A 72089-nucleotide genomic window follows, 5' to 3' on the forward strand; every position below is an offset into this window, starting at 1 on the left:
AATACTAATATGTAATCTATGGCCATGCTTCTTGTAATCACTTTTTTTTAGATAAAATCATCAATTATCTTAAAGAAGAAAGTTTTAACATGCTATGTGGTATTGTACCCAGAATTAAAAGGAATGTAGCATGATGTATAGCATTGGATAACTACATAGAATATATTCTTTCCGCTTGCTATAGCAAGTTTAGAGAAAATAAATTGCCGAATAACATGGATGATAAAATTTTAAACGATTGTTTAGTCACTTTTATTTAGAAGGATGTGTTTCTATAAGTTAGGAAGCTAAATTGAATAATATGACAAAGTAAGGGCCTAAAAGGAACTTTTTACTAATGTTAATGCTGTTTTAGGATAGTTTAAGAGTTGTACCTATACTTTGGTATTTTTCTTTTTTTCACCAAACTTCAAAAGTATAATATCAACATTAGCCATCAAAGTGTCCAACTACCTAAAAGGCCTGTCTGATTTGTGATGCTAATGGAAAAGTAACTCGGATATCATAATTCATGAAAATAGTAGATTTTTGGTTGGATTTTCGTTTAGGTGTTATTTTGTTAGCTCCCTAATGTTAAGGTTATGTGTTTTGACTGAAATACTATAGAGTATATATGAGCCATATGAAGGTACATGGATCATATGTCAAAAAATAATTGTTATCAACTTTTATGTAATGTTTTTTTATTGATTATTTTAATTAATATATACTTCAAATTTGAATTGTCTAAGTTAAGAAAAAAATGCATCTATTATTCTGGCAGCATCAAACATTAGTTTGTCTTTTGTGCCAATAAATAGTTTCCGATAGTTTATATTTTGGAGTTTGAAGCTCGCTAAAATCACATATCCCTAGTTATTTTTGCTTGGGGTTTCATTAGAATTTTAAAAAACCAGAGGGTGTAAAATGAATATTTTTGTACTTCCAAAATCTATGACAATGTAACAGAAGCTCTCCATTAAAGACAAATGGCTAAAACCCAATGACAACAAGTATTCCACCTTGATGGTTTTGCATTCAATGTAATGATGTATTATATATAATTTGCATACAGTTTTATATATTTCAGTTATAATCACTTCAATTATATTTATATTAATTACATACTATGAACAATATGTTTTCTACGACATGTCTTAATTTAAATCACCCAAAAGGAATCTTAATAAATCAAAAGAATCAAATAACAAGATTGATTCTCTTTCACAAGATTGTTTTGTTTTACTGTCATTCCAATAAGAAACAAAATTGTTTTGATAAATAAGTGTTGATTTTATTACTAAACATAGAATATAATATTTCTTTCTACTTGAGCAAAATGCACGCTTTCACCACATCTCTCTTTTTCCCGTTAGCCCAACGTTATATCATTTCCTTCTTATTGTCTCCTTATTTAGGAAATGGTCACTCCTTCAGTGTTCTATTTCTTTAAAATAAAATGTATAAAAGTATAAAGAAATATTATATTTTATTTTCATTAATTCAAAATAAAATAATCATAAATACATAATAGTAATTAAAAAGCACGTCGCTCTGAATTCCCATCCAAATTTGGGTTTGAGTTCTTGTCCAAATCCGTGTCTGATTTCTTATCCAAATCATCGTCGACAGTATTTAGCTAAGTTACGTAAATATGTTCCACCAAATCAATATGTACCTTGTGGTGCGTATCTCGTTTTATTACTTCCATTTTGTTTTCTATCTATTACGGCAAACCAATTTCTACCACTTGAAACGATGGTAAAATTTTGTTTTTATTGTAATGGTATATCTCCTTTATTTGGTGTTATGTAATATGATGTAATATGATGCATACATATATTAAGTATTGTATTTTTTAGGGTGCCATTATCGTTCGGGTTTTTGATTATTTAATGCTCGTTCCACATCCTTTTTGTATCTGTCTTTATTCGTCTTAAATGTTTTCGTCATTTGTGTCACACCCCAAAACCGGAACGGCAGAAACGTTTGGGGGTGAAGGACGTCATGTACAGTATCACAACACATAATAATAGTAAACAAGCAAACAACATCATCAATTGCATTAATAATATAATTTAATACAAGTGTGTTCTGTATAGTTTATAAGACACAAAAAATGTAAATCAAAATACAAGATGAGTCTCGAATGCGCTCCATCTTCTCAAAAACTGGCATCGGTACCTGTCTACTGATGATATGAGAATATAAGTTATTTTGAAAGAGTTTATCAGCTTTAAAGCTGGTGAGTTCATAAGCATTTTAGTGTCATTATTTGTATCAAAATGTTGGTAACAGTGTTTGAAGAAAGGGTTTGTAGAAGTTTGTAGATGTTTGCAAATGTTTGCTAATGTTTGTAAATGTTTGTATCTACTAAAAGTAGCCTTCTACAAAGGCCCGAATGTTTTGTATGTTTGTTTATTGTAAAAGTGTGTAATTTTCCCAAGTGTAACTATCATTAACAAAATATAGTATATACATTACTGTATATGTGAGAATATCACAAAGTGAATGCAAAGGGGAAAATAATATAGTACTGTAGTGTTGTATTATAGTAACTATTGCTATACTAACAGTGGTGGAGCCAGGTTCAAAGTAAAAGGGTATCCCAAAAAAATTTCGGATGGCCTAATTTTTTTTTCGAGGTACTTCGGTTTCAGTTTTAAACCTAAACCTTAATCGAATCCTTAAATAACCTAAAGTCATATTATATAAACATGAAGTCGAAGTATCTTTTGATACTTGAAGCGATGTGGGAATAAAAGTAGATATCAAATGAAGAATCAAGATAACAAGTTAATATAATAGACGAAATTGGCTAAATTTACATGTGTTTGGCGATGTGGGATAGATTAGTTGGGAAAATAAAAATAAAAGGTAAACAAAGAAAATGTAAGGAGGGAGATTTGATCCTTAGACCTCTACTTCAATATGCTAGCGCCTTATCCAGCAGACCACATGTTTGTTTGGGTTTATAAGTGAAGGGAAACATATATATACACTATGTAAAACGAAATTTTGCTAAAAAGAATTACACTACCGAAATTTTTTTTGAGGGGTATCCCGGGCTACCCCGGGATCTACATTGGATCCGCCCATGTATACTAACTACCTTAAACCATATTTTTATCAAGGTATAATGTGATTTGATTGTACCATACTATCGACTAAAAACACGACGATGAAAAACGTCAGAAGTAATGACATTTGGCACCTGAAGACCTGCAGGTCCCACTGTAGCTAGCAACAAGGTGTAGGATAGTCAATCTGGTATAGATCTATACGCAAACTCACACTCTCCCTCCAGGAGACTCTGGATACAAAACGAGCCATGGCAGTGATGACATGCCCCAAAACAGTGGTTCACATTTATGTTATAGTATACTTGTATATGTATTGTATGTACTAGTGTAGTGAATGTATTGTTTCTCATTATAGTATTCTCTATCTGTTTCTCTTCATAGTATCGTTGTATAGTTTCATATAATAGTAAGTTCTCTTAGTTTCTCATCATAGTATAGTTGTATAGTTTCTCATAATAGTAAGTATTGACTCATGAATGAACTGACTCTTTGTATGCTTCATTAAACTAGAAGTAATGAGTAGTATATCCCTAAACTATACCTATTATAGTTTACTAGTAGAATTGTTTGTATGAATGAATGTATTGAACTGAGATAAAAGCCTTTATATCTATACATATATACATAATATATAACTAAGGATCCAACGACACTCAGAAAAACAACAGGGTACTCTAAGTCCACAACCAAATAAGGAACAGGAAATAAAGTGAGTTGTCAGTCCTAAGTCCTTCAATCCTTACTTATATAACTATATATGTATTAGACATGGTTTTGACAATATATAAGTTTGAAAGTTGTAAAAGAAAAGGTTTGGAATATAAAAGTGAGTTTGATAAGGAGTTTAACACGTAAAAGAGTTTGATAAACAGTTTGAAGTAATTTGATTGATAAAACAGTTAAAAGTATAGTAAATCCATTTGTTTGATAGTTATTAATCACATGTTATTGATATAATAACTATAATGATCCAACTTGTATCCCCCCCCCCCCTAAAAGCATTTAAAAGGTTGATCAAGGGGTATGAACTCACCTGTAGTGAGTGGATTGGATGAACAAGTGGTGTAAGATGCTAGGTGTCAAGTGAAGATTTGAGCACACACAAGGATCTTGGTTAGCACATAATGACACATATATGCATCTAATTAGTGATTAAACAACTAATTTAACAAGTATAGGTACCCTAGAGCATGGAAAACACTTTGATTCAAGTGTTATAAGTACTAAAGGGTTGCATCTAAGGGTTGTAGGGGTGTACCATTGAGTTTACGACCCAAGAGCAAACTCTCTGTGAGTTTATGGCCTAAGGTTTGCGGCCCTAATGGGTTTACCATCGTAAACCCATGGTGGCTTCTACGATTTTGATGTTTAAGGTCCTTAGTTCACGTTGGAAGTGTTCTAGACCAATATCTAAGCCTTAGGAAGGAGTGGTGGCACAGATGCACCACTTATTAGTGTTTACGGCCCAAGGAGATTGCCTTGGCCCTAAACACCATATGTTCTTGAGTTTCTTGATGTTTTCTAAGGGTTTAACAAGTTATTTAAGCATATAACTAGTTAAGAGTAGTGTACTTACTTATAGGAAGCTTGTAAGAGTGTTTAAAGCCCAAGAACAGTAGTGTGTGTTCTTGGTGAAATGAAGAACACTTGAAGATCTATGAAAAAGAAAGGATTTCATGGATGAAATCATGTATAACCATTAGATAAGTAGTTGTAAAAACAAATCAAGAGAAGAAATGCTTACATTTTTGGAAGATCGGATTGAAGATCTTATGATCTTGAGAGGGAATTGGATGTTCTTGAGCTTGAAAGGAAGAAATGGTGAAGAAAAGGTGTAAACTCATGCATATAGCATGAGTTCATGACCAATGTTGAGTTTACGGCCCAAACTCCTAAAGTTTGGCCGTAAACACCTGATTATGGTGTTTAATGCTTGATTGATGCTCAAAAACCCTAGAAGGTACTTCCTTTCATTTGTTCTTTTGATGTATTAAGATTAAAACACTCAAATGGACTCTAAATAAAGCTAAAAGTTAGCAGAAATAAGATTAACTTTGATTGACTGAAGGGTTTGTACAAATAGAAATTTTGGGTTGTCACAATTTGAACATGTCAACGATTTGACAAATATAGAATAATCAGGACAGAGGCAGTGCCAACCCTCAAATTTTTTGGCACGGTATAAAACTTTTGAGAAAATTTTCAACGTAATATAAATTTATTTTCCGACATGCAACACATGCTACCCTTAAAATCATATGTGTTACCCTAGGATTTTATCTTAGGTTCGTTGTTGAATCATGATATATCTCATTGGCTAGATAGTAATACTGCATTTACTACAAACGACAATTCAAATGCTTTCCTAAGATATATTCTGTTAAATATTTTCAGTTTGCTCAAGAACAGTGATGTCATTACTGGCAACACAAAAAATGAATGTCAACTCCATAAATCATACAATGCCACTGCTTTTAGAATTTGTCAACGTATCTCGATGATCACCTCGCATGAACACATCCGCACCATGCATCAGTGTGCATTGCCCACAATCAATGCATATAATCAATGTTGCCTAGATTCCAAAAAAACTCATGATTATTTTCATGTTTCGCATACAATTATTGCAAGTCAATAGTGTTATTAAACGTACGTATAAGCAAATATTGTGTGTGGTAAATCTTAATGACACATTTAGCATACTTTTAAACATTATTTAATGTGGTTCATTTAGACACCCTCAATACTCATCCCATGTACTGTCTCTGTGTACCATTCAGATTTCCAGGTGTATTAATTTAATTATTTATTTTGAAGGTTTATTGATCTACTCGACGAGTTAATGCTACAGCTCCCCGGGAAAAGGCGGGTGTGTCCACGTGGGTTTAATGATCTACTCAATGAGTCCGAGAGTCGACTCGCCGAGTAGGAGTTGTGAGTGGAAACCCTAAATCCCCAGGTTTGGGGCTTATATTAGGACACTATTAGCCTTATTTGCGGCTCCCCGTCTACTGAGAGAAACCCTAATCGCCCCCTTGAGCTTTTGAGAGTGTTTTGAGCCATTATTTGAGATCCTTGGTTCATTTTTAGTAGAAGAGAGGAGGATTTCAAGCAAGGAGCATGAAGGGATTGTTAGATCTGCTGCTAAACATCAAGGGGCTTCTGTTTAAGGTATAAAGTCTGTATCTTTTCCATTAGTATGAGTTGATCTCATGATTTTAGAGTTAAGGCTTCAATCTCGCTCTTATTTTGGGACTTTGAAGGCTTTGAACATCTCTTTAGAATTGGACATTAGATTTGGACCTTGTGAGGTCCCTTGAGTCAAAAGTCCCCAGATTTATTTAGCCATGTTAGCTCCTTGAATGAGAAACTCCTTCTCAAGCATATCCTTGGCATTTCTAGCCCTTAAATGCCATGCATGAATGTAAAGCTCGTGGCTTTACATGAAATTTAATCCTTGAGAGCTTAGATCTAGAGTGCGAGGGAGTTTTTTTTTGCCTTGAAATCGTCTGAATACATTTTAGCCCGAATGGACTCGCTGAGTTGATGAGCCAACTCGACAATTCGGTTAGGGTTTGTCCTGATGAGCTGGACCATTCGATAGCGCAGCGAGTTAGGGGTTAACTCGATGAGTTGGACTTTCAAAAAGACTACTGAGGAACGATGGGACTCGACGAGTCGCGTGACTGCACTCGGCGAGTCGGGTCAACTGGGGCTGCTGACTCGAGTTTGACTTATGTGGAATTTAAGGTTTGGTCAAATGGAGCAATGGAGATCCGGGAGGGGTAAAATGGTTTTTTACCCATTTCTAGGGCTAGAGTGAATAAGAGAACAACTTTTAGTGTAATTGAGTCCGAGTAGAGTATTAATTAGAGATAATAGGTGGGGGCTAGGTTGAGGAGTCCGAGTACGAGATTTTTACTTGCTAGCTTCGAGATTAGTCTTCCTACTATACTTTACCTAGAGTGGTATTTATGAGTGACCAGAGGGTCTTATGTTCTTACTTGAGTTATGCATTTTTTCTATGTGATATATATACTATGTTATGTGTTACTGAGACCGGACCGGAGGGTCCACCGAGTTGTGAGACCGGAGGGTCCTTACTGAGACTGGACCAGAGGGTCCAACGAGCCATGAGACTGGAGGGTCCCAAAGAGACACTTCGACTGGAGGGTCTTACAGAGTTATAGCCTCGAGTGGCTAATGTGTTGTATGTGGTATTGTGGGGAACTCACTAAGCTTTGTGCATACCGTGTTATGTGTTATGTGTTTCAGGTACTTCTGAGGATCACAAAAAGGCATCGACTGTATTGTACACATGCAACTGAGCTGGAGTTATATTTATTTTGGATCCTAGATTCGTGTTAAAATATTTTTGAAAAATTTACTGATATTTGATACTTGAGGTTTTCGGAGAAATGTGATATGTGTCTTATTGTGTTTGGAAAATGGAAAATTTTGGTTTAAAAATTTACATCGTTACAAGTTTGTATCAGAGCCTTGGTTTGAGGGATTCGGATGCACCTTCAGGTATGTCTAGACTTAAACTAAGGATTTGAGAAAAAATTTCAAGAGAAACGATTTTTCTAAAATGAGTAAGAGTTTATAAGAGAAAAACGAGAAAGATCAGTGTGTACAATTAGCCAGCATCCGAACGGTGATTTTCGCAAAATACACTTACTTTTTGTGTTATGAGATATTATGAGATATGTTATGCATGCTAGAGAGTAGGTTTGGTACTTCATATTTTAGGACTAAAGTGACCTGATTTGTGATGCCTTAACCTAGGAGTTACTGCTACCTCTGATTTGCTTTGAGTACGAGTATGTAGCAGAAATGAGCTTATGAGAGTAGTCTGTGTTCGGTGAGATATAGATTACTTGCAATCTGGAATCCTACGAGGAGGACTTGGGGTGATTACAGATGCAGTGTGGAAGGTAGTATTGGGCCCGTACTACTGGAAGCACCGGGTCTGTGAGCAGTCCAAGCAAGAATCTTTAGGATGCTAAGGAACAAGTAGGAAGAGTGATCGAGTGTGAGTATACTCGATCAAGTCTATGATTATTTTGTTTTGTGTTTCAGAGACATAATGGTGGGTACGCGCCACAACCCTGAGAGCAGTGGAGTTAGGATGATGAGATTCACATGATAATTCACGAGGAGGTAGTCGCAGCTATCCGAGAGGCCATCCCGGAGATGTTTGGGTCTATTAAGACCACCTTGATTAAGATGTTTGATGACCTTTATGTTGCGGTTACTAAGGCGGCTGCTGATGCAGCCATCGAAGTTGTCGTTGCTGCCAGGCCACAAGGGGGTGACTCGTTGCTGTATCGGGAGTTCAGCAACACGAAGCCACCATAATTTGATGGGAATCAGGATCTAATTAACGCGATGAGATGGATCTCTGACATTGAGGGGTGTTTCTACACTTGTTCCTATCCGGAACATTTGAGGGTATGGTTCGCGCTGAACCAGCTTCGCTTGGGGGCGAAGGACTAGTGTAAGGTTGTGACCGTTAGTTACACTTCTGCAGAGCTCAATGCAATGTCATGGGAGAGGTTTACTTCGATGTTTTGAGATGATTATGTTCCCCCGGTGGAGAGGGAACAGTTGACCTAGGAGTTTCTATCCCTCAAGCAGAGGACAAAGTCAATGACAGTGATTACGAGGATGTTCCATGAGAGGGTGATGTTCTGCCCTGAGCATGTGTCTACCGAGCAGACACGTATGAGTAGGTATTTGAGATTCTGAGGAGGGATATTCAAGAGTTCATGTCGAACTCGACTTATTGGATATTTTCTGAGCTTCAAGAACAAGCCCGAAAGAGGGAGATTGAGCTGAAGAGTCAGGCCAAAGAGGAGGCGGAGTCTCTGGGAGGGATCGTTGACCGGCACAGTCTCAGTCGGCAGCCAAGCGAGCAACGCCCGTTGATTCGAGATCTGGAGGCCAGAAGAGCCGCACTTATGGAAAGTGCGGAAAGAGTCATGAGGGGGTGTGTCGAGCTGGTGTTTGCTACAAGTATGGCAAGGAGGGGCATATCGCGAGGGATTACCCCAATGGATTTTCAGTTGTTTCCACTACAACCAGACCGACCATCGGAAAGCCGAGTGCCCACAGTCGCTATAGGGATCAACACAGGGATCTGCCCCTGGTGCTATATGAGCTACAGAGAGCCTGACAGTGAAGGCCGAGGTACCGAGGGTTCGCAGGAGAGCCTTTTTGCTGACAGCGAAGGAGGTCCGCACAACACCTGATGTCGTGGCCGGTACGTATTCTTTTATTTATTTTGTTTCGAGTTATATTATGCTTAATTTGTGATATGCTTAGGTATTTTTCTTGTGAGTTATGTACCTGCGTTGGTGTTATTTGACTCGGGTGAGAGTTAGTCCTTCGTATTGTTAGCGTTTAGTCATCACATCAGTATCTGACGAGAGGCGTTGCGTCGACTTCTGAGAGTTTCCATAGTCGATAAGCATGCGGTGTTTGACTGATATGATCCGAGGATGTGTGCTCGAGATTTTTGGTGTTGAGTTCCCGATAGATCTAGTTCCGATCACGATGGTACCATTCGAGACCCTAGTGGGGGAGTGCTTATAGTGTATGACGAGGGTACCTGATCTGGGTCAGCATTCTGCTTGGCTGTCAGAGCGAGGTAGAGTCTACAACAGGGTTGTAGGGGTTTTGTAGCGTATGTAATGGATGCACGAGATGCTATTGTGAGACCGAGTTCTATTGCTGAGATTCTGATAGTGAGTGAATTTCTGGATGTTTTTCCCGAGGAGTTACCAGGTGTACCTCCAGGAGCGGCGCCTATCGTCAAGGCACCTTATCGCCTAGTGCCGCATGAGATGCAGGAGTTAGCCTCACAACTCCAGGTGCTATTGGGTAAGGGCTTTATCCGACCGAGTAGCTCGCCGTGGGGAGCACCGATCCTTTTTGTCAAGAAAAATGATGGTTCACACCGGATGTGCATTGATTATCGGGAGTTGAACAAGCTGACGGTCAAGAACCGTTATCCACTTTTGAGGATCGATGATATGTTCGATCAGTTGCGGGGTGTGTCTTGGTTTTCCAAGATTGATTTGAGGTGTGGATATCATCAAATGAGAGTCTGTGAGGAGGATATGCAGAAGACAACCTTTAGGACTTTTTATGGACATTACGAGTTTGTGGTGATGCCTTTTGGACTCACCAACGCACCGACAGCGTTAATGGATCTCTTGAACTGGGTGTGCAGGCCTATGCTGGATCGATCGGTGATCGTGTTCATTCACGATATTTTGGTGTATTCGAGATCCAGAGAGCACCATGAGGAGCATTTGAGAGAGATTCTTGGAGTATTGAGATCAGAAAGGCTTTATGCCAAATTCTCCAAGTGTGATTTCTGGTTATGAGAGGTTCATTTCCTGGGACACCTCGTTAATCAGAATAGGATTTTGGTCGATCCGGCCAAGATTGAGACAATTATGAGATGGAAGGTGTCGAGATGACGAGATCCCCCACCGAGATCAGGAGTTTTCTGGGATTGGCCGGCTATTATCAAAGATTTATCATAGATTTTTCCAAGATTACTGTCCCCCTCATCAAATTGACTAGGAAGGGTGTTACTTTTCCTTGGGTTCCCGAGCAGCAGACCTCATTTGAGATTCTTCTCCAGAGATTGTGCGAAGCCCCGGTGTTAGCCCTTCCCGAGGGAGTGAAGGACTTTGTGGTGTTCTGTGATGCATCCATATCCGGGTTAGGTGCGGTGCTGATGTAGACAGAGCACGTGATAGCGTACGCATCGAGGTAGTTGAAGCCTCATGAGACGAGATATCCCACCCATGATCTAGAGTTGGGGACAATGGTGTTTGCTCTCAAGATCTGGTGCCATTATCTATACGAGGTTCGGTGTACAATATACACAGACCACAAGAGCCTGAAGTATCTCTAGGACCAGCCCAACCTAAATATGCATCAGAGGAGATGGTTTGATGTGGTGAAGGACTATGACTGTGAGATCTTGTACTATCCGGGGAAGGCTAACGTGGTAGTCGACGCCCTAAGCCGCAGACCAGAGAGTTCCTTGATCCGAGATGTGTGTATGAGGATGACGATAATGACTTTAGTCTTATATACTATTTGAGAGGCCCAGGCGGATGCCTTGAGACTGGAGAACCGCAAGAGGGAGCGGGTGATTGGGCAAGTGTCCGAGTTCGTGACGGACAATCATGGGCTCATGACTTTCCGAGGGTGGATTTGGGTGCCCTAAACGAGCGGAGCACGACGTATACTGATGGAGGAGTTTCATAGATCGATATTCTCGATCCATCACGGGGATACTAAGATGTATTTGGACCTGAAGATAGATTACTGGTGGCCCTGTATGAAGAGGGATGTTGCTTGGGTAGGTGAGAGGTGCTTGACCTACCGCCGGGTCAAGGCAGACCACCAGCGCCCACATGGTCCACTGCAACCTCTGGAGATTCCCCAGTGGAAGTGGGAACAAATCTCGATGGACTTCGTCACCAAATTACCGAGGACTGCGCGTGGAGTTGACGCGGTTTGGGTGATTTTGGATCGACTGATGAAGAGTGCTCACTTCCTTGCTATTAGTGAAAGCTCTTCTGCAGAGAGATTTTCTGAGATCTATGTGAGAGAGGTGGTAGCTCGGCATGGAGTTTCAATCTCGATAGTGTCGGATCGAGACGTGCGTTTCACTTCCAGGTTTTGGAAGAATTTTCATGAGGAGTTGGGCATGCACCTGCATTTCAGCATTGCGTAACAGACGGATGGACAGAGCGAGCGGACAATTCAGATGCTTGAGGACATGCTGTGTACATGTGTCATGGACTTCGGAGGAAGTTGGGACACCTACATACCACTAGTTGAGTTCTCTTACAACAACAACTATCATTCGAGTATTGGTATGCCTCCCTTTGAGCTTCTGTATGGGAGGAGGTGTCGGACCCCCATTTATTGGGGAGAAGTGGGACAGAGAGTGATGGGTGGCACATAGATAGTGATGAAAACGACCGAGCAGATTCAGCAGATCAGACAGAGGTTACTGATGGCACATAGTCACCAGAAGAGTTATGCAGACAGGCGACGATCCGAGCTAGAATTTCAGGTCAATGATTTTGTGCTCCTGAAGGTAACCCCATGGAAAGGGGTGATTCGATTCAGGAAGCGGGGTAAGTTGGGACCTCGATACATCATTCCTTTCAGAGTGACCGACAAAGTGGGTAGAGTAGCATACCAGTTGGATCTACCTGTGGAGTTGAGTCATATCCATAACACTTTCCACATTTCCCAGTTGAGGAAGTGTGTAGCCGATGAGACGACAGTGCTACCACTGGAGGACATTCAGGTAGATGCGAGCCTGAATTATACTGAGAGGCCGATCGCGATCTTAGATCAAAAGTTGAAGGTTCTGAGGAACAAGGAAGTGCCCTTGGTTCAGGTTCAGTGGCAGCATCGGAGAGGGTCTGATTTGACTTGGGAGCCAGAGTTAGAGATGCGGATGCAGCATCCAGAGTTATTTGTGGGGCATGACTTTGAGGGCGAAGTCTGATTCTAGTAGGAGAGAATTATAACATCCGAATTTTCAGGTATATTAATTTAATTATTTATTTTTGAGGTTTATTGATCTACTCGACGAGTTGGTGCCCCGAGTAGAGGTGGATGTGTCCACGTGGATTTAATGATCTACTCAACGAGTCCGAGAGTCGACTCGCCGAGTAGGCACTGTGAGTGGAAACCCTAAATTCACGGGTTTGGGGACTATATAAGGACAATTATAGCCTCATTTGTGGCTCCCCATCTGCTGAGAGAAACCCTAATCGCCCCTTGAGCTTTTTGAGAGTGTTTTGAGCAATTATTTGAGATCCTTGGTGTATTTTTGGTAGAATATAGGAGGATTTCAAGAAAGGAGCGTGAAGGGATTGTTAGATCTGTTGCTAAACATCAAAGGGCTTCTGTTTAAGTTATAAAGTTCGTTTCTTTTCCATTAGTATGAGTTGATCTCATGATTTTAGAGTTAAGGCTTCAATCTCGCTCTTATTTTGGGACTTTGAAGGCTTTGAACATCTCTTTAGAGTTGGACATTAGATCTGGACCTTGTGAGGTCCCTTGAGTCAAAAGTCCCCTGATTTATTCAGCCATGTTAGCTCCTTGAATGATAAACTCCTTCTCAAGCATGTCCTTGGCATTTCTAGCCCTTAAATGTCATGCATGAATGTAAAGCTCATGGCTTTACATGATATTCAAGCCTTGAGAGCTTAGATCTAGAGTGCAAGGGAGTTTTTTTTGCCTTGAAATCGTCTGAATACATTTTAGCCCGAATGGACTCGCTGAGTTGATGAGCCAACTCGACAATTCAGTTAGGGTTTGTCCTGATGAGCTGGACCATTCGATAGCTCGGCGAGTTAGGGGTTAACTCAACGAGCTGGACTTTCAAAAAGACTACTGAGGAACGATGGGACTCGACGAGTCGCGCGAGTGCACTCGGCGAGTCGGGTCAAATGGGGTTGCTGACTTGAGTTTGACTTCTGTGGACTTTAAGGTTTGGTCAAATGGAGCAATGGAGACCAAGGAAGGGTAAAATGGTCTTTTACCCACTCCTAGGGCTAGAGTGAATAAGAGAACAACTTTTAGTGTAATTGAGTCCGAGTAGAGTATTAATTAGAGATAATTATCCTATGTGGTAGGCGGGGGCTAGGTCGAGGATTCCGAGTATGAGATTTTTACTTGCTAGATTCGAGGTGGGTCTTTGCACTATACTTTACATAGAGTGGTATTTATAAGTGACCAGAGGGTCTTATGTGCTTACTTGAGTTGTGCATTTTATCTGTGTGATATATATGCTATGTTATGTGTTACTGAGACCGGACTGGAGGGTCCAACAAGCTGTGAGACAGGAGGGTCCTCACTGAGACCGGACCACAGGGTCCAACGAGCCACGAGACTAGAGGGTCCCAATGATACACTTAGACCGGAGGGTCTTACAGAGTTATAGCCTCGAGTGACTAATTTGTTGTATGTGGTATTTTGGGGAACTCACTAAGTTTCGTGCTTACCGTGTTACCTGTTATGTGTTTCAGGTACTTCCGCTGATCGCGGTAAGGCACCGGCTTGATTGTACACACACAACTGAGCTGGAGTTATATTTATTTTGGATCATGGATTCGTGTTAAACTATTTTTGAAAAATGTATTGATATTTGATACTTAAGGTTTTCGGAGAAATATATATGTGTCTTATTGTGCTTGGAAAATGGAAAATTTTGGTTTGAAAATTTACATCGTTACACTCCGGTGTCGAAGGCTAATTGGTGAATTGCAGTTACACATTTTTGTAGCGAAATAAAACCTCTCCTACCTTTTAAAGCCAATTTCGATTAAAAAATGAAAACCTATTAAGTATTGAGAGAATGAAGATGAGATGACTTGATTTGATTTCACTTAATTGATCAATGTTTTGAAAATTGAAATTAATTTTTATTCATTCGATTGGATCGGATTGAAACGATCCATCCAAACGAGTACCTCTAGAGATGGTGTGAGTGTAGTGGGCTGCATCTTGTGTAAAGCTTTTTGGATTGGGGTGATGTTGACACACCCACCACGCCACATGGTGATCCGTACCCCGTGGGGAAATACTTTCATCGGAAAAGAAAAAAAAAATTCGAGATAAACATAAATGATATTTGACAAATTGAATGAGAATGTGACAATTAACAAAAAAAAAAAAAAAAAATGAAACTATCACTAAAACTAATTATTCAAATTATAGGATAAATCTTTTTTTTTTTAATAAAAGTTACATATGGCTCGCAAGAAGAATATATAACAGTAAAATACATGATTGGTCAATGGTGTTAGTTAGAAAGCGAGGGTATATTGGTAATTTGAGTAGATTAGGAAAGTAAAATGCGGGAGTGGAAAAAGACACTTATGATGTAGACGAGGAACATCGGGAGGAAAGATCGGCGACGAATCTGAAACAGCATGACAACCCCTAGCCGGCTTATATTCTTTTATCTTTTTATAATATTGCAAAAAACAAATAGAAAAAAAAAACTACCGTCACAAGATAATAACACTTGTTATAATCCTACTCGTCCGATTATTTGACTCTTTGATATAGTTGGAAAATGTAAAAGCATCTATCGGCTGTCTAGAGTTGGGTGTACGGGTTGGTGTGTTGATGAGAGGTAGCTGATTACAGCTATGAGGTGATTGCCAGCATGGATTTATTCCCTCCGGCATACAAGCGGACTGGAATATTCGTGCGGTCACGTGCCACGTCCTCACCCCCCCTTATATTAACCGATAATATGTAAATCAAAAATTCGGTGCCCAATTTATAAGTTTAAAAAGATTCCTAAGTCGTCAAATAATACTTTAATGTAATATTATTCCCTATTTATATATGTTACATAAAACGATTATATTTTGACTTCCTTTTTTCTTTCACAAATTATAATCTTAAAGGTACTTTTGCATGTCATAATTAAAATGCAAAAGAAAACTTATTTGCCGAACACTCAATGTCAATGAGACCAAGAAGACCATTCATTTTCCACACTGAAATTTAAATACTTGGTAAACAATTTTTTTAATGGACTAATAATAGCCCACAATTTTTATTAGATAATTTAATATATTTGGAAATTAAATTTAAAGTAGCAACAACTGTTAACCATTAAAGAAGCTAACAAAAACCGACTACCATCGGCTATTTATATAAATTTTAGGTACGAAGTGTTAAAAAGTTAACTTAATAAATCGTTGATTTAGTTTTTAGAATATTTTTTGTGCATATAAATAGATTTCTATTTTGAGCTTATTGCAATATAATATTTATATTTAACTTGTTAATAAGTTATTTTAGTTTTTTTTCCCATAAGTTTTCTAAAAAAACATTATTTTTCATTTCCCGACATTGTCCTATTATGTTATAATACTAGGTGCGACATCCATGTATTACATTTATTTATTTAAAATAAATAAATATGAAATTTTAAAATTTTGAAAAGTTTGAATTTATAAGAAAAAAAAATTATTAAAATTAATGAGGTTTTAATGTATTGAATACATTACATATATAAATCATTTTTAATAAATACCTTACATATATATTAACTTACATATTAAATATGAAATTTTAATTTAATAAAATGAAAAATACAATAAAATAACAAGTGGAAAATAAAAAAATTAAAAATTTTAGAAAATATCATGTGTCCAAATAAAAGAGAAGATGATATGTGGCAAAAAATTCTTTATTTATTAAAAAGAATTTTCTAACAAGCTAATTAATTATAGGCTACCAACTAATTTATTATGCAAAATTTAAAGTTTCAACTAAGTTTTATTAATGACAAATTGTTTACCAAAAAAAAACATTTTTTTATGAAAAATCATTTTTTTCACAGCAAAGAAAAAAAATCTGTCAAAAGCAATCATGTCATGTGTATTGCTCTAGAGTGGAGATTTAGTCATGGATTCTTAAGTAATCATTTTTCCTTGCAGATTGATTTTCCTTTTTAATAAAATCCGAAAAATCAATATTTGTATGGTGTGACAATACTGAAGTTGTCACAAAATAACTACTGTGTTTAATAGTTATTTTGATGAATTATTTATATATTTGTATATTGATTATTGGAAAAAAACTATACATGGTCCAAAAGGATTGAGAGGATGGACGGACACGTCGCGATGAAGCCGGGAAAAACGGGCAGCAGCAGAATATTCGACCATCTAGCAGTAACGGGCCCACCCCAACGACAAAATGGGTTGAGACTTGAGAGTTGAGAAGATAGTCAAGGGGAAATTGTCATTATTCAGATAAATCATTGAGGCCCTTTCTTTTCAATATTCACGTAGTTAAAAGTCCAAATATCAGTTTTGATAAATCGGTTTGTGATTCACATATGAAAGATTTTTTTGTTTATTGCATGTTAAATGTCAATCTTATTAATTGGTTTCACATGTGATAGAAAGATTGCGATATATCTAAAACAAAATAGATACGATAGATATTTAAACTCAAAGCCGACATCGGCTGAATAAGAGTAATTTTTGGAAACTTTTGACGAACTTATTTATTGATAACAAGATTTCAAGTTGAAAAAAAAAGTTAATCATGAAAATAACCAAAATGGTATTTACTATTTAAAACAGTTTTTTTTTTTTTTTTTTTTTTTTTTTTTTTTAATAACAAAATGATCATTAGTTTAGAAATATGGATTTTGTGAATTGCAGAATTGTTTTTTGAACGACCTACACCACATAAAATCATAAAATAAGATAAAAACTTAGGAATAGGGAAAATTCGAAAAGAAATCATATTGCATTGTTCATATTTGGTGAAATAATGATGTTGTGCTACAAAGGTTTTTTTTAATAAATAAAGCAATTTTATAATTTATTAAAATTTCACATTTAACCTAATGGGAAATGGGAAATAGGTGAACCGTCAATGGAGAAGCAATAAGTTTTTTAAATGGACCATTCACGTTAATGTTTTTGTGATTATCCCAAAAAATCAGTTGTAGAAAAATAGTAAAATGAATCGTATGTCTTTGTTAGTCCATGAGGTATGGATTAGGTCAACCTGCACGTAGTGCCTACGTGGCATAGTAGGCTACGCGTGAACATCGCCCCAAAGATGAGTGAGTGTCTTGTGGCGTGGTACCCACTACGGAAGAAAACGATGACTGATTGACGGAGAATTATTTTGTGTCTATCACTTTCTTCTTCATCATCACTTCACTAGTGAACACCATTTCCACAACCTAGTAGGTTGGTTGTGGAATGATGAAAATAATGATGTGGCCTTTTTTTCTTCCCTTTTCACGCGTAAGGATATCTCTTAGCCTTAACAAACTAGATGTAGCATTTCATACACCTAGGGATGTAAACGAGTCAAATCGAACCAAGTAACGCAAAGCTCGAAGTTCGACTCAACAAAAATACTCGAGCTCGAAACTCGACTCGAACTTGCCTCGATCCTAAATTTAAAGCTCAGACTAAACTCGTGAAATACGGATACTATCGAGCTCAGCTCGCAACCTCGACTAAAATGAAAAAATATTTAAAAAATGTTAAAATCATCGAAAATTAAAAACATTCCACATGCTTTTTACATTGTTCAAAATAACAAAAAATTCACAGTAAACCATCTAATGTTAACATTGCATCAACCATCTATATCTTTGCATTTTATATATATCCAAAAGACAAAAAAGAAACATTCTCAAAAGTTTTGAAATGCAACTTAAATCCTTACTCTTTGATCGGTTTCTAAAAGCTAAAAAATGTTGAAATATTTTTGTAATTTAAAATATATAAAAGGTAAATATGCAATTTTATGAATACTCTATTAAGCTCGTAAGTTTTATGAGCCGGGTATTGTACAACTCGAGCTTAGCTTGACAAGGTACTCAAGTAGTTTGAGATCGATAAAAATCTAATCGATTTTGAGTACTTCCAAAGTCGGGTTCGAGTTTTTCGTGAGCTTACACACTGTCTCTCCCAGAAGAACGATATAAGATGTAAATATATAACAAACATCAAGATGACTGATACAAAAGGTCAATGCCCAAAAGGAACCCGATAAACATTATAATTAAACTCTAATATTGCAGGTTAGACCAAAACTTTTTTCCTTTGTGCACATATACCATCCAGGAACCAAATGTGCTAGGGCATGAGAATTACCAGGGGTGACAATCGTGTTCTGTTGGTGGGTCAGAATAAATCCAACCCAAACACAACTCATAATTATACAAGTCACGGATTGGTGGGTTGAGTGCATCAACCCGAACACAACCCACCAACTTGTTTACTTATACAGGTTTGTGTGTCGTGGGTCAGATTCGGGTCCGGGTTCATTGATTGCACACATTTTAAGTAGTTAACCAGTAAACAATTTACACAATTTACAGGAAGAAAGAAAAAATTCACATTTTATATAGTTGCGAATTCAAGATTACCCATGTAAATAATTGAATCTGTGAATGGACAAAATGGTACAAGACTACACTGAATCTGTGAATAGCTTAGAATCTGTGAACGACTGAACTCAACACTAGTCATAGTTCGACTTTCTTTTTCCCCATTACCCCTAAAAAAATCACCATGGAGATTCATTGACCTAGAGTCATTCACGATTGCTAACCAAAAAGAGAAGCTTTCATAACCATATTTTAAATCCTTGATCAGCACTGAATTCATCTTCCTCTTGGATTTTCCGAGTATTTTGTGATTAACTGATTAGGCATATTTGGATTCTAGGGCAAAGAAGGAACGATTAACATATAGGAAAGCTGACAAATGCACAGCACGTGCAACTTTTAGTAGTTTATTTAATTATTTAATAGCTATACATATATAATATTTTTTTTTAAGTTAATAACATAAACGGGTCACGGGTCAACCGTGAATTTTTTTGCAAACCCGAACACAACCCGCTTAATAAACGGTTGGCGGGTAGCAAATCTCAACCCAAACCCATTTATCTTCTGTGTCTTAGTTAACATTGGTAAATTCAACATTTTTATTTACACCAGTTTACTTCATTATAAAACCAAAACTTAACCAAGATTCAAGATTTAATTCACACCAAACAACCTTTGAAGCCTTTTCTCAAAGCAGTTTCATCCAAATTCCTTCCTATAAACACAAGCTTGTTTATTCTCTTCTCATCTTCCCCCCATGCTTTCCCTGGACACCCATCTAAAGTCGAATGCACCCCCTAAAATTAATCCAACAAACACCACAATCAAAAAAAAAAAAAAAATCAATTTATTATTAACGAACCTTGATAAGAAAATAAACACAATTAACAAATGAACATAAATAGAACCTGAAAAACATAACGTGTCTCAGAATCATTCACTGATAAAACCCCTTTCATCCTATATAAATCGTCCCCTTTTTCTTCCACTAGCCTTTCAAGCCAATCATCAAGCTGTATATCATCATGTACATTCATAGTTACTGATATCAATGGAAAAAAATTGCATTTATATAGGAGTGGAAGAAAAATAAAATGATTACCTCATCAAGGTCGAGGGTTCCTTCAGATACAATGCTGACACTTGATACAGCAGAATCATGTTTGTGATCATGATGATGATGATGTCCTTTATGGCATTCTATCAAGAAACCAGATGATATTCATATATGATTATTGATTACATCACAACCATTGATCATCATATCAAGTCACTTTAAAATTAAAAATAAAAAACAAAATAAATACAGGAAAGTAAAAGTGATAAATACCATGGTCATGCTCGTGATTGTGGTTCTCGCAATGAGAAACCTCTGATGGAACTTCAGAATCAATTCTGCATTACAAAGGGTATATTAGGAAAAAAATCATATGTTACCAATTATCATAATGTTATCAAACATTATATAACCATCACCTGTCAAGATCATAACCTCCCACTCCCAACACAAAATCCATATCCACATTGCCAAATTTAGCTTGCTTTATCTGTGCCATTCCATTTATATGCTGGAAATAAACATCCAACATCCAATTAATATTCATCAATATTTTAAGTACTTTTGCATGCATAAACAGAAAAATGAAGTAAAGAAAAACTCTACCTGTATTTTCTTTGTTAAAGCCGCCACATCAGCATCGCTCACCAAATCTATCTGCCATATTGTTAAGCAGAAATGTAAAGCAATTGGTTAATATATTATATATGATATATCCTTAGAGAAAAGTCATAAAATAAAATAAAGGCTTGCCTTGTTGAGAATAATACGATCTGCATATGCAACTTGTTCAACTGCTTCATTTACCACAAATCTTGGTTTGACCTCATTCAAATGCTGCATAGCATGTTTAGAGTCAACCAGAGTAACAACTCCATCAAGTTTCACATGGCGAGAAATCTGCTCATCTGTGCAAAATGTTTCAATCACTGGGCCAGGCTTTGCAAGGCCTGCAACATGGATGACACAAATCTGTTAATTCAATGGAGCAAATGACTGTTTTACCCTTCTGCCTAAGGATAAATCAGTTGAAAGTAGAAGTAGTGTTTAGCAACATAACATAGTAACATACCTGTGGTTTCTATGACAATATGATCAAATTTGTCTCGCTTCTTTTTTACCAACTCCAAAAGCATTGTAACTAGCTCACCACGCACAGTGCAACATAAACAACCATTACTGACCATCACAATATCCTCATTAGCAGAGGAATGACTTGCCACCAAGGATCCATCAATATCGACCTCCCCAAACTGCAAAACCATATAAACAGAAACGAATGAAAACTAAAACCATAGAACACAAAATTGCTCTGAATCTCATATACCTCATTTTCGATCACAGCAATCCTCTTGCCATGCTGAGCGGTCAGAATATGATTCAATAAAGTTGTCTGCATCCAAAAGTAAGCGAGAATGATCAGATTCAAGTTTCTATAAATCCATTCCAAATTTATACATGATCAGGACTCAGGAGTTAAATAAATCAGAGTTAATTGCGTATCCAAAGCGGATGTACTAGAAAATTTTACCCAAGCCTTTCATCCATGAGACAATTCTGGATGAAAACTTCATCATGATGTGGTTTAGTGGCATGACTTAATTCTCTTATCTATTTTCGAAGAAGAAAAAACAAATTGCACACGCCTGGCATAGAATATGTTTTTACCGACCTTTCCAGAACCGAGGAAACCAGTGATGACGGTGGCCAGAACACGATCGTCCAAGTTCAATGCCGCGGCAACTGAAGCATCGTACTGTGGCTCGTAATTAGCAGCGGAACACATGTTTCGGGAACAGGAATTCCGGGAAACAAAAGTATGGAGGCTTCTGATGAGAAATTGACACGGAAAAGGGCTGCTAGAAGGAGAACTGAATCGATTGTGTTGAAGAGATCGGTGGATGTTTCCCATCCCCTTCGGGGAAAGGAGACGCCTAAACACGGTTGCCATTTCTCCTCCGGCGAATCTCGGCTATGGTACTCCGGATATGTTAAACCCTATAGAGGCTAGAGGCGAGAAGAGGTTTTAGGTTAGTGATGCTAATTATAAAAAGACCCCACATTTCTTATTTTCTAATTTAAACTTAAACTAGATTATGACAGTAAAACGCCTAGAACGTATAAACAAAAAAAAATGATAAACAATAGAAATAGACTTCTTGATTATATTTAAAAGTTTAAAAAATAAAATAACATGTTTGAATATTTATAATTGTTGAAGATTTTTTTTATAGACAATATTTTTTGTTTTATTGGTTAGACGACATTCCTCCTGAGTACATTTAAGTTTTTTTTTTACTTGCTACACGAGAACAGTTACATATAACTAACCATGAGTGAAGACGGGTCTACACAAATACAATTTAACAATTGATAATGATTGTTCTTGATTCTTGTTGATGGTCATAGCAAAATAAATATCTACGGGGAATTTCCTCCGCTGAAAATGGAAGATAATTCTTTTATCAGACAGAGTTAACTTCATACGAGGTATATAAGTAGTCTTATTGAAGAATCTACGAGCGATAATCCGTGCCTCAGTGACAACTTTCCAAGCCTAACAATTTGTAATCTAATACCATTGCATAAACCTTTGGGTTGGTCGATATTACCAAGCAACATAACTGAAAGTCCGGAACACCTATTTTTAGTGTAAGTTTATGGCTGAGAATTCCATATGCTTTAAAAACATTTAATACATCCAGAGACTAAATTGATTCCTCAAAACATTCTGTTAACTCTATCTCACATAAAGAATCTGAACTCAAATAAGTGTTCCATTCATCTTTCATCAATCCTAACATGTAGTCATTAATACCATCGACCTCTTCATATTTAGGGACCAAAATAGTTTTATCTTGAAAATATGATGGATCATCAATATTGTTTTCAAAAGACGGATAAATGGTCAAATACAATTGAACGAATATGGTCACGTGAAGAGCGAACGATAACGTCTTCTAGTAATTCAACTTTAGTTTCACCATCATTAGGACCACCCAATATTACATTCATTAATTTTAAGAATCCAATTAGCAAATGTTTTTGTCTCACCCAAATCATTAGTAGGACAACCAACCTGAAGCCTCATTAAATAGGATATTAAAGGGAAAAATGACTTATACAAATTAAACATTACATATATGTATTAAAAAATTAATGATACAGTTAACATATTGGGAAATTAAAATTGATGATATATGATTTAAAATGTGGAGGTAAATATAATATAAAAAAATTGGAATAATTTACCTTGACTGGTTATTTCTGAAAGTGACGACCTTGACTAAATAAATGTGGATTGCACATTCAGGTGTATGATGTTATGAGACGGGGATACTGAAGGTAATTCGGTAAGGTTTTGAGTAACTCGACAATTAGGGAGTATGAAGAAATTATTTTTTAAAATGAAAGTTTGTATCGTAAATGGGGGAAATATATTTAAAAAATATATTAATAGTACAATATAACAAAAAAAATATCCATGTTTTATATAATGTATTCATCAACTACACTTTTAGATGAAAGTACCATTAGCCTCCTATTCTTTTTCTTTTATTTATTAGATATTATTAAAATACAAAAGATTATATTCCATCTTATTACATCATTTTATTCCATGATATCCAATCAATTATTAAAATAGTAGAAAACAATATTACTTGTCAAGTAAATGGTCAAATGTGAGGTGTTAGATTAGAAAAAAAGAAAAAAGTAGTAATCATTAAATGGAAACGAACATCTGCACATATTTAACAAAAACAAAATAATAAAAAATTAAAAAAAAAAACAGAAAAAAAATAAGTTGAAGTAAGTAAATAGCAAATATGTCAATTTAACAGCAGACAATAATCTAAAAGAGCAATACAGATAAAAAAAACAGGATAACATAGAAGTACACTACAATTCTTTTGTATGGACAAACATGTCAAATTAATAGTATTCAATAATTTAAAACGACAATACAAATATAAAAAATTGACAGTAGTCAATAACTTAGAAGAGCAATACAAAAAAAAAACATATAATAACATTGTATTTATGATTCAGAAGTACATTGTTATTCTTTTGTATGGGCAAGTATATCAAATTTATAGCAGTCAATAATTTAGAACAATAAAAATATAAAAACATAATAACAATGTATCTATGGTTCAGAAGTACATTGGTATTATGTTCATTTGTACAAAATAAAACCATCCTACTATGAGGGATAAAAATTGTTTTCCAGATTTGCCATTTGCATGGATAGTACCGAATGCTGCATTATCGATTTTTCATAAAGAAAAAAGTGTGTGATATTGAAACTCTTTTTAATTCAGAAGATTTAGTTTAAACAAAAACAATAACAACATTAACAAAGACATTAATTAGTAGGAGGAAAACAAATAAAATTAAAGTAAATGGTTTTATTGGAAGCACATCTATTGAAACAATTAATTAGATTAATGTGAAGATTGATGTTTGAGTTCATGAAAGTTGTAGTGATTGATAACAAGAATTGAAAGTGTGAAACGGAAAATGATAAGGTATAAAAGTACATACCGTTGATCGTCGATGACAAGGCTGGAGAAGTTTTTGCTCTATTTTTCTATAGAGTAAGTATGTCAATTGTTCCTGTGTAAATCGAAAAGGGATATATACAGTAAAGTCCCAATATTTTCATTGATTTGACAAGAAAGTCCTCAACTTTATTTTTTTGACAGTAAAATCCAAATTTCCGGCAGTTTTTGACACTTTTACCTTTTTTCCCCGGTTAACCTGTAATTAGGACTTTTTTGTCAACAAAATAAAGTTTATGACTTTCTTTTTCAAATTGTCAATTAGGACTTTTTTTGTCAAATCGTTGAAAATATTAGGACTTTAGTGTATATATAATTTTTTTTTGTTAGAAATTTAATGGTATGATACTCTTTAAGCATAAGAGTTATTGAAACCTTCTCTAATAAACTATATCATATTGAAATCTTTTACGTTTCCTTCTTGTTAAATTGTTTTTTTAATCTCAACAAACCGACATTGAAAAAAATTGATATAATTAAGAAAGAAAGAACCAGGGTTGTGTTGGCTTTTTTCAGTCTAAAAAATGGAGAAATTAGAAACCTAAAAAATGAAATTGCCCTGGCTTTATACAAACACAAACAACAAATGCCTAGTCAAAAGAGTGTGAATGTGGAGAAGGGAAAGAAGGGCAATTTCATTTTTTCGATTTCTTGTTTCTCCATTTTTGGGGCTGCAAAAAGCCAACACAACCCTGGTTCTTTCTTTCTTGATTATCTCAATTTTTTTCAATGTCGGTTTGTTGAGATTAATAAAACGATTTAACAAGAAGCAAATTTTAAGGATTTCAATAGGATCTAGCAGATTAGTGAAGGTTTCAATAACTCTTATGCTTAAAGAGTATTATCCCATTAAATTTCTAACCCAAAAAAATTATATATACACTAAAGTCCCAATATTTTCAACGATTTGACAAAAAAAAGTCATATTTTTTTTACGGTAAATTCATAATTGACGATTTGACAAGAAAGTCCTAAACTTTATTTTGTTGACAAAAAAATCCTAATTACCGGCTAACCGGGAAAAAAGGGTAAAAGTGTCAAAAACTGCCGATAATTTGAATTTTACTGTCAAAAAAATAAAGTTTAGGACTTTTTTGTCAAATCAATGAAAATATTGGGACTTTACTGTATATATCCCAATCGAAAAATAAAAAGGTTAGAATTATGTATTATGTATCGAAGATACATAACGATGAAAAAGAGGAAGTAAATAAATTGAAATGTATTTTAAATTTAAATTTGAAATAGAAGATAACATATATTATAAGTTCCTTTTTTTGCAGAGATATCGTTTGACTTATGAAAAACAGTCTATTATGTATGAGATCAATTAGAATCAATTAGAATGATTAATATGGTAAGCAATTAAATATTATAAAACATGAATAAAGATTCTATAATTAAGTTGTTGATTTTATGACATTTGATATAATATCTATTATGAAAATTCTATAGGTATTAAAGGTAACACCATAAGTTACATTTAGACATAGTAAAGATTGATGGAAAAAATAGTTTTTTACCAAAACTTTGGTAGGTGATGTTACAAAGTGATCTAAAGGTGGAATATCTATGATCGAAATATAATCAATGGTCTTGATTATTTAAGATGATGTCATACAGTTTCTCTTTTAACAATATTTAGAGATGTGAAGTTTTAGCTATTTTTGGCAATAAGGAAATTAGTTATATTTGAGTTTTTTCATATAAAAAAATTGAATGTGATATTTGTTTATAACATTAAAAATAATTGAAAGGCATAATAGTAATCCAAAATGGAGTTGACCAATATTTAAATCTTATAGATTCAATCTTTAAAAAAATAAACACCAAAGTACTTCATGACTAAAAGTTGCATATAATTAATAATTTTTTTTACAGTATTATCTAGTAAACAAAGTATATCTACTATCAAAAATATACATATCCTACTATGAAGGGATAAAAAATGTTTTCCATATTTGCCTTTTACATGAATAGTACCGAATGTTACATTATCGATTTTCCATAAAGGCAAAAGTGTGTGAAATTGAAACTCTTTTTAATTCAGAAGTTTTAATTAAACAAAATCAATAACAACATTGACAAACTTTAAATAGTGGGAGGAAAACAAATAAAATCAAAGTAAATGGTTTTATCGGAAACGCATCTATTGAAATAACTAATTAGATTAACGCAAAGATTGAAGTTTAAGTTCATGAAATTATGCAGTGACCTGATAACATGAACTGAAAGTGTGAAGCAAAAAAAATGGTAAGGCATAGAATATGTGACGAAGACTTTTGTAGTCGGTGAAGATGGTGCACTTTGTACCGTAAAGGTAGTGCCTCCAGATCTTCAGGGAAAACACTATAGCTCCCAACTCAAGATCATGAGTGGTGTAGTTGACCTCATGTTCCGTTACCTGTCTCGAGGCATAGGCAATAGCCTTTCCTCTTTGAATAAGTACACATCCTAGTCCCTGATTGGACGCATCGCGGTATACTAAGAAGTCTGCTATCCTTTCTGGAAGATACAAGATATGCATGCTGCACATGGCTTGTTTTAGCATTTGGAATGCAATGTATTGTTTCTCTCCCCAGCTAAAGGTTACACCCTTCTGAGTCAGTGTGGTAAGCGGTTTAGCGATTCTATAGAAGTTTTGTATGAACCTGTAGTAATAGCCAACAAGTCCTAAGAATTAACGGATCTTAGTTGGCGTTCTTGGTGTAGATCAGTTCTCGATTGCCTTTATTTTGGAGGGGTCCCTGTGTATTCCTTCTTCACTGACCACGTGACAAAGGAAATTTACCTTCCTAATCCAAAACTCGCACTTTGAGAATCTCGCATAAAGTTCTCCGCCCTTAATGTTTCTAAGACTTCTCTCAGGTGTTGGCTATGTTCTTCTTTACTCCATGAGTAGATAAGTATATCATCTATGAATACTATCATGAATTTGTCTAGGAAAGGACGGCATACCTGATTCGTTAAGTCCATGAATACCGCAGGTGCATTTGTTAGACCAAAAGGCATTACTACAAACTCGTAGTATCCATACCGAGTTCGAAATGCTGTTTTGGCAACATCATCTTCATGGACTCGTAATTGGTGATACCCTGATCTTAGGTCGATCTTTGAAAAGTAGCTTGCTCCTTGGAGTTGATCAAATAGATCGTATATCAGCGGGAGAGGGTATCGGTTCTTAATGGTAAACTTGTTTAGTTTGCGGTAATCTATGCACATACGGAACGATCCATCTTTCTTCTTTACGAACAGGATCAATGCTCCCTAAGGTGAGGAGATCGGTCTGATAAATCCCTTATTGAGCAGTTCGTTTAATTGGTTGGATAATTCCTGCATCTCTGTTGGTGCTAGACGATACAGGGATTTCGCTACGGGTGTAGCTCCAGGAATCAATTCGATTCGGAACTCGACTTGGCGTTCAGGAGGAACTCCTGGAAGATATTGGGAAAGATGTCAGGAAAATTATGGACTTCAGGAATGCTCTTGATGCCTTTTACTTCTTGCTTCTCATTAACTACATGAGCTAAGAATGTGTGACACTCCTTGCATAAATATTTTTGGGCTTTGATGCAAGAGATGATGCAAAGGTTCGTACTGGGTTTGTCGTCGTAAATGAAAAGGGTTTCGCCCCTCGGTAGATTAAGACGAATGAACTTTTCGTAGCATAGAATATCAACATAGTAGGGACTTAACCAATCCATTTCGATGATGACGTCAAATCTTTTTATTGAGACCGACATGAGGTCGATTTGAAAAGAATAGTTATTTAGAGTGAGGGTACAACCTATGTATATGTCATTAGTGCTTTCTATTTTCCCATTTTCCATCTCGACAGTGAATGTTTCGTTTAATGATTATGGTTTTTGTTTGAGTAAATGTTAAAATTTATGGCTCACGAAACTCCTCTCCACACCACTATCAAAGAGTATGCATGCATAAGAGTTATCGAGAAGGAACGTACCCAAGACCATCGTGGGATATGCTATTGCTTCCTCCTGTCCAATAGCTAGCACTCTTCCCACACCGCCAACATTCTTTCCTTTCGGGCAATCCCTTTTGAAGTGTCTTGTTTCACCACACCCGTAACAAGCCTGGCTTACTCCTCCGTCGGGAACCTGGGTGGTAGGTTGTGCTCGTGCCTTATAGAAACGGGCAGTGTGCTCCTTCCTATTACTGTTATTGTAATGCATCTTCCGACAGGGTCCGTGATGATAAAAATTGCATTGTTGCACTTTGGGAGGTTTCCAGCGTATCGATTGGGAGGTGTTGGAGCAGTTGGAACAACAACAGGAACAGTAACAACATGGACTGCCACAGTTTGATGTTTCTTCGAGGACCCATGCGATGATTTCCCTTTTCTTTTGATCTAGATTTTTTTTACCACTTTCATTGGGTTACTTAGGGATGGCTATCATGAAGCCTTGACGAACTCCATGATCCATAAGTGTCTGTGCCAGACGCTTGACACTGTCACAAGTAAGTGGATTTGCAGCTATTACGTTACCTTGGATCTAAGGAGATAGTCCCCAGATATACCTCTCTACTTTCTTAATTTCTGGAGTGACCATCCCAGGACACAGAATAGCTAGGTCACTGAATCTGGTAGTGTATGCAACAATATCGGAGCCCTTCATCATTAGACCCCATAGCTCTTGTTCTAGCTTTCGCACCTCGCCCCTTGGGTAGTATTCTGCTAACATACGTTCCTTTAAGTCTTCCCAACTCATGGAATTGGCTACTGGGAGAGAAAATGACTTGACATAGCCATTCCACCAGGAAAGGGCTCTGTCCATGAAAGTGCATGCTGCAAATTTCACTTTTCTAGCTTCAGGGAATACACAGATTTTGAACACCGATTCAATCTTCTCGAACCAGTGAGTTAAAGCAATGACACATTCGGTGCCATCAAAGGATTTGGGTTTTGCATTCGTGAAGTCTTTGTATGAACACTCCCTTGTGTGTCCATGGCTTTCTTCATGGTTAGAAGGTTTGGCACCACTACCCGCCCCACTAGTGCCACTTGCATTGATTTGCGTCATGGCGGCTGCCACGGCGGCTGTTATTGTTGCTTGGAAAACAGTAGGGTCATACTGGGGGGTGGTGGTAGTGGTGGAGTTGGTGGATTGTTGTTGAAACTCCTTCTTGATCTACATGGTGACATCTTTTTCTAAAAAGATTTAATAGTAAGTCATGATAAGTCCTCTATAGGGGTTATGGGTCAGGTGACATTGAACAATATATATCTTAATCTTAAACGCATCATATCCTGAATTTTATAGTCTTCTATCAACGATTTACAATAAAATCCTACTTAATATAAGTAAATAATCGTAATTTCAATTTATGAAATCTATAGCAACACTTGAAACGAATTTGTATAGTGTGATCCATATTGGGTCCTCCTATAATCACATAGTGTATACAAATTATATATAACCAAGACTAAATAGACCTTCGAATAAGTGATCCTACTCTAAGTCCATAACCAAACAAGGAAAAGGAATTAAAGTTAAATCACAAATTCAAAGTCTATAAAATCTTAATTATATATAACTCTTACGTATACACTTAGTAATTATAGATCTACCAGCAAGGGTCCTTTGTTTTCATATGATTGATTCTAGTAAGAAGGCCTTTCTTGACTATTAGTTTATTTAACCATCGAGGCCTAAATGTTGTTGTGCTAGTGATAGTGCCATTAAATACTCTTATAGTATTTTAACTTTATGTTAGGTTCTAGAGTTCTTCTGGTATATATAGTTGGTAAGCTTTAGACTTGTTGCAGCACCATAGTCACTCCCAAATAGATGTTGGTCGTATCTCAAATAAATATAGTTGATTAGGCTATATTTATCCCATATATGATTACATAACTATCCAGGTTTAACCGTAGTGTCCAACTCATCCAAATACTTTTGTGTAGTTCTTACTGTGATACTGTTTCTGGTATGTATGCATGTTCATATACTTCTTATAAAATACTTATATTTTATAAGTATACTTTTAGTCAGAGTGCTTCAGCCTCATTGTATTTATAGTTATATATCTTTCATGGTTTGATATACTTATTTCATTATAAACAATGCACCGATACCAATCTGTCACACCCCCAAACCGGAACGACGGAAACGTTCGGGGGTGGATGACGTCATGTACAATATCACAACAATTGAATAATAGTAATCAAAGCAACAACCATTACATTGATAATATATGTTTACATTATGTTTATAACATTTTTTGTATAACACCAAAAATGTACAACAGAACTAAAAGACGTGACACTATAATGTTCTGTCTTCTCAAAACCTATAAGTGTACCTGTCTATTGGTTCCCTGAGAATACAAGTGATTTTGAAAGTGTGTCAACATTTAAGTTGGTGAGTTCATAAGCATGTTTGTATTAGAAGTCTATCTTTGTTCTTTGAAAATGTTAATGTGTTCCTCCAGAAAATCCAATATTTTCTGTTATAAATGAAATGTAGTCTTAGGCCTTGAGACCAAAATGTATGTTTGTTATTGTACTCTGAAATAACATAATTTAGTCTTATTAATAAATAAAACCATGTCAACGAATGCTTCCCAAAACTGTATGATGTACAGTATTAAGAAAAATAGTGTGTTGTATTGTATTTGTATGAAAACCCTTTGTATGTATGTGCCTAGAATCCACCAGCTAAACTGTAAAGTAGTGTATTGTAATGTAGTTCTATTATAAAAATAAAACCCTTGAAGTCATGTTTATCTCGTAAACCAAAATGTTTAATTAATACTTATTGTGAGATGTTATAACCATGCTAAAATGACTAGTGGCACGCGCGACATTCTTCAAGCGTCGGAATCTTATGACATTTGTCACCCCAGGCCTGCCGGCCTAACTGTAGCTAACAGTTTAGATGCGGGATTATCAGTCCTGTATAGATCTATACACAAATTCACGCTCTCCCTCCAGGAGACTCTAGCTATAATCAGGACTTTAACGCATACCCTAATAGGTACAATGAAATAGTAGCTCATAATTTTGTATTAATTAGTTTACGTATAGTGTGTAAATGTTCTCTTATTCTTGTAAATGTATGTTTACCTTTTTTGTAGTGTACTCGCAGTGTAAAATAATTATACTTAAATAATTATTTTAGTAATGTATCTTTGAACCTAGTCCTAAATCCACAACCAAACAAGGAACAAGAGTTAAGGCGAAAACACCAGTCCTAAGTCTGTTGAATCACACACACACACACACACACACACACACATATATATATATATATATATATATATATAGGCTTGAAATAGTTTAAAATAGCTAGAAATTGTTTAAAATAGTTTGAAACGGTCTGAAACCGTTTAAATGTTAACACAATATTCCTTGTGTTTTACTTGTATTCCCCCCTAAAAACATTGAAAAATAGTGAAATCGTAGGGGTATGAACTCACCTCGAATGTGCATTCTAGTTTGGATACGAAGTGGTAGCGATGATCCTCAGATTAGAACCCGTACGAGTAGTCGTATCCTAATAATAATTCTACACGATATCATATTTATTAGAACCCGTACGAGTAGTCGTATCCTAATAATAATTCTACACGATATCATATTTAAATTAATAAAATAATTTAAATAACAATTTAAAGTGTTAGACAACACTAAATTATGTAAGAAATACTTACAAAAATTATTGGGAATTATTTGAAGGTGTTCTTAGGGAAAATATGAATATTTGAAGATGTGCTAGTTTTCTTGAGGAAAAACTTGAAGATATGAAGGAATTTATGAAGATTCGAAGGTGGGATGATGATTTCGGCTGAAGATTTGAAGATTGTATGAAGATCTGGGCAATATCCTATGAAGATATGAAGGTTTTCGAATGATATTTGAGAGCAAATTGAAGGTGTTTGTGGCCTAAAAGTTGAGAAATGAATTGTGTTTTCGGATGAAACTATATATATATATATATATATATATATATATATATATATATATATAAGGGGTTTTCAGACTTAATGGACCTTAAACCTTATGTTTTTGGTAAGAAAGTCTTCACCTTGCTCAATGAATACTTAGATCTTCTTAGCACCTTTTATAGTGGGTTTTGGTCCAAGAAGCTTGAATCTTGGGATTTGGACATCCCAAGTGAGGAACACTTCAGATTTAATGTCTAGAGGGACTCTCATGGCATAAGGTGCCAACTTTATGGACATGGAAGTCCCATGCAACCTCAAAGCCTCTATTTTGGCCTTTTTTTAGCTCCAAAAGGCCATGTATGTAGATAAAGCTTGAAGCTTTACGTATTTTGTAGTATCTAGAGTCCAGATCTCAGTTTATATGCCTTGGTTTAGAGTGTTGATGATGTTTGGATCAAGATTAGGGTTTGGGCTATAGCCATTAAGTGAGAGTATTAATGGGTAAAGTTTGAAGCTTTACCCTTAAAAGGACATTTTCATAGTAGATGAGAAGTATGGAGTTTTGATCAGAAGAATAGGGGCTTAATCTTTTTAGATGGCCCAAACAGACTGAGGAACTCGGCGAGTCCATGGAGGGACTCGACGAGTTGAGTTGGTTTGTCCCGATTCTATATAGGAAGAACTCGACGAGTGTGTGAAAGGACTCGATGAGTTGGTTTGTGTTTTAGCGACTATGAGTAGCAAGGGAACTCGACGATTCACGGGGGCGACTCGACGTGTTGAGTCAACTCGGAGCGTTGACTTTGACTGTTGATTGTTGACTTTGACCTAGTTTGACTTTTGAAGGCATTTGGACAAGAGTATGTGAGGGGTGGAGTAGTCTTCTACCCCAGTGAGGACTTATGGTTATGTTATAACAATCCCATACTTATCTAACTAGTATAATGATTGGTAGCTCGGGGAGTCAAGAGATCAGCATTCCGGGGATCTGCCAGCTAGCAGCGAGAGGTTTATTCGCGGGATTCGACAGTGAGCTTGTGAGGTGAGTCTCCTCATTGTTTTCATGGGTCTACGACCATAATGTCGGCCCATTATGTTTTTGGGAAGACATAGGGGTTAGCCCTACGTATAGTATGATAGTATGATATTCCAGACCAAGGTTCGATGTCTGGCGGTGCCCGAAGAAGGTTTATATGTATGTGATTTCGGATCAAGGTCCGATGTAGGGCGGTGAATGAGGAATATTTGCATGTTAGATTATACTTGTTGTTTGTGTGATACTTGTATGTCCCTGGTAGGGAGGTGAGTGTGGGCGAGGTCCCGTATCTCATCGCTAGCTGAGTATGGACGGGGTTCCATATCTCATGCATAGGAGAGTAGGGGCGGGGCCCATGATAGGAAAGACGTGAGTGTGAGCGGGGTCCCGTATCTCACCATCAGCAGGAGTGTAGGCGGGGTTCTATGACTCATCAATAGTGGCCCAAGTTAAGTGAGGCCTTAGGACAGGAAATACATTTAGAGTATGTTATATTTATGTGCTAGTATGGTTATGTGATACTCTTGTATGCGTATAGAGGGCGGGGCCTAAGAGAAATAAATATGTATACCGAGCGGACTCGATGCCAGGCGGGGCCTAATGCTGGACTAGTCCGATGCCGAGTGGGGCCCGATGCATGGGCGGGGCCCCAGTGTATGTGGTTATGTGTATGGTATGTGGTAGGTTGGGGAACCTACTAAGCTTCGTGCTTACGATTTTCAGTTTTGGTTTTAGGTTTTTCCAGTTGTAGAGAGAAGAGCTTAGGATGACTGCATCGCACACACCAAGATGTTTTAGCCTGGGGTGTTTTACTTTGATGTTTTGATACTCAGATAATAATGTTTGAGATACTATAACTTATGTTTTGATGAAATGATTTGATAACTATCATTTTATTAATGATTTTAAACGTAATTTTTGTATCGTATTTTTGGGATGTTTCAAGTTGATATCACAGTCTTGGTTTGAGGGATTCGGTCACACTCTCAGGTGTGTCTGAACTCAAACTGAGGAATTGGTATGAAAAAAAATTCAAAAGAAAATCACTTTTATAAAGAGAATTTTGAGAAAAAGAAAAAAATTTTGAAAAGAGAAAAGAACTTTGAAAAAGATAAAAGGGTGTGGTACATGCAATCAACCAAGCTTAAGTAAGTACTCCAAAACTACCCATACAAGTTTATGTTATGATATGTTTATGAGAAGTGCATGCTAGATTCTGACTAAGGATCTAGGAAGGATGTCTTATGTGCCTGTTATATGTGTATCAACTTTATTAACTACATGCTAGTACAGATTAGTCAATGATATGATGGTCTGATTAGGATATGCTTGATTATGTGTACTCAATGCTCGAATGTTGCTTGCTTTGTACTTTTAGGAGTTCTAGTTATCTCTAACTAACTAGTAAACGAATATGTTAAGTTACATATTGTCAAGACTAAATAATTTTAGATGATTAGGTTTAGCTCTATTTCGCAGCTCTCGTTTGAGTCTAACCATTGTAGGGTATGACCTCTCATTCGAAGAATTATATGGTCTTAGTGACATGTAATAGTATTTGTGAGCTAGTTAGGGAGAGATAGCAGGGACTTCGTATGCAGCTGATGGAGGAGAGTGGGTTGGTGATTACCCTAGGGAAAGCCTAAGATGAGATTAGCATGAGAATAGTGTTAGGAGAAATAGTAGTGAAAGGGACTTGGTGAAGTTAAGGCAATTCTTGAGGAAAGTACTGATAGATATGGAAGGTAGTATGGGCCCGTACTACTGAAAGCAAAGGATCCATACTTGAATCAAGGAGGGTTGAGATAAGACTAGGAAACTTGAAGTGTGTGTGTGTGTGTGATACTTCAGTAGTCACGAGTATTCTGATGGTTATTATGATATGTTGTAGCATGGTGATGCTTCGTACCAGACCAGTTGGCAATTCAGGCACCAGTGAGGGATCAGGCTCGGGCTCTGGAGCTGGACAGCTTGATGAGTAGTGAGAGAGTTTATATCCTCTGAGATTACGCGTAGTATTATGGACCAGACTCCTATGATCTTCGGTACAATCAAGGAGGGCATCCTGGAGCTTTTGGATGAGAGACTGAGTGCTTTCCGCACCGAGGTGACGGCCATGATGGGGTCGCACACGTTGGCGTTCAAGGAGTTCAAAGCTTGTGGAGTTCCAGACTATCATGGGGCTAAGGACCCCATTACTAGCATTCGGTGGTTGGTAGATGTCGCCAACGCCTTTCGCACCAGCAGATGTCCCGAAGGGGACAAGGTTCGACTCGCTTCTTGCCTCCTGAAGGACATGGCACAAGATTAGTGGTAAAAGGTTGGGAGAGCTATCAGAGATGATGGTTCTATTGATGCAATGACTTGGAGTGATTTCTCGGCCAGATTCAAAACCGGTTTTGCACCTTTGATCGAGGTGCAACAGCTAGCGAGGGAATTCTAGGACCTTCAGCAGACTATAGAGTCGGTGGTTGAGATCATCACTAAGTTCAGAGAGAGGGCCCTTCTCATTCCGCAGTATGTAGCAGATGAGGAGATGAAGAAGGCCTGATATCACGAGATGTTGAGGAGGGACATCAGACAATTTGTGAGTCGGTCCAGATGCAAGACGCTGGAGGATATGATCGCTCGAGCCAGGGAGAGGAAGATCGATTTAGAGGCAGAAAGGAAGAGGAAGTCGAAAGAGGTTCAGACATATGCAGGGTCAGGAAAGAGACCCAAGATATCATATTCTAAATCAAGGGGTCATTAAGACCATAGCCGTTGTGGCAAGTGCGGCAGGACACATGATGGTGCGTATAGGAGTAGCAATGGTGGTGAATCTGGCTGTTTCAAGTGCGGCCGGATCGGCCATTATAACAAGTTTTGTACAGCTACCACCACCTAGGGATCAGACCTGATCTATTTCCATTGCAGTCAGTGGGGCCATAAGAAGGCCCAATGTTCGAGTTTGACTGCGGCGGGACAGGTGATGGCACCTGTCCCTACGATGTTGAGGATCATCGATGGCCGTCAGGTCTGGACAGAGGCGCCTGCGGCGAGGAGCAGGGATTTTCAGATGACTACAGAGGAGGCAAGAGTAGCTTTTAATGTTGCAGGTCAGCAGGTGTGTATCTTTTGCTTTCCTATCAGTTTTTATTTATGATTTTTATTGTTATTGTTCTGCATCGGTATGAGTAAGTGTATCTTGGAAGTATTATTTCATGCTTATGTTCAGCTTATATGTCATCTGCATACCATGAGTTCTAGAATAATAGTTCAAGGTCGTTCTTTATTTTAGAGTGGGTTCTCAGGATGCGGTAGCTGTAGCAAGTGTGACTGGAACTCAGGGGTGTTCCATTAGTCTTCAAGGGGTGTACGAATTTGGTATTTATTTGTTTTGGGTCACTAGCAGTGGTAAGTGTTGGTTGCTAGTAGATTGGTCGTTGGATGGTAAAAAGGATTGAGACTCCTTTTCAAGTTGCGAGCTATAAGGAATTAATCGAATCAAAGTAGGGGAGAACCATCCAAGTATTCAGTAATAGGAGTAAATGCGAAACTGGGATTAGTTTGCATTCCCGTTAGGTATGAAAGTGGCTCCAGTGGCTGTTTGGATTGAGGAGTGTGTGAGTTGGGAGTTTGGGAAACTTCCCAACGTTGGGTTCGCATCTTCTTGGTGTTGATAGATACTATTGGGAAACCATGTTGGAGAATTCCCGTAAGGACACGAGTTCAGCCAGAGTGTTTGGTCGTGTGCATGCTTACGTGGAACGTGTCGTAAGACTGCGGGATAGTTGTAGCATTCACTAGTAGACAGACATTGTGTAAAGTGTTGTGAGACTGCGGTATAGCCGCATCATACACTAGTATATAGATAATGAGGGAAGGTACAGTACGATTGTGGGGCAACCGTAGTATTCTCCATGTAGACAGATAGTATGGGAGGTGTTGTAAGACTGCAGGATAGTCGCAACATTCATTAGCAACTAGTTAGCAGAGTGTGGGCGGGGGGTTGTATCTCCCAGTAGCGGAGTATGGGCGAGGGCCCGTATCTCCTAGTCAGTGGAGTGTGGGCGAGGCCTGTATTTCCCATTTAGCATGATCGGAATCAAGAAAGGATAGGTAAAGGGGAGTCGAGGTGGAGTTGGACCTATGTAGCCCTAGATAGGTGAGACTAGAGGGAAAGGCCACTCCGTGCTATAGTTTGGGTGGGACCCATGGGGGAGGTCCGTGTGCTTGTAGCAATGCAGGTGGGACCTGGAATAGACCATATGATCAATGTAGGAGATCGGGGATCCCAAGATTTTCGAGCCATGAGTGGCAATGTAGATATAGTAGTTCGATAACCGAAGCTTTCTTCAGAGGTTGCTTGGAGCGACTAAGAAGGTGTTCTTTAGTTCAGCAACCGGGAGGGAGTCCGGTGTTCCAGATAATAGTAGTTAAGTTGGGACCTGGAAGGTCTCGAGTTAATTGGAAAGTGGGGGGGAGGCAACAGGATCTTCAGACAGGTAGTGATATGAGGATTTTTGAGTTGGTAGTTAGTTGACCGAGAGATGCTAGTCACTCACAACAAGATTAAAATAATCTCAGAGTAGATGATTTGACTCTTTTACACAACTCTTGTATGAGTCTAACCGTTGCAGGGATGAATCCTTTACTCGAAGGATTATCTAATTCACACGCTGAGATGGGTGTTCAGCATATGGACATAGTAGGTGGAATCATTTAGTAGGTAATGGCGTAACGACCGACACTGGGAGTGAGTAGGATTTTAGATATACCAGTGGATTTATTCTTTATAGAGATAGAAAAGAGTTTGTCGCTTATATGCAGTTGCCTTGGGAAGGCCAGTGACTGTGCAGGGTGATGGTCGAATCCCTTAGATGCCAAGTGTAAGTACCCGAGGATTACCTGAGGAATTGTCAGTTATGGTGAGAGCAATGTACATAGGATTTATAGTGGTTGAAGTGCTCTCAAGATTTCATCTCCAAGGAGTAGCATTTCGCTCTAGAAGATAGGACGGAAGGCCAAGTGAAGCGGTCCTTTTGAGGATGGAAGGCCAAGTGGGGGAGAATTGTAACACCCCGAGTTCAGAAGTGCAAGTTCAGGGTTCTTAGTGTAAATAAGGAAGGTCGACTCGGCGATTCAATGGGTAGACTCGGCGAGTCGAGTCGTGGTTCTGGTCACGTGTTAAGTGACCAACTTGGCGAGTCGGCGGCTGGTCGCCGAGTTGGTGCTGAAGGGAGAAATCCCTAATTCGCACATTATAACCAACCTTCAGCCTCTTTGCTACCCATTTGAGATCCAAAAACCCTCATATCGTGTGTGTGACTCCATTGATGAAGAATTAGAGCTTGGAAGAGAAATTTGGTGTAAGAAGCTTGGGGATTTGGAGGCCATCATCAAGGGGCTTGGGTAGATCTGGAATCTACTTATTTGGGCACATTTCAGGGGTAAGGAACCTCCTCCTTAAGCTATTTCATTATTGATTCATGAATGGTGGTTGATTTGAGATTCATTAGCTTTTTTGGGAGCTATCTCGAGTTTGAGGCTCGAATATGAAGTTGCTACTTCAGATCTAGACTTGTGATGGCCCAAAAGGTCATAAGATCCTGTCTAAGAGTTATTGGTGAAGCCCTTTGTCTTTAACCCTACCCCTAGAAGTGTTTTGGGCTTATATCTCCTTGCTTTCACGTAAAGTTTGCAACTTTATGTGAGGGCTAGGCTGTAGAAGAGTGGATTTATGGATTGGAGTCCCTGCATGGCTTGAAAAGCCTCTATATGGAATGAGAACTGAAGAGACTCGGCGAGTCACATGGGTGTGATCGACGAGTTGTATGATTATGTGCATGGACTCGGTGAGTCTGTTGAAGATTGCCTTGGACTCAGCAAGTCTATTCTTGGACTCGACGAGTCTGGTCGTGAAGTCCTAACCTTTTCTGGTTGAGCTGTGAATCGGTGAGTCGAGGGATGACTCGAGGAGTTGAGCACGAAGGGACTCAGAGCTTGTTGGATTCGACGAGTAGTGGGGCGACTCGACGAGTTGAGTCGTGGCATGGGAGTTTCTGAGCATAAGAACTCAACGAGTCAACGGTTGACTCGGCGAGTAGGGTCAACCAGGAAGGTTGACTTTAACTGAGGGCTTTGACTTGGACCAAGGGTTGACCAGTTTGACTTCCAAGGGTATTTTGGTAATTATTGGTGTTTATTGGTTTTGGTTATTTGGTAATGATCAGTGGTGAAGTTCGTGCTGGTGGTCGGAGCAGCGTGGTCTTATTTCTTCAAGTTGGCAGTTACAGGTAAGTTATCCTCACTATATCGACAGGGTCTAAGGCACCAACGTCGGCCCTTTTTCGGATGGGAATCCGGGTAGTTGTTTGTTATGTTATTGCTTTGCTATGTCTGTATCCTGGTAGTTAGGATGGTATATGTTAGAGACCTAGTTAAGGTCGGTATCCTGGTATATAGGATGATGCTATGTTAGTGACCAGTTAGGTCGGTATCCTGGTTAGGATGTTGCTATGTTATATGATCTGCTAGATCGGTTGATTAGTGGTGAATTGCTATATGATTATATGTTTGTGTGCACATGGTTGTTGGACTGGGGTTGGGTTGAGGCGGGTCTTGCTTTGTGCTGTAGGCCAACATACCCAGGGCGAACCGGTTAGATCGAAGGCTCGGCAAGCGGTCCGGATGGGCTGAAGGCCCCAAGAGGGCGGACCATACGTGCCGAGGCTCGGAGAGTGGACTAGACAGACTGAAGGCCCGGTGCAGGCGGACCAGTCATATTGTAGACTCCATTTGAAGCCCTCTATGGCCGTAAGTGAAACATCCCCAAAAATAAGGTCTAAATTTTTTGTTTTAAATCATTAATAAAACCATAGTTATCAAATCATTTCATCAAAACATTAGTTATAGTATCTCAAAAATTATTATCAAAGTAACAAAACATCAGAGTAAAACATCCCATGCTAAAACATCTTGGTGTGTGCGATGCAGTCATCCCGAGCTCTTCTCTCTGCAACTGGAAATACCTGAAACCAAAACTGAAAACTGTAAGCACAAAGCTTAGTGAGTCCCCAACCTACCACATACCATACACATAATCATATACACTGGGCCCCCGCCCAGGGCCGGTTCAATTGTTTTTGATACCCGAGGTGAAATAAGAATTTTATGCCCTTATTTGGTTGTGAGCTTATTTTGGGGGTGTTTCTCTGTGGCTTTGGTTGCTAGGAAGTGTATGGGTTTGGTTAATTTGTCTACGATCCCCCAGTAGTAGCGTGTCCACCCTAGTCCTTCCATAATTGTTTCGTGTATAAAATCTGTATAAAAATCAAGCTTGAAAGACAATCGAATAAACGATTCTAGTCTAAGCTCACAACCAAATAAGGGACAGGAGTTAAAGTGAAATCATATTTCATAAGTCTGTAAAATCTTAACTATATATAACTCTAACGTATGCACTTAGTAATATGTATAGGTTGAAATCAATAGGAAACAACCGTGCATATTCATCTTGCATCAGTTGTAGAAGCTAGGGGATTGGTGAGTTTCTTTCACTTTTTTTTGGTTTATTTTATATCATTTCATAGTATGAATCAAATGTAACTCATGTGTGATTCACTTGTGATTCACATGTAAATTACATGTGATTCACATGTAAATCACATGTGATTCACATGTAAATAATATGTGATTCACATATGAATTATATGTGATCTACATATGAATCACATGTAATTTACATGTGTTTCACATATGAATTATATGTGATTCACATGTAAATCATATGTAATTCACAAGTGAATCGCATATGAGTTACATATAAATTACAAGTGATTCACATATGAATTACATCTGATTCACATGTAGATCACAAGTGAATCACATAAGAATTACATATGATTCACATGTAAATAACATGTAATTCGCATATGAATTACATGTGATTCCTTGCATTAATCAAAAAAAAAATTCTTGTAGATTTTGAAGAATTTATGGAAAATATTGAAGATGTGGAAAAATGATAAATTAAAAAAAATATGAAATTTTTGATATAAAGAAATGATAACACTGTGAAATTTTTGTAGTTATTTTATTTTATTTTATTTTATTTTGTATCGAATAAAATACTTGTAGTATTATCTTTATAGATTGATTAATAAAAATGAGATTTTTTATAATTTACTTACGAATATTATATTATAAGAAATATTCATATATGCATTTGTAAAAATATGCAAATATACACTTAAAACGTTGATTTTTTTTGTTAAAAAAATAAGATTTTTGTAAAATATTCTAGCTTTTTATTTATTGATTGATTTTTAAAAATTTACAATTAAAAAAATGTTGTTTTTTGCAGTTTTTTTTTGAAAAAAAATATAGTTTATTTTTTAAAAGCATGCATTTTTTTTTATAAAATATAGTTTTTTTGAAAAAAATTAAGTTATATATATATATATATATATATATATATATATATATATATATATATATATATATATATGTGTGTGTGTGTGTGTGTTTTGAAAAAAAAAAATCTTCATTTTTTTAAATAGAAAATAATTTTTTTTTTAAATCCAAAATTTTATTTATTTTGTTAATTCAAAACTTTTTATTAATATTTCCAATAACAAAAATAAATAAATAAATAAACATTAAACGAGATCAGTAAGATGACGATCATGCCATTAATGATTTAATTTTAATCTAATGCTCCACTTTTAGTTTTCAGGTTTTCGGGAAACTATGAGTTCTCAACCGATCTCGCTTATATATATATATATATATATATATATATATATATATATATATATATATATATATATATAAGGAAAATGACTTAAAAAGGTAATGAAGTTTTAAAAATGTACAAAAAATACATTGTTTTATTTTTAGTACTCAAAATACCATTAAAGTATATCTTTTATACATAAAATACCAATGAAGTACACATGTGTTCAAATAAAACCTTGCGGGTAACGAAAAAATGTCATAAAAAGGTAACAAAGTTTTAAAAATGTTCAAAAAATATCATTATTGTTTTAGCATAAAAAATACCATTGAAATTTCCAAAATGTTAAAAAAAAAAAAACCATTGGTATTTTTTCAGAGCACCTTTTGTTAACTTCGTTGTTTCTGGATTATATAGAACACAGTCATCAGAGATTAGTCACTGTCGTACCAGTTTACACAAGTTGTGTATTATCTTTCATTCCATCACTCGATCAGTTTGTATCTAAATTCATATTTAGGAATTCTCATGACATAACATCACACTCATTTCTCCTTTGTGTCTCTCTTGTGTCGCAACACTAATGAACGACTAACTTTGATGTATAATATGTGCATCTATATAACGTATATATGTTTTAGGTTTGAGACATATAATGTGATCGGGAAGAAATAATGTTTAACTAATGTTATTACCCACTTACTTCTCTTGATACCATAAGAACAATCAAGTGAAAGAATGAAAAAGATTTGCACAATTGTTGTGAACTGATATAACGGTTCATGATCTTCGGTGATTGTGTTCTACATAATCCGATAACAACACAATTAACAAAAAGTGTGGTATTTTTTAAACATTTTGGAAACTTTGTTACACTTTAAGTTATTTTCCCATTTACGTGAAGTATCTGGTTACCACAATGTTTTAGTTGAACACATGTGTATTTCGTTGGTATTCTGTGTACAAATAGTAACATTAATGATATTTTTGTACTAAAAAAACAACAATAGTATTTTTTGAACATTTGGAAACCGGGTAACCTACAATAGCCGGTAAAATGGTATTTTGTGTACAAAAAAATAACAATGGTCTTTTTTGTAGATTTTTGAAACTTTGTTACCTTTTTAAGTCATTTTCCCATATATATATATATATATATATATATATATATATATATATATATATATATATATATATATATATATATATATATATATATATATATATATATATATATATATATATGGGGATAGGGAATATACATTACAGCCCCACCTAAGCTTAGGTACTAAACCGCTAAAATATGTCATTTTAACATGCTAAATATGTCCGGTTTGGTTTCACATGGTAAATATATCATCCTCCATAACATTTATTTCTTTCATTATTGTGTTACCATCTCTGTTTTCTTTCCTCAATTATTGTTTATTACTTCACCCAAGTGAACATTACTAAACTCTAAACCTAAACCCTAAACCCTAAATTTAAATCCTAAACCCTAAACCCTAAACCCTAAACCTTAAACTTAAACCCTAAATCCTAAACCTAAACCCTAAACCCAAACCCAAAACATAAACACTAAACCCTAAACCCTAAACCCTATTGTGTCAATCTTGATTTACATCTTGAAGTATTAACCGTGAATCCAATAACCGTAATCTTTATATAGTAAAACAATGTATTTTCAAGAGGTTTAGTACCTAAGCTTAGGTGGAGCTGTAATGTATATTCCCTTTTCCATATATATATATATATATATATATATATATATATATATATATATATATATATATATATATATATATATATATATATATATGAGTAGGATCAAATGAGAACACCAAAAAGGTTGAGAACGCGAGAACAATTATCAACCAATCATTGTATTAGGGTATTTAAGTAAATTTGTATTTAATCTATTTTTTAATTAATATAATATAATTAATAATCAATATATTATCCATTAATATTTTCCTATAATTAAGGGATATTCCATAGTTATCGTTCAATGAGATATTGAATTGAAGATACGATGTCCAGGGACCATTCGTGTATAGCAATCGGATTTTCAGTCGAATGTTGTATATTGTTAATCATTTACGTTTGAAGATAACAACGCAATATACCATTCGTGATTCAAATCAATATCGATGTCGGACTGTTTTGATTACAGTAGCGATGATACAGAAGATGATGATCAATATGACGAAGAAGACGTCAACTGTAATGAATATGACGACGACGATTTCTATAAGTCTGATGATCAATTCGACGGAAGAAATCAGATCTCTGATTATGCTGGTGAAGGTAACTAATGAAAACAATGTCAATATCTTGTAATTACAGATCGTGGTTTTCAATAGTTATTGAGTTTTTGTATATGTTGAATAAGACCGAGTACATATTTGTATATGATTAGTCATATACGTTGCATGTATTAATTACGTAATGATGGTTTATATCACATATCGTTGTACAGGAGTCCCTCGTTGGTGTTTTTTTCTTAAGTTTAATACAATATTGATTAAGTTCGATAATCATTGGTGATTACGCGTTAATACGACTCAAACATGTAAACAATTCAACTTTGGTTACTGTTTCACATATGTTTATTATGATTATAAAGTTCTTTAGTTTATGTATACGTAATTCATAGAATTTTATATTAGGTTTTGCATGTCGCATTATTGTTTTTTGTTGTCTTAAAAAACAGGTACAAATCGAACTGATTCTGAAGAGGAATCATTCAATAGTAATGTTGTTGACTCGCATGGTGGGAAAACCAAGTTGTGGAAACCTATTGTTCCTAAAGATTTTATGCCAGATGTAGATGCTATATATCAATCATTAGAGGAGGCGGTTGAAATGTATAAATTATATGCAGATAAAGCAGGTTTTGGTGTCAGGTTAAATACAGTAACGAGGTTTGGTGACAAAACCATTAAAAAAAAGGTATGTAGTTTGCAACAAAATGGGTAAAATACCTAACTGATCAACTGACACTTTGGATCCTGAGGGGAGTGGAAGGAATAAACGAAACTCAAACTTCAAAATTACGGACTGCAAGGCATTGATAAAGTTTGAAAGGTTACATATGCAAACTAATGCATGTAAAATATATGAGTTTGAAGAGAATCACAACCACCCCCTAGAGACTAAAGAAGAAAGACGGTATTCCAAACGTGCACGACGACTTAGTTACAAAGACAAGGAGTTTATAGTGCGTTCTTCAACATCTAACATTGGTGCAACAAAGGCACACAAGTTACAAGCTAGTTTGCAAGGAGGTTATGAAAACATTGGTCCTGAATCAATTGATTATAAAAATTTCAGAAGGAAGGTGGGAAACATTATTGGTGATAAGGATGCACAGCTGGTTGTTGACAAAATGAACATGAGGAAAGATGAGTTTCATAATTACACATTTGAGTATAAATGTGTTGATAGTGTGTTAAACGCAATGTTTTGGGCGGATGAAACTGATAAGTTATATTACAAGGAGTTTGGAGATGTGATATCATTTGATGCTACATTCCGAACAAATAAGTATGCTCTTATACTCATTACACACTTTTTTTTTAAGTATGAATATTGATGTTTTTTTGACTTCGTAATCAATATTGAATTTGTTTTTAATTACCTTTTTGATACAGGTATGGAATGATTTTTGTGCCGTTTACAGCCATTGATAACCACAAACGTTCAATAAACATTGGGGCAGGTTTGTTAAGCAACGAGTCAATAGAATCTTATCGTTGGTTGCTTGAAGCTTTTTTGAAAGCACATGTGAAACACCCTCAATTAGTGTTAACAGACCAAGATCCAGCAATTCTACAGGCCGTTGAAGCAATATTTCCTAATTCTAATCATCGTTTATGTATGTGGCACATTATGAAAAAACTACAAGCCAAGGTGTGTATATTTTGGCCTAAGTTAGCACGCAATAGTTTTATTCAACAATGATTTACACAGTTTTACATATTTCTAATAACAATTAGCATACATATTGTTTATTCATAGTTAATCTAATAAATTTCTATTTTTTTTAGGTTTCAACCGATTTTTTGAAAAACACTGATTTTCGCAAGCGTTTTACAAAGCTTGTATGGAATGTCTATATCGAGCCTGAAGTGTTTGAATCAAGGTGGAAACTGCTTATGAGAAAATTCAAACTACAGGACAAAAGATGGTTCAAAGACATGTACAGGGATAGAAAACTTTGGATTCCAACCTATTTTAAAGACATGTCACTACACGGTCTGATGAAAACTACTTCAAGGTCTGAAAGCGTGAACTCATTTTTTAATAAATACTCTAACTGTGGTAATTTGCTTATCTATTTCATGATGAACTACGACACCGCATTGCAAAGCAACGAAATGCTCAACATAAACTAGAACATGATACAAAAAATGCAAAGCATGAAATGACGCTTCCAAGTGGCTTACTAGAACATGCAGTTGCGGTTTACACAAAAAATATTTTCTATGAGGTCAAAAAGGAAATATTTAAAGCAGCCTGGTACTGTTCTATCGACAGTGTTGAAAAGATTGATGGGTGGCAAGTTGTTATGATTACACAAACGGATAAGAGCAAACAGTTGAAGATAAAATGCAAGGTTATATTCATCGTTTAAATGCTTTTCATTAGTCATCATACAAGTATAATATCTAATTATTTTTAAATTACATATATTTTTTTCATTATTATGCAATAACCACCAACTAATATGTTACTTCAATCAGTTACTAACATACATTATTTTTATTATACAATGTAGGTTGAACTAAAGTTGCTTGAAAAAGAAGTTAAATGTTCATGCAATCACTTCATACGTACTAGCATTTTGTGTCGTCATATTTTTGCTGTACTGAAAAACAACCATATTGAAGAGATTCCAGAGCAGTATATTCTAAGAAGATGGAGTAGGGATGCAATTTCCAGCCATTTGTTTGCCATGAAACATGTTGCCATGGAAATAGAAGATGACACATTTAAACTTTTAACAGAGGCATACAACAATATTGAATATTGCTTGGATCATTTTAAAAGAAGCAAAGAGAAACTGTTGGAGTTTGTTGAAAAAACACGTACGTTGAAGCGGGCAGCAATTGAGTTTGCCAGTTCCAACCAAACATCATCTGATAACGATGAAGAAGAAATTATTCGGATGCTTGGAATACGCAGCATTCCTGATGAAATAAATATCCATCCACCTGCATCTATACATACCAAAGGTAGTGGAACTAAGAAAAGAATGGTTAGTTGCAAAGTAAGACTTGCACGAGAGTCAAAAGCAGCTTAAAATTGCCCAGTCATTTTCCCATTAGATTTTACTTTTTTATTACACTTATGAATACGAATATGTTTCTATGATTTAGTAGGTTATGTTATCTTAAACCACTTTCATTACTTTTGAAGTTTTTATTTTATTCATAGATGAATAATAGCAATGCCAAATTTGGTAATGCTAACAGATTAATGACAATATCTGGTATTTAAACCTCTTTTATTAGATTAAAACAGTTCGCACTTACAATAGATATACTTGTGCTTTTTTCAAATTATAAAACCATCAATCATTATATACTATAGTCATATACAATCCAAGCAATATTCATAGTTTATTGTATGCTGTTAGTAGTATATCTTAATACCAAATATTTGTACGATTAACTTTTAAAATAGCTATACATCATATATTGATTTACGTTTGCGTTTGGGTAAATTTTAGTCATAAGTTTAACCATGGTTGACTTTTTAACCCTTAAGTGTAGTCAATAATGAATAACATCATAAATACGTTAATTATTTTCAACATATTGATGATATGAACATTGTTAAATACTATTCAATTTAAGATAAAACAATTTGCATTTAAATTAAAATATGTTAGGAATACTTCAAGTAAGTGTTTATGTTATTATTCAATATTTAAATAACAACATACTTTAAGATATAAACCCACCAACAATCATTATATAATATAGATATGTTCACTTTAACTATTAAAAATTCTGATTGTATGTTCATAGTAAAATAGCATATTAACAAATGTTTGTTAGTTATATTCATTACTGAACATACATTAAAACTATACCATCAATGTTAATCATCATTTTCTAAGATAACTTAATTATTCAAATGTTAATGTAAAAATATAAATACTAAAATATTACTAGTCCATTACTAAAATTATCAAACCAAAGGTAAGTATGTAGGTTGAACTAAAGTATAATATGTTAGGAATACTTCAAGTAAGTGTTTATGCTATTATTCAATATTTAAATAACAACCTACTTTAAGATATAAACCCACCAACAATCATTATATAATATAGATATGTTCACTTTAACTATTAAAAACTCTGATTGTATGTTCATAGTAAAATAGCATATTGACAAATGTTTGTTAGTTAGAATCATTACTGAATATACATTAAAACTATACCATCAATGTTAATCATCATTTTCTAAGATAACTTAATTATTCAAATGTTAATGTAAAAATATAAATACTAAAATATCACTAGTCCATTACTAAGATTAACAAACCAAAAGTAAGTATTGTACGTACAGCAACCCAAGTTAACATCCTTAGCATACAAAAGCATTGTTTTTAATCCATCCAAAAGAAACCATTAAAGTCATAACTAAAATTACTTTCTTAAAACAATTAACTTAAAACATCCAATCTCCTGTGAATTTCTTCCTTTGCAATGGCCAACATTTGAGAACGTTGTTTTGAAGGAATCTTGTGGAATTCATCAACCTTTTGCAGCACATAATCCTTTTGCACATTATATTCATGATTGAGTATGTTGTATAAATACTTTGTCCTCAGTTTAACAAGTTGATCATCTTGTGCAGAAGACTCGTTCTTGAATCCAGCTTTAAACTCATTCATACTTCCCCCCATATATGTTTCCATGTGACGCATCGTAAACACACCACAATCAATGCTGTTGTTTATTGTTCTCCAAGGCATTTCCAGTCTATGTGGCATCACATGTGAAAACATCTCAGCTTTTGGATGATTCTGAGATTTTAAGTAATCAACTATGTACTCTTTCTGAAAATGTAAAAAAAACATTGTTAACACATATTAAATTTTATTAAGTATGTAAAGTAATTTTTATTAATCACTTACAATGATTTGGGGCAACTGACCATATCTCTCACCATCAGGATCATCAACTTTGTTGTTGTCAACGATTACAAACTCTGGTTGTTGTAGATTGATCACAAAAAGGAAAATGTGGAAGGAACGGATGATTGGTAGGAAAAGCTGCAACGTTTATTAATTACAATTGTATTCACTTTATTTTATATTCATATTTGATCAATGATAAATACACATGTAAGTAAACTGTGGAGATATATATCTTACCAGTCCAACAAAACGTAGGCTTGCGTCCATATCTTCAATAGAAAGCACCAAATTCTCAATGAATTTATCTTTACGTTGACTTTCTGTTAAACCACTTTCTAGATACGAATTCTGTGATCAATTTTTAAAAACTCGTTAACTTCTTTATATGTTTGTATTTAAAAAATAATACAATCAACATCGAACAATATTAACTTATACCGTCACATCCGTCTTGCAATAAACTCTCAGGGGCGATTCAGGTGCACGCTTACTTTCATCAAGATTCAACACTTGACTCCAACAATCAATGACATGGCCAAATAGTTCACATGTTGGAAAAAAAACTTTCCATATGAAACCTCTGTGCAGAAAACCCATCCAGAGTGTGGAAAACTATATCACTGCAATAGACGTGAACAATTAATACTATTTTTAATGAGCAAACAATAAAAGTAAGTAATTTTAAAAATATTTTAAATGCAACTTACTTTGGATCTCCCTGGAGAGAGAATATCCATTCTGCTACACGTTTTTCCTGCCGTGGAACTCCTTTGATGATATCAACAGCCCGTATAACGTAAGGAGATTTCAGATATTCGGATTTCATGCGAGGCCTGTACCCTCTTCTACTAACTCAATGTTCATCTTTGTTGAATGGTACTACAGACAAAGGAATTGGCATTTCCATTTTAGATGGTGGTGTATTCTTAAAAGATTTTGTTCCAGATCTATTCGCGAAATCTGCATATTCCTGTGACATTTGAATACTACATTTTGCTAACGCGGAGTTGTCAAACTGTTTGTTAGTTGTAGCTAGAATCAGCGTACGTTCAATTTCAGCCTCGTTATCATACCACCATTGAGATTGTTCTGGTTCCTCTGATGCAGAAACTTCAGTAAACAAATCATTTACTTTGTTTTTCCATTCTTTGACCAACTGATTATCAGGATATTTCTTGACAGCATCATTTATTTTTTCTTCCAACACTTTCTTTTGCTGCAATATCATGTCGTACATCTCCTTTATTGTTGAAACAGTTGTCTAAATAGGTCACCACAATAGAATTATGTTACAAACCAAATAAAAATATTAATATGTCAGTTAGTATTAATTAATACTGTAGAAACTCATTATTCAAATGTGAATAGGTAGTTAACTACCTCAACAGTTTCCCCACTTCCACTAAAAATATCATCTCCATGATTTCCCTACGAAAAGCAACACAATATTAGTTGTTGTACTAATAACTTATTATTTAGTTATGATTATATTATATACTACCTTACACCTTACATCTCCTGCATCATTTCCCTATCAATAATTTATGAATGTAATTAATTTATACTATACCAAATAAACAAATAATAAATTTCATATGCATTGTTCAATATAATAAAATATTACCTCAACTTTTTCTTGCCCTACATTACCAGTTCCCGATGCTTCATTGATGAATTGAAATGGATCTTGCAATTCACCCATACCCAGACCAATTGTCCTACACTCTACTCTTTCTCGCTCACGTAGTTTATCAACACTCCAACAACATATTGCTGGTCTGCATCGTACAATCTTCACTGAATCGCATCGAACACTTTCTACGTATAGCAACTACAACAAAGACAAATAAAAAATGTTTTACTTAAATACACTTTAATGAATCTGCACACATAAGGCTACAAATATTGAATGACAGTTTAATTTAAAACAAATTTTACTAGCAGTAATATAATTGGCCCAACATAGAATCTTTTTTTGCTGTTTGGATTCCACGCACTTTTTGTCTCCTTAAGGCAATCAAAAACATATCCACACCAATCAATGTCACTTAGATCCAGATCTTTAGTCACTTTTGATAACATCGACAGGTCACACGTGCCCATGCTCATCGACTGACCTAGTGTATTACACAACAGGACAAAGATGTTTACTTTAAACATTAAATCCGCACGTGTTGACTGCATAATAACTTGTTGAACTGCCCTTGGTCTAATATTATCTTCATCTTCGAATTGTTTTCTCCAAACAGTTATCGTGTCATCTGTGACTTCTCTATAAGGCATAGACTTTATTGTAACATGTCCCAGAGGCAGACCCAGCATTTCGTGAATAACTTGCCGATTGATTGGTATCTCTCCATGATGAAGTTTGAGTACCATCCTATCTGCGTTAAAATTCCTTACAATATAATGCCCCATAATTGATGCACACCCATCCACTTTCATCTTCAACAAATGCCCCAGACCAATAGAAGAAATATAACCTTCCTGTTCCTTGCTAAGGTTGTGCATACAACTGTACAAAACATTTGGAGATGTCCGTACTTGTATTCGCTTAGCTTCTTCTGCACCACTTGCTACAACTTTAGGATGTTTTCTTGGCTTCAACACATTTCCTTCTTTATTCCTTTGTCTTTTAAATTTCTTCACATTTTCTTTGTCACCATCTTTGAATGAAGTATGATGCCTTCTCTTTTTCCTTGTTACCACGGTTATGTCTGCCTCAAAATCAGAGTCTTCATCTTCGTCAAGGTTTTTGACAGTAACATTATCTTTTCCTGTTAAGTCAAATTTAACACAATAAATGATTATAAATAAATTACCATACCAATGCTATAGTAAATTTATTAAAGAAAATAACACTACCTGAAAATGAGTTTATAACAACAACTTCATCACCTTTTGTTTTACATCTATCAAAACATCTTTTTGTTCTCAATTCATTTTCCCTATTTAATCCACTGTCTTCTGTCAAGTCATAACTTTCAATGAAACCTATCAATAATTAGACAACATAATCATTACTGAAGATACTTTAATATATAAGTTACATTTCATGAAATCATCCTTCATACCTTTTTTTTCTGTATATTTTTTTTAGCTTTAGAGAACCTTGAATTTCCTCCATCAACCTTCTTTACATTGACTTTGGGTTTCCTGTTTTTTTCTATTAATAAATACAAAACAAACAAGTTATTAAAACTAACTACAACATCAAACTGTAAATAAATTTATTTCTAAACAAGTACATTACTTGAATCTGAGCTCAAAACTACAACTTTAAGATCCATTCGCATTGAATGAGCTGGTGTGCGATTAACACGTTCCCCCACACCTGTCCAAAAAATAAGACTCATAATCACTATAGATTCAAATTGATATTTAAAATTTTAAATTTCATATAATCATCATCACCAATAGTTTGATTTTTAGTTTTCTTCTTAGGTGTTGAAAACTTCTTCTGTCCTTCTCTTCTAATCTGAGGTTGTACTAGTTCGTTTCCTTCATTGTCTGCATCTTCAATATCAATAAGCAATGGATTGGATTCTTCATTAGTGAATTTGCTGAATGCCGTTTTTAGTAATATCCTCTCACTTTTCTTTCTACCTAATAATAGCATTAATATACCTTAATCATTTATAACTCAAAATTGAAACATTAACAACTCAAATAATCATCCATTATACATTCTACATTAAACACATACCCAAAAAACAGAGGAATGTTTACAATAATCATCAATAAACAACAAGTGTAATTAACTTAGTGACGTAAAACAGTTGGGACTCATACATCATTAGTATTAACATACAAAACATAGTCAACAAAGTACATATTCACAAATGACTATGTCTTTAACAATATTCAAATCATACAACCAACAACAAGGAATAATAATAGAAAAAGTACTTATGTCTCAAAAACAATCCGTTTCTACAAGTAATCAATAGTAATAAATGACATTTATACCCTTCATTATTCTTTTTCTAATAAAAACCATTCACAATCGAATACTAACATCAATGACTCGTCTTCTCCCCAAAATCAGAGTAATGTTTACAACTATCATCAACAAACATACAGTGCAATTAACTTACCCACATAAAACAGTTTGCACTCCTACATCATTAATCTTTACATACAAAAACATGTACAGGATCAAAACCACATACATACTCAATAAAGTACCCATTCACAACTGAATATCACTTTAACTATATTCAAAACATACAACCAACAACAACGATTAATACTTGAAAAGTACTTCTGTCGCATAATCGGATTTTACAAGTAATCATTATTAATGAATGACATTCTAACAATTCGCTATTATTTGTCAACTAAAAAACATTCACAATCGAATACTAACATCAATTACTCTTCCTGTGCTACTTATGATGTAAAAAAAGCCCTAATTTTTGGGTTTACGTAACCTTATTTCAGTTCAAAGTAGTGGACTACGATTACACATGTATATTCATTTTATAACTATCAAACACAATCATAAACTGTTGATTTTTAAGCACATTCAAAATCACAATACCGTAAATTCGGAACTCATCTATAATTACCATTTTCATTTTAACAATCAAATACACCAACGTGTTATTTGTGAAACAAAACATTTAAAACAACATTCATCAGAGATGAAGAATACCTACAGTTCATAATCGATGATATAAAGAAAAAACGAAACACCCAACTTCTAGGGTTTTAAGAATCGTCAAATGTACACATTATAAAAACCTAAACACACTAATACACACGTTTTCCAGTCAATCAACATTCAATAAAGATTAGAAAACTTACTTCTTCCACTTCGATTGATCAACGACGACATTGCTCCACCTACGACGCTTCACAAAGTTCAGAATGCAAATGCACAGTATCACTCGAATGTGGTATAATCGTTTATCCGTGACGCTATTTTTCTTTAAAGATACGATCGAATCATCCAAAACATTAGAAGGTAACTATGATTACTAAAACATAGGAACAGTTTCTTTTAATTTTCAAACTTACCCGATATATTCAAATTGGATAGCATCATAAAATTACTTGAATACCCTTTTATATTTTTTTTAATTAAAAAAACAATTAAATTCATTTATTAATTTCTTTATATTAATTAACAATGAGATCCTTATATTATAAATATTTAATGTATCAGATTTGTTCTCGCGTTCTCAACTTTTTAGGCGTTCTCATTTGATCATTTCCCTATATATATATATATATATATATATATATATATATATATATATATATATATATATATATATATATATATATATATATATATATATATATATATATATATATATATATATATATATATAACAAACCCATAGCCATCACTCTGACAAAGACTTCAATCTATTTTGTGTCAATTTCTCAACATTTACGAATCCTCGCACTATGCTCGATCACTAAAAGATAAACTTAATCATTGTCTTATTTTCCTATGTTATGGATACATATTTTCCTATACATTCAATTACTTGTTCGAATAAATAATTATCATCCAGCATCACCACGCGGCCATCCCATAGGCCATTACCATCCCCATGACCCATTGACTTAACAATTATCTCTAAAAGTAAAAACTCCTGATCGTTAATTTACATATTTATAGGTATTTACTGAATCGAGAACACACAAAAAGTAAGAAGTCGTTCATGTTTTTTTTGTTGGTAAGGAACGAATATGAAACTTAGTAGCAAATTGATGCAATAAAAACGTGTTACATAAATATTCTCTAAGGCCAAATGGCAGCCAATAAGCTCATTGTCTCATTGTACAATGTATGCAAGTTACATTTAGCCCCCTTTTACTTTGGTATACATTTTTGGGCTTTTTGGTTGTCACAGTTTTGTTCTTAAATAGAAAAATCATCATTGTTTTTGACACTTTTTTAGTAGATGGTTAGTATCGAGACCATTAAATAATAGAATTATAGTGTGCATACTTTATGATAGAAAGTTGTAGTGGAGCTATGAATCTATAACGGAAGAGAGAGGATGATGAGTGAGGACGAGGAGGGTTGGGGTTAGGTGTTGGGCCATTTAATTTTCATTATTTTAAAAATAATTAAAACATAAAACGATAAAGTCTAATCAGTTTTAAGTCGGAAATTAAAATCAGAACAAAATCAAATCATTAGAATATTAGTATTACAATTAAAAGTTCAGGAATTGATTAAGAAAACACATAACCATATGGACCATTTTGCAAAAATTTACTCTGTATATATGATGTGTACGTATATGTATATATAAATGCTATCAAACAAAATGGAACATGCGGAAAGAAAACAAGAAAAGAATGATGCCATTATGCCAAATTGCAAATTGCCACCCGTTAATTGAACATTACAAAGCCCAATCAGAAACTCTCGGTAGTTCCACTCTCCCAGCTGTTAATTTTCATGCACCAAGTTTTAAACCCCCGCCCCCTCCGCCTAACTTCTCAAATAACTTCTCAATCGCAAAAATGTTTGAAGAAGCCAATCCCGAGACTAACGTCGCAGCAGCCACACCACGGAGGCCGAGGTCATTGGAGGACGATGAAGATGGGCAGTCGTTGGATGTCAAAGTGATGGAAACCGTGATAATAAAGAGCGATAGTGAAAGTGGGAGTGAAGAGTCGTATGAGGAGTATGAAGATAAGCCAAACACGGGTGAGATCATGGGTTGGTGTTTTTATGAACTGTGTTCGTATTTCACGCATACAGTTCTTCTTACCATCGTGTTTCCGCTCATCATAAGTCAAACTTTTAATAGCGAACCACCGGAACCTGCTCGAGGGTGGTATACGAATCGTAAAGGTTTTCACTGCACCAAAAAGGAAACCCTTTTGTAAGTCTCGTAATTTCTTCTTACTTCAATTCTACATGCAAGTGGCATTTAGTATGAAGTATGTATATATGTGTGGTTGATTAATTTCAGGTTTGAAGCTTTGACATACGCTAGAGTAAAAGTGGGGAGCATGAAATTCTCTGCACTAGAATGGACATCAATCTCTTGGTTTTCCGGTTTAATCGTCGCTGCACCTCTACTCGCCTCAGTCTCCATCCACCTCGATCACCGCCAGAACTCCCACGTCATGGCTGCAATCGCCACCGCTATTGGAGCCGTATTTTGTCTCCCCGCTGGCGCCATTAAAACCGTCTGGATTATGCCACCCTACGTTGCAGCTATTGTCGCCTCGAACGCCGTTGGATCCGCCTTCCACAACCGCCACCTCGGTCTCATGGTCCGTGGCTTTGTCGGCGCTACCATCCGTAAACTTCAGTTCCCTGACAGGCAAGCCGTCTCCGGTTGGCTCTCACTCTACGCCACCGCCGGTGGCTGTTTTGGATCCGCCGCAATTGCATCGTTCACTTACTACATGCTCAGAAACTCCGAAGGGTTTATTAGTTTATGGGTTGTGTCAATCTTCAGCGGCATTCTATGGTTCGCCGGAATCGCGTATATCATCACCGCCACTCGATCAAACGGAAACGAATCATCAAATGACAACAGCAGGGTTTCAACTGGCCATTTCATTTCCATTTTTAAGTACCCACATGCTGCCGGAACTCTCGTCGGAGTTTTCCTCTCGTCCTTCTCAACAATGAGCATATTCACCGGTGGACTCCTCTACATCGTCGGCCAACTTTGTACTCCCCCAAAAGACCTACTATTCGTTTGGTTAACATATTTCTTCTTCCCATTGTTGGTTCTGCCATTGTTACAACCAATCCAAAAGGTGATCCGATCGGACGCAGTAAAAATGCAAATTTTCGGATTCTTGCTCTCGACACTAACTTCTGGAATGGGGTTTTACTACCGATTAGAAAACTGGCACAAGAGTCACGTTTTATTCCTTGCTGCATCACAAAGTATAGCTTCTGGTGTTTTGCATGCATACAGTCGAATCTTGTTGATGGACTGTGCGCCGTCGGGTAAAGAAGGCGTGTTTGCTGCGTGGTTCTCGTGGGTTCGAATGCTTGGAGCGTTTGTTGGATTCGCCATTGGTTCGAGTGGCGTAGGGAACATCAATCGGTCGTTTGGGGCTGCGTTTGCGGCGGCTGTTGTTGGCATTGTTGCGTTGATCTTTAGTAATGTTAGTAGTTATGGCGGAGCTGTGGCAGCCGGTCATGTGCATAAGCGTCGTGAGACGGGCTCGCCTGTCCGTCAATCCGACAGTGTGGTTAACGTTAAAGGGAAAGAGGATTCCGACGAACCACTAGATCGAACCATTGAAGTTTGATTACTCATGTGTTTTGTTTAGGTCTTTGAAACATTTGTCTTTTGTTGGATACTTGAACATTGCTCCTCTTTTTCTTGCATTTTCTCATTCTCTGTTGACAAATAACAGATGGGTGCTTGGTTTATTCCGATGTATTGTCTGGACTAAAATCATTTATTAATTATAACCAAAATCTAGATTATTAAATGATATAATCATTTTTTTTAAATAGTTTTGGTAGGATTAATGTTTCAGTTTGTTCTATCAAGGTAATTCAAATTCTTTTTTTTTTTTTTTTTAAATTACCATTTAAGTTTAATTTTTGCTCCACCAAGGCTAAGAGGTGTAGTGTGTTTTTTTTTTTTTTTTTTTTTTTTTAGTCAATGGTAAAATGGGGTCATCGTAGATGATAAGTCAACTTTCATATTTTTTATAATTTTCACATATGGGTTAGGGTTAGGGTGTGCTAAACGGTTTTTTTTCTCTTTGTTTTTTGTTTTTTTTAATTTCAATAAAAAATAACAACTTTTTTTTAAAAACCATACTAAAATTAAAAATAACATAAAATTAAAAATTACTTTTTAGAAATCTTAAAAGTAAAAAATTAACATGAAATTAAAAATTACATTAAAAACCTAAAAAAATGAAATGAAAAATTAAATAAATTATAAAAATAAAAAATAAAAAATAAAAAACTAGAAAAAAACATAACATTGAAATTTCATTTACGGTTTAGCTTATATTTTTCACGAATCAACTACTTCACCGCTTTAGCCGCCTCTTGATCTTCGAGGTCGGGGTGTCTCACATCTTGCATTAACAACATATACTCGGTGAGTCTGACGGTTTCAGTCATATGCCTCTCCAAAGTTGAATTCAGTTGTGCCAATTGTGTCATTTGTTTGGAAGAGTTTGGATTGTTGGAAGAAGACATTTTCAAATAAAAAATGTTGCTAAGAGTGCATCGTGTGAAATTTTGGAAATTTGATTTGTATATATAGTAGATTAAAAAAATGAAAAATGTCAAACTAGCCGTCGCTGACCGTTTGGCATCGTCTTCTTCCACAAAATGCCATAAAAATTAAAATTTTCCCAACAGTAGAAGTCCATCGGCGGTAAAACCCCCTTCACGGCGTGATGTTCACCGACGATGAAAGGATGGCACATCGAATATTGTCGGTGTCCCCATCACCACACCGTTTAGTCTAAGGTTATCTTCAATGTCGTTGAACTCGTATCAGCAGGGCCGACCTGAAGGCTGGGTGAACTTGGCCATGGCCCAGGGCAGCAAATGTAAGAGAGCATAAGTTTCCGTCTAATTTTTATGTGTTGTATTCGTCTGAGCTAACTTTTATCCTCCATTAACTCCCTCAATTAGGGGCAGCGCCGCACCGACTTGTATTAGAAAATGCATCTCCAATTTCAAAACACGAAGAGACACACCTTCATGTTATTTCAAAAGGCGAGGAAATGGATCGCTTGCACACTTGAAATCTGGAATGCATCGCTCTATGTTTGTGAAGAGTTGATTTAAATTTAAAGGGTTGAAGCTTTTCGAATGAATGTATGTTTTGTTGAAGTTCTTGAAATGAAATAGGTATCCAAAGGATCTATTTCGGATTGGAATTAGCAAATGCTTTTCTTATTCTCATCTTTTTTTTTTCTTTTTTTTTTAATTTTTTCCGACTTTTGTGAGCATATTTATCAAATTACCCAATATTGCTTCGTCTACTTCCACAACTACTATCTTTATGCTAGGGAGAAGAAGATTGGCGATTACCCTAAAGTATGTTTCAATTCGATTTTGATATAACCATCTGTATTTGAACTTCTTACTAATTTTGATAACGTTCAAACGCATACCAAATGTTTGATGAAATATCTGAACGAGATAAAAACACTTGTCACATATTTCTTTATGCTGTTATTTTCCTAATATTTTCACAATGTCATAAAATGTTATGAAATTCAGTGTGATATGATAAATGGGTGGGATAGATTTTTATCAGCTTACTGAAAGCTTTTATCATTTGCATACAATCTTATATCTTCCTTAACTATTTTAGATTTCGCCTTATTTGTTTGGTACAAAGTGTTTGGATTTTATCTTTAAAACTTATTAAATGTTATATTCCGATTCATTCAAGATGTCTTTACGTGTGGATTATAAATATGTATTTTTTAGCTTGCCTATTAAACATTTACTAAAAAAAATGGCTTGAAACTTTTTTAGCTTGTCTATTATACATTTACTCAAAACAATGGTATCTTTTATATGAATTCTTTAATATGAATAATAGTTGCATTAAAAATAGTTATAATGTAATATCATGTGACTGTTGTGTTATAATAACTTATGAAAACATGTTTTGTTTAATTAAAAATAGTTAAAAGTTATAATGGCTGAAATTTAAAACAAATGAATATTAAATTTGGTGTTTTAAAGTATTATTGAGTTATTTGTAATCTACATATGTATTTTCTTTATTGGATAAACATTATGGCATTATTTTTATTATCTCGCTCTAGGCATGGAAAATCAATGAACCGGTCCTGCATATCAGTTTAATAGATTGACACACATATATTTCATTCATTATACATATTTACCTATTAGACTCTATATTTCATTAACCTATATACAATTTAATGGATTGCCACATTATTTATCATTTTTTATTAATTATTATTTTTTAAATAATTAATTAGCATGAAATTAAAAATTAAATGAGGATGTGTGTCTATGAAGAAAGAGAGTGTAAAATTCAATGAGGATTGAACTCCACCATTCTATTGAATCCTTATCACTGTCCTATGATGTGGATTTTAAGTTTAATGAGATTAAAATCCCCATTAAACTTGAATTAAAGATGGTCTAACTACATTTAAACCTATATACTAATGATAAGTTCAAAGAGTATATAGGTTTAAATATAGTTAGTGGAACAAAAGTTCAACTTTAGTGATAACTTTTTACTTGGAATTGAGCTACTCTCCATACTCCAAGACTTCGACTTCATCTATTACATAAAATGAATCAAAAACACAAAATCCTAATCACAATTAAGTTAAGAAAAATGACGTTTAAAGCAACTCCAAGTCTCCAAATGTTTCATTTTTGTGTTTTGGAGGCCAAAAATCCTCAAACTCTCCTTTATATTTGTGGTGGCTCCTTTTTAACATTAAATATGGCACATATGTCATATGAAGGTCTCTAAAAAAACATAATTTTAAAGGTTGGTCGTTGTTAATCATCATTTTAGTGCTAAATACTTAACAACCCCTCAACTTTTACAAATATATATATATATATATATATATATATATATATATATATATATATATATATATATATATAAATCTATATATCTATCTATATCATACTATACTTATAAAGGAAACATTTTTCCTATCACCTCATGCATTTAAAACCCTCACACAAATTTCCAAGCACCTTATGCATTTTGAAACCCCACACATTTTCACCTTAAAAGTAAATCAGCACACATCATAAAAGGTTTTATAACTTATATAATATGTGTAATAAGCAATTAATGGATGGTCTACTATATAAATGTCATTTTTTTGTGTAGACATACAAATACAAATCAAATACAAAATTCACATAGAAAACAAGTTTAAAAGTTTTGTGTTGGTTTGAGGGCTTTGTATCATTTTTCGAGCCAAGTTATTATGTTAATGTTTTTAATTTGTAAGTTTGTTATATATTATTTCTTTTTTTTATATTTTTTTCTTGGTTTAAGTATTCTTTTAAGATAATCATTATATATTGTGGTTAAAACTTTAATATAAATTAGATTAGATTCATGTTATCGATCATATGTTATGGAAAATGATATAGATAATATTTAATTAAATATTGTATATATGATTGTCATACTATACTTATAAATGAAACATTTTTCATATCACCTCATGCATTTGAAATCCCCACATAAATTTCCATGCACCTTATGTATTTGAAACCCCCACACCTTTTCACCTTCAAAGTAATTAATTACGCATCATGAAAGATTTTATAACTTATATAATATGTGTAATAAGCGATTAATTGATGGTCTACTGTAAAAATGTCATTCTCTTTGTGTAGACACATAAATACAAATCACATACAAAATTCACAAAGAAAACAAGTTTTTAGGTTTTGTGTTGGTTTAAGGGCTTTGGACAATTTTTCGAGTCATGTTATTATGTTAAAGTTTTTAATTTATAATTTTTATATACTATTTCTTTTTTTTTTTTTATATTTTTCTTGGTTTAAGTATTCTTTTAAGATAATCATTATATATTGTGGTTGAAACTTTAATATAAATTAGATTAGATTCATGTTATCAATTAGATGTTATGGAAACTGATATAGATAATATTTAATTAAATATTATATATATGTATGTATGTTTGTGTTGCTTCAAAGTAATATTAATAAAAAATCAAGGATATGCAATATTATCAATAATATCTATGTAAGTCTTTTTTAAAATGCAAATTATCTATGTTATCACTTTATATTTTAGTGTGTGTTTAATATTTTAATTATAATAATAAGTGTCTTCTCAAAGTTTTCTTTCGTTTATTATTAATAATAAGTGGTTTTAAAACTGATGAACCATAATTATAGATAATGAAATCAAATTATAAAAATCATGGATATGTCATATTATCCATATAAATTGTCTATCTTATCTGTTTATTATTTAGTGTGTGTCTCACATTTTAATAGTAATATTAAGTGTTTCTTAAAAGTTTTCTTTAAATTATTAATAATAATAAGTAGTTTAAAACTAAAGAGCAATAATTTTAAATGATAATAACATCAATTTATAAATTACGTAACGTTAACAACAAATAAATTGTATTTTAAATGAACATCATTATTGAAATTAGAAAATAATCGTATAAGTAAAAAATTAAATTAATTAATTATAACAATTGTTAAAAGTAATATAAAATAGATAATTATATTTAATTTTATTAATAAGGAAGATGGGTTTATGTCAATGAATAATATTGTTCAAAATATTATGTCAAAGTTAATGTCAATAACATAACCATTTTAAACATATATTTTTCAACATTTTAACAATATATTTATAACCTACGGTGCACAACGCGCGAGAATTCGTCTAGTGATTATCATACATACTTATAAAGCAAACATTTTTTCTTGAATCTCATGCATTTGAAACCCTCTTTTTTAACTTCCTTTCACCACATTCATTTGAAACTCCCATGACTTTTTAATTTCTTTACAATAATATTATAAATAAGTTAAATAATGTTCTATAAATAAGAAAGAGTGTTTTATTACAATATGTTCATCCTACATCGATGGTGAGAGTAAATAAGAGAATGTTTCCTCTTCTATAAATAGGAAATGTTGTGAAATGTTTTAAAGGGACCAAACCACGATAACTTCCTCATGCCTAACTTTGTAGGATTTTGAAGGTATTATTTGGTGAGATTGTCTATAATGGCAAGTGTCCAGTTAACTTTTAGAATTCCAAAAATGGTTTTGAACTGAATTTTTTCACGTTTAAACCATGTTTCAGTTAGAAAAAAAAAATGTAGTTGGGTATATTGAGTTGAACCGGAGCTGGATCAATTTAGACTGATAAAGGAATCATTTTTCTTTCACAACAAACATTTGAAACTCCCATGATTTTTCAAATTATTTCTAATAATATTATAAATAAGTTACATAATTTTATATCAATATAAAAAAGCATCTACCTAAACCTAAAGTTATAACTGTTTGAAAAATCACTTTGATTCAAAAGCACGAAATATATACAAACCGGGTTTCACTAGAAAAAAAAATATGTAGTTTGATATATTTAGTTGAATCAGTCCGATTTTGATCTATTTGGACCATAAAAGAGACATTTTCCTTTCACCACATACCTTTGAAACTCCCATGATTTTTCAAATTGTTTCCAATGATATTTTAAAAAAGTTACATAATGTTATATACATATAAAAAAGCATCTGCCTAAAAATAAAATTATAATTGTTTGAAAATTCGATTTGATCAACAGCACGAAATATATATGCAGAATATATTTTATAAATGAATTCTTTTATAATGAACTTTTGAATCTTGAAAATACATATAAACAAGCTTTCTCTATTAAGTACCTAACTGAATTTATAATTTTAGAATTGAACAAAAAGTTATTTAATAAGAACTTACTTTTTTGGATACCAACTTACGAGATTATAGAAAAATGGAACTATTGAACAATAAAGAAAGGGTAAACAAGAGAAAGGGCGTTTTACATAAATTGAATAATGTTTTATTAACAAGAAAACGTGTTTTATTACAATGTCTTCATCCTACATCGATGGTGAGAGTAAACAAGAGAACGTTTACTCTTCTATAAATAGGAAATGTTGTGAAATGTTTCAAAAGAACCAAACCATGAGAACTTCCTTATGCCTACATTTTTAGGATGTTGAGGGTATTATTTGGTGAGATTGTTTTTATTGGAAACTACCCATTTAAGTTTTAGAATCCCGAAAATGGTTTTGAACAAGAATTTTTAGGTTGAAACAGAGTTTCAGTTGAAAAACCATTATGTAGTTTGGTATATTGAGTTGAATCGGTCTGAGTTTGATCAATTTGTACCAATAAAGGAAGCATTTTCCTTTCAACACATACATTTAAAACTCCCATGATTTTTCAAATTTTTTCTAATAATATTATAAATAAGTTACCTAAACATAAAATTATAATTGTTTGAAAAATAAAATTTGATTCAAAAACACAAAATATATACTAACCAGGTTTCAATAGAAAAAACGTTATGTGGTTTGGTATATTAAGCTGAATTGGTCCGAGTTTGATAAATTTGGACCGATAAATGAAGCATTTTTCTATCACCACATACATTTGAAACTCCCATTATTATTCAAATTGTTTATAATGATATTATAAGTTTCGCAATGTTATATAAATATAAAAAAATCTACCTAAACATAAAATTATAATTGTTTGAAAAATCATTTTGATTCAAAAGCACGAAATATATACTCGATTATATTTAGTAAATGAATTCATTTTATAATGACATTTTGAATCATGAAAATACATATACACAAACTTTTTATATTAAGTACCTAACTGGATTTATGATTTTAGGATTTAACAAAAATTATTCAATAAAAACTTTATTTTTTATAGCAACTTACGAGATTACTGAAAAATGAAACTATTGAACAATAAATTTTATGGATAACGTTTTATTTTTATTATTTAATATTTTATTTAACAAAATGAAATTATTGGCAATCGTGAGAGTAAACAAGAGAATGTATTCTCCTCTATAAATAGGAAAGATTGTGAAATATTTTAAAGGGACTAAGCCATGAGATCTTCCTTGCATCTAACTTTGTAGGACGTTGAGTGTATTCTTTGGTGAGATTGTCTTTATCGATGAGTGACCAATTAAATTTCAGAATTTTGAAAATGATTTTGGATCGTATCTTTTAGATTTGGGTCGAGTTTAATAAAGATCCGAATGTCTTCTGGCTGAGTTAGGCAAACTCGCTTCCATTAGAGGTCGAGTTTAAGTAACATGGCGGGTATTTGGTTGTGTTAGCCACGTTTTACAACCATGTACGTGATACAATTTAAAGTTTTAACCTTATAAAAGACGTCACTATTATCATATGTTCTACATAATTATGGTAATATTTATGATAAAAAAAACATTTTTTTTACTATTTAAGATAAAAAGTTGTCTCTATTATCATATATTGTACACAATGATAAAATTTAAGATAGATAAAAAGATGTCTTTGTTATCGTATTTTTTACATAATGATAATATTTAATAAACGTTTTAATTTAATATAAAATTATTATTTAATAGATAACAATAATGATTTATTTATTTTTAAAAATTCAATGTTTTTCTATTTTAATTATATAACTTTGTATATGCAAAACAACTTCAAGTTCCAACCTTATCTATTCTAATATAGTTTAACATAATAACAATACTAAAAATCATTTTTTATATTTTTTATGAAATTATTATTTAATTATTAATAACAATGATTTAGTTATTTTTAATATAAAATATTTTTTTTATATCTCACGCAACGCGCGGGTATTCGCCTACTATACTTATAAAGTAAGCATTTTTTTTCTTTCACCACATTCATTTGAAACTCTCATTCTTTTTTTCCTTTCACCACATTCTTTTGAAACTCCCATGACTTTTCAATTTCTTTATAATAATAATTATAATTTGGTAAAGTAGGTTAAATAAATATTAAATCTAAAGTGTAATCATATATAAACTAAATTTTAATATTAAAATTTAAATATAACATTACAATGTTAAATTGTTAATTTAAATATAACATTAGAATGTTAACTTAAATATAAATTTCAGTTCCGCTAAAAAAACCAAAAAATATTTTGTAAATAGTTAAAAGTGATAAATGCAAAAACTAAATTGTAATATCAATTTAACTAATATATTTCCTAAATATCTTTTATAATCGTTAAATATTTTTAAATAAGCAGCTTAAAACAACTTACAGTAACAACAGTTAAAAATAACTCTATATAAATGATTATATTGTTACCTTTAAAATCAAAATATAATGTTTGATATTTTAAATAATCTAAAAATTAAAATATTAAGCAAATAATTTTTAAAAAATTATTTAAAAATAACAACTATAAATAACATGAAATCATATATTATATTTAATTTTATTCATGTGTAACTCATTGATAGAAATCATCCAAACGGTTGAGATTATGAAGTTATAATAGATGTATATATTATCATATAATTAAAAATAATCAATATATTATACCAATTTAGTATACGAATTATTATGTCGAATTTAACAACAACGTTATTGTTATATTTAAAAAAACATATATTTGTAAAGGCTTAAACTTTATAGATGTTTTTGCGCATTACAATGTCAACTTAAATAAAATTTTCAGTTCCACTTAAAAAACCAAAAAATATTTTGTAAATGGTTAAAAGTGATAGATTGTAATGATAAATACAAAAAACTAAATTGTAATCTCAATTTAACTAAAATATTTCCTTAAGATATTTTTATATTCGTTAAAATTTCCAAATAAGTATTTTAAAATAACTTAAAATAAAAATAGCTAAAAATAACTCTATATAAATGATTATATTGTTACCTTTAAAATCAAAAAATAATGTTTGATGTTTTAAAAAGTTATAATGATAGAAATTAAAACATCAAGCAAATAAATTTTAAAAAATTAGTTAACAATACCAACAACTATAAATAACATCAAACCATATATTATATTTAATTTTATTCATCTGTGACTCGCGAGTAGAAGTCATTCAAACAATTGAGTATATATCAATTTAGTATATAAATTATTATATCAAATTTAACAACAACGTTATTATTATATTTAAAAATACATATATTTGTAAAGACTTCAACTATATATATGTTTCTGCGCAACGCGCGGACATTCGTCTAGTATACTTATAGATGAAGCATTTTTCCTTTAATCATATTCATTTGAAACTCCCATGACTTTTCAGTTTCTTTCTAATAATGATTACAAGTTGGTTAATAAGGTTAAATAAATATCAAACCTAAAACGTAATCATATATAAACAAAATTGTAATATTAAAAGAATATATTTACTTCTATTTATAAAGTTATGTTTTAAATTTTAACATATTATATATAATTTATTAATTTTAATATGTTGTTGTATGTAAATCATTATTATTTTAAAGTTTCAACTTTTGAACAATTTGTACAAATACTTAAATTATTAATTTACATAGAACATTACAGGGTCAATTTAAATAACTTTTTTTTTTTTTGTAATTAGTTAAAAGTGATAAAATGTAATGTTTTTTTTTCTAATAATGATTATAAGATAGTTAATAATGTTAAATAAATATCAAACCTAAAGTGTAATCACAAATAAAATAAATTTTAATATTAAAATAATATATTTAATTCAACTTAGAAAGTCATGTCTTTAACTTTTAATATATTATACTTAATTTATTAGATTTAATATGATTTTTATATAAACCATTGTCAGTTTAAAGCTATAACTTTTGAACAGTTTGGAAAAATACTTAATTTATTAATTTAAACATAACATTATAGGATCAACTTAAATATAAATTTCAGTGCCACTTAAAAAAACCAAAAAATATTTTATGAATAGTTAAAAGTGATAAATTTTAGTGCTAAATGCAAAAACTAAATTGTAATCTCAACTTAACTAAAATATTTTCTAAAGATATTTTTATAATCATTAAAAGTCTTCAAATAAATAGCTTAAAATAACTTATACTAACAATAGTTAAAAATAACTTTATATAAATGATTGTGTTATTACCTTTAAAAATAACTCTACAGTAGTCAAGTATGTACTGTAAATGTGGTGTATAAGAAAGTATTGCGCGATCAATTATGCACAGTCAATCATGTGTTCATTTGAATTTGTAAAGAACCCTAATTTTTTATTTTTTAATTCTTACTGATTTCATTGCTATGACGATTGTTATTGATAATTGTTTAAATATGATAAACTATTTGCACAAAAAAACTAATCGTATGTGTAAACTAATTGCTAAAAACATTATACACACCTAACGCTTGGTGCGGATTAACAACTAGTTTTTTTTTTTTTTTTTATTATTATTATTATTATTATTATTATTATTATTATAAATGACCTGTATATTAATACGAAATCTACTCTAATAAATGAATGTTTTTTGTCACATGTCACACTATAATTCAATTTGCCAAAGCCCAAATGTCATTATGTGGTTATTTAAAATTAATTTCTTTTCCACATTTTATTTTATTGTTTTTTATTTTAATAAATTTCACATAGTACTTTAATGTAATAATTACAATAAATATAATAATAAATGAATATTAATTTCATTAATGAATTTACTTTCTTATTTCAAAATTCTCAAAATAAAGTTCGTTGGTTTATTTTGTTTATTTATATACATTTAAAAGAAAAAGAATGAATTTTAATAATTTATTATTTTCTAATTTTCCTATAAATCCAAAGGTGTTAAATATTTTAATTTTTATATATATATTTTTTTAAATTTACTAATAAAAAAATCCATTACTCGCTACCGCCTTTAGCCCCTTTCAGAAATGGTAAATCTAGGGATAACGGGGCGGGGAGTGCATTTTCCGCCCCCGCCTCCGAAATTTTCCCGTCCCCCCGTCCCCAGAATGTTCAATGTTCCTACCCCCGCTCCCGCCCCCGAATCCCCTTTATTACCTCCGCCCCCGCCCCTGTTCCGCTGCCCCTGATTGATTTTGGGCTACTTTTTTTTGAGGCTAAAAGAAGTTGTTATTTAGGCTAAAATAAAGTATTTTTTAGGTAATAGATAATTATTTATAACAAAATTTTATATATTAAAAATAAAAAAGTTATGACATTTTAAAAAATTATACTAACAACTTAAAAACATGTTTTTTGATAAATTTTGGAAGTTCAAAATGATGTTATAGTTTATTATATTTATATAATTAATATATGTAAATATATGTGTAATTTATTAACGGGTCCCCATGGAGATTTCGGGACGGGATTACCTACCCCCACCCCCGCATCCGAAATTAAAACGGGGTTAACCTTGCTCCCGCCTCCGTTCCTGATTTTTTTTAAAAAAATCCCCCAACGCCCACGGGAACCACTGACTTTTTAACATAACATCCTTATGCAAATGCAAACATACGACCAAGGATTCGTTTATCTTTGTCGAAAAGCCTGGTAACAGTTTTCTTCTGTTCTTTCTTCTATGCTTGAATCCTAAACCCTAGATTGTGTTTTTGAGTCGTAACTACATACACTACAAAGACCCAAGAAAATGATAAAGGCTCAATTGATTCAGGATATATGAACCCTAAAGCGTGTTCTCTATTTATGAACTAGTTACACTAACGTATTCAACCAATCTGTCTATTTTGTTTTTGTTTCTGGAAATTTGGATGTCTAATTTGCCGCACGTAACCAGGTAAGAAGGACTTCATCCTTTTGTTCTTGTCTATCCGAGTTTTTTCTTGTGGTAGATGGCAAACTTTTAAACTGTTTTGACCTCAATAAATTTTCTCCTTACAAGCAAGCAGAGTAATCTATCGATTATCATGTTATTGGCTAATCTCTACTGTTGTCGTGAGATTAGTGTTCAACAATGTACGATTAATCTTATAATAGTTGTTACATTATGTTGACGACCCTCAACTCCTTTTGCTTAGAGGATATATTCCACATTTAAGTTCGTTTACCTTTGAGTTATTTAATTGCAGATAGATATAAACCTCAACATTGACCTACAACAGTCTTTTCCCTTCCTGGTTTGCTTTAGTTCAAAACAGAGCTGATCCTTGCTCTGAAGCTTCATCCCAGTTGGACGATTTTAAACTGTTATGAAATGAAAACAAATACTAGTTATGGAATCGGTATAGGCGTAGCTTTTCAACATGGGATATGAGTAATGAGGATTTGACTTTATAGAATGTACCAAAGGAACCTCTTCTCATTTCACAGGAGATTTTCCCAAATAGCATCATCAATAAACACAAATACATCTATTGAGTTTTTCCCGAATACAAAGGAAGATTTAATATCCAAACTTGCATTAGTCTTGCAATCTTGTTCAACCCCTAATCCTGGTCCTCAAGTCGTTCAACAAGGCCAACAACTTCATGCCCAGATAATCGTCAACGGAATCAACCATGTGGGTCTTCTGGGTTCAAGATTACTTGGGATGTATATACTTTGTGGGAAATACAATGATGCGAAGACAATTTTTCATCAACTTGATCTTTTCTACGCATCGCCATGGAATTGGATGATTAGAGGGTTCACCATGATGGGGTGTTTCGACCATGCAATCTTAGTTTATTTCAAGATGTTAGGACACGAAACTTGTCCAGATAAGTATACATTTCCATACGTGATAAAGGCATGTGGTCGTTTGGGAGCAATCCGTTTGGCTAAATCCATTCATCAAACGATTCAAATCATGGGTTTTGAGACGGATGTTTACGTAGGTAGTTCCTTGATCAAACTGTATGCGGAAAACGGCTGCATTAATGACGCACGAGACCTGTTCGATAAATTGCCTCAGAGAGATGATGTATTATGGAACGTTATTCTTAATGGTTACTTGAAACACGGGGATCCCAAACATGTTCTCTTACTCTTTAACCAAATGAGAAGTTCCAATGTTCGACCAGGGTCAGTGACCTATGCATGTGTCCTCTCTGCATGTGCCTCTGATGCAAATATTAAACTTGGCACTCAACTTCACGGGCTTCTAACTAAGTGTGGACTTGTATCGGATCCTCAAGTGCTCAACACGTTAATTGGTGTATACACAAAGTGCCAAAGACTGTTTGATGCACGAGAGTTATTCGATAGCATACAAGAAGCCGGATCGGTTACTTGGAATGTGATAATTGGTGGGTATGTACAAAATGGACTTATGAATGAATCTTTTAATTTGTTTTGTGAAATGATATCTATAGGCATGAAACCAGATACTGTAACTTTGGCTAGCTTCCTTCCATGTATAACTGAGTCAACTGCTATAACCCATGGTAAAGAGATCCATTGTTATATTTTCCGACATAATATACATTTGGATGTTTTCTTGAAGAATACACTTATCGATATGTACTTCAAATGTAGGGAAGTGGAAATGGCACAAAATGTTTTCACTTATACTCCCGGTATAGATATTGTAATATGCACAGCCATGATATCTGGTTATGTGCTTAATGGGATGAACCCTAATGCATTGGAGATGTTTAGATGGCTGATTGACCACAAAATGAAACCGAATCCAGTCACACTCTCGAGCACTTTACCAGCTTGTGCTGGTTTAGCTGCTTTAAAATCGGGCAAGGAGTTACACTGTCAAATTGTAAAAAATGGAATTGAAAGGTGTCATGTGGGAACAGCGGTTGTAGATATGTATGCGAAATGCGGAAGGATTGATTTAGCACATGAAGTTTTTGTAAGAATGTCTGAGAAAGATCCTGTTTGTTGGAACTCCATGATTACTAGTTTCTGCCAGAATGGAGAACCAGAAAAAGCTATTGATCTTTTCCGTGAAATGGGTTCCAAATATGATTCGGTGACCATATCGGCTGTTCTTTCTGCTTGTGCAAACATACCATTGCTTAGTTATGGGAAAGCAGTCCATGGGTTCATGACAAGAGGTGTGTTGAAAACCGATCTTTACGCAGAGAGTGCGCTAATCGATATGTATGCTAAATGTGGAAACTTGGAAACAGCAAGGACTGTTTTCGACATAATGGAAAAGAAAAGCGAAGTGTCGTGGAATAGTATTATTTCGGCTTACGGA

At 34.1% G+C, this 72089-nt stretch overlaps 4 protein-coding genes across 5 annotated transcripts in view; 3 read left to right on the forward strand and 1 right to left on the reverse strand.

The window, feature by feature from the left end:
- Positions 1-19604: 19604 nt before the first annotated feature.
- Positions 19605-22109, reverse strand: LOC145034642 (uncharacterized). Its single transcript, XM_078983105.1, has 10 exons — positions 21738-22109; positions 21393-21458; positions 21138-21318; positions 20819-21015; positions 20672-20722; positions 20485-20576; positions 20339-20403; positions 20111-20208; positions 19917-20021; positions 19605-19805 (listed from the first exon to the last, which is right to left on the reverse strand). Exons 1-10 carry the CDS (start codon positions 22014-22016, stop codon positions 19668-19670), a joined length of 1272 nt encoding a protein of 423 aa, XP_078839231.1. The 5' UTR covers positions 22017-22109; the 3' UTR covers positions 19605-19667.
- Positions 22110-44440: 22331 nt separating this feature from the next.
- Positions 44441-46687, forward strand: LOC145035228 (protein FAR1-RELATED SEQUENCE 5-like). Its single transcript, XM_078983807.1, has 5 exons — positions 44441-44597; positions 45004-45242; positions 45358-45836; positions 45944-46202; positions 46340-46687. Exons 1-5 carry the CDS (start codon positions 44441-44443, stop codon positions 46685-46687), a joined length of 1482 nt encoding a protein of 493 aa, XP_078839933.1.
- A 29-nt stretch (positions 46688-46716) lies between these two features.
- LOC145035229 (protein FAR1-RELATED SEQUENCE 6-like) lies at positions 46717-47595 on the forward strand. Its single transcript, XM_078983808.1, has 2 exons — positions 46717-46908; positions 47071-47595. Exons 1-2 carry the CDS (start codon positions 46717-46719, stop codon positions 47593-47595), a joined length of 717 nt encoding a protein of 238 aa, XP_078839934.1.
- Positions 47596-69424: 21829 nt separating this feature from the next.
- Positions 69425-72089, forward strand: part of LOC145034643 (Tetratricopeptide repeat (TPR)-like superfamily protein) — a 3626-nt gene continuing 961 nt past the window's right edge. The window contains exons 1-2 of one of the 2 annotated variants that reach the window (XM_078983108.1): positions 69425-69487; positions 70024-72089. The exon at positions 70024-72089 is cut by the window's right edge and continues 961 nt beyond it. In XM_078983108.1, coding sequence (XP_078839234.1) covers positions 70233-72089 — 1857 coding nt within the window. In that variant the 5' untranslated portion in view covers positions 69425-69487; positions 70024-70232. Of the gene's footprint in view, positions 69732-70023 lie in introns of both variants that reach the window. The other variant, XM_078983107.1, reaches the window with a different exon arrangement.

The sequence above is a fragment of the Lactuca saligna genome, chromosome 3 (genome assembly GCF_052625555.1).
Source record: "Lactuca saligna cultivar CGN05327 chromosome 3, ASM5262555v1, whole genome shotgun sequence".
Taxonomy (NCBI): Eukaryota; Viridiplantae; Streptophyta; class Magnoliopsida; order Asterales; family Asteraceae; genus Lactuca; species Lactuca saligna.

What these genes read in the sequence shown, in the direction of transcription:
- LOC145034642 (XM_078983105.1), bottom strand. Translation starts at nt 22,016, where the DNA reads ATGGCAACCGTGTTTAGGCGTCTCCTTTCCCCGAAGGGGATGGGAAAC. An exon ending in TTGCTGTGATCGAAAATGAG is followed by an intron (nt 21,319 to 21,392) that starts GTATATGAGATT and finishes ATGGTTTTGCAG; the next exon opens with TTTGGGGAGGTCGATATTGA. An exon ending in AGACACGTTATGTTTTTCAG is followed by an intron (nt 19,806 to 19,916) that starts GTTCTATTTATG and finishes GATTAATTTTAG; the next exon opens with GGGGTGCATTCGACTTTAGA.
- LOC145035228 (XM_078983807.1), top strand. Translation starts at nt 44,441, where the DNA reads ATGTCGGACTGTTTTGATTACAGTAGCGATGATACAGAAGATGATGAT. An exon ending in CTCTGATTATGCTGGTGAAG is followed by an intron (nt 44,598 to 45,003) that starts GTAACTAATGAA and finishes CTTAAAAAACAG; the next exon opens with GTACAAATCGAACTGATTCT. An exon ending in TGAAAAAACTACAAGCCAAG is followed by an intron (nt 46,203 to 46,339) that starts GTGTGTATATTT and finishes TATTTTTTTTAG; the next exon opens with GTTTCAACCGATTTTTTGAA.
- LOC145035229 (XM_078983808.1), top strand. Translation starts at nt 46,717, where the DNA reads ATGACGCTTCCAAGTGGCTTACTAGAACATGCAGTTGCGGTTTACACA. An exon ending in AGTTGAAGATAAAATGCAAG is followed by an intron (nt 46,909 to 47,070) that starts GTTATATTCATC and finishes TATACAATGTAG; the next exon opens with GTTGAACTAAAGTTGCTTGA.